This window comes from Amblyomma americanum, chromosome 3 (assembly GCF_052857255.1).
Source record: "Amblyomma americanum isolate KBUSLIRL-KWMA chromosome 3, ASM5285725v1, whole genome shotgun sequence".
Taxonomy (NCBI): domain Eukaryota; kingdom Metazoa; phylum Arthropoda; class Arachnida; order Ixodida; family Ixodidae; genus Amblyomma; species Amblyomma americanum.
Genome location: NC_135499.1, coordinates 102,064,541 through 102,136,629, shown reverse-complemented (window position 1 = coordinate 102,136,629; position 72,089 = coordinate 102,064,541). Strand labels below are relative to the sequence as shown.

The 72,089-nt window shown below is 44.0% G+C and overlaps 2 protein-coding genes across 2 annotated transcripts; one reads left to right on the top strand and one right to left on the bottom strand.

Annotated features, from left to right (window-relative positions):
• The first annotated feature begins 24,349 nt into the window (after window positions 1-24,349).
• LOC144123180 (uncharacterized) lies at window positions 24,350-29,633 on the top strand. The gene is made up of 4 exons (XM_077656060.1): window positions 24,350-24,554; window positions 26,256-26,312; window positions 27,006-27,157; window positions 29,074-29,633. The coding sequence occupies exons 2-4, from the start codon at window positions 26,261-26,263 to the stop codon at window positions 29,434-29,436; spliced, it is 567 nt and encodes a 188-aa protein (XP_077512186.1). The 5' UTR covers window positions 24,350-24,554; window positions 26,256-26,260; the 3' UTR covers window positions 29,437-29,633.
• Window positions 29,634-48,964: 19,331 nt separating this feature from the next.
• Window positions 48,965-62,246, bottom strand: LOC144123181 (uncharacterized). Its single transcript, XM_077656061.1, has 4 exons — window positions 62,203-62,246; window positions 58,455-58,511; window positions 57,927-58,072; window positions 48,965-49,456 (listed from the first exon to the last, which is right to left on the bottom strand). The coding sequence occupies exons 2-4, from the start codon at window positions 58,504-58,506 to the stop codon at window positions 49,163-49,165; spliced, it is 492 nt and encodes a 163-aa protein (XP_077512187.1). The 5' UTR covers window positions 58,507-58,511; window positions 62,203-62,246; the 3' UTR covers window positions 48,965-49,162.
• Between the last annotated feature and the right edge of the window lie 9,843 nt (window positions 62,247-72,089).

The following is a 72,089-nucleotide window of genomic DNA, read 5'->3' as shown; positions in this document are numbered from 1 at the left end:
AATTATGCCCAAATTTTAATACTGTGACTTCTCGTTCCGGCTTTAAAGTCTGGAAGCTATATTCTCAAAAATCCAACTGATTGTTGCGACAGGTGCTGTTTTCGTTTGTTCTACCTTGACATCTTGCATTGGGCCTGGTTTGCGTTTGCAGTGGTTTGGAGTGGCACATATCCACAGTGGGGGATCGGTCAGAGTGCCTTGCATTAAAGCAAAAGTGGCACATAGGCGCAATTAAGCTAGACGTGGGTGAAATTTTGTTGAAAGTAAATGGTTTGGAAAGTTATAACAAAGGAATCTTCCTGAAGAAATAATATGAATATAATCGCACACTCGTTTCAGGACATTTCTTCAGGCGATTGCGCCAAAAGAGAGAACAGGAATAGAAAGAGAAAGCCCTAATCCAGCGAGGGGAATCTCCAGATAAGCTATTCGCAGAGAAGCAGACCGCCGACTGCAGAGAAAATAATCAAGTGTTGCATTTTCGACACATTATTAACGGAGGTTCTACAGAAAAACCTCGATCGACACCAATAAAGATTCAAGCGGGGTATTCTGCACCGCAAGAGTCTCACTGACACCTCGTATTGGTGTTACCCGCATAGGCCTGACAATCCAAGATAATGCCAAATGCTTAAAATTCGATGCAGCAATTACAGGCTCATAACTCAAGGAGTGCAGTTGCAGGAAACGTTGAAAGAGGTGTGCTTGCAAGTGCAGAGTGTTTAGAATAAATGCACCGTTGGTCCAAAGAGGGCAGACTTTATAAAAATTCAGCCTTCACATTAGCACCAAAGCCACAACGTCCAGGAACGCCGCGAAAAAAAGGCAATTCTATAGCATGTAGTAGAATAAAAAATCGTATAGAACGGTTGAGAAGATCGTTCCTCGAGCCTTCGAGGGCATTCAGAACAGAAAGGCTGTTAGAATGTATAATAACCTGATTAAAGCTGCAAGGAAACTTTTGTAAGACTGCCTAAATCGCTATGAATTCGGCAACGAATATAGGCGTATAATCAGGGGTGCGGTATAATCACTCGAATCAAGAGCCCTAGTATAAATACTAATAGCTTCCTTTAGTGGCGGGGTGAGGGGGGGGGGGGGGGGCAACTGTGAAAACTGCAGTATGGGTAGTATAGCTGTCCAGATACGCCTACATTAGTCCGTTTATTACACCTTGAGTATCAGTCGGGCGCCAGGGACGAACAGAATAAGTTGTTTAATGATGCAGTGCCTTTTATAGTGTGACGATTATGTGATCCGCCGACCTCCGCTTGCGTGGCTGATAAGCGATATTAATGGAAATGCAGTATCAGTAAGCACATGCAATATCAGTACATTACGCTCCTTTCTTCTAAGATTCGTTACACAATGCTAGTAACCAACGCCTTAGTGTCCTACAGGTCGTCGATCGCGTGTTGAGCTGTAGCGGCGCTGGTATCGCCAGTGGCGCTGAGGATGAGGACGAAACTCTGAGAGCGAGCTCGCTTGTGCTGGACAGAAAGCATTCGGCAACCGGCCTGGCCAGCAGCGTCGACAGGCCATTCCGCTGGCTCACCAGCCGCGGCTACCGGGCCTCCAATAAATGTGGATCGCCTTCCACATCTGGTGACTCCGGACGACAGCCCCGAAGCACGCAACGCCACTCCTACCAACTCTGAGCTTGTGACCATTCTGTCCCTCCACTCGGCCTTGCTGCTAAACCCTCGTTGTTCGTGCCCGGTTTCCGGCAGCTTCTTCTCGCCGCCATGTACGCGCCTACCATCGCATCCGGTGAGCTCCTTCAGCCGTATCAGCGCTCCTTCCTTCCCCGGCTGCCCGGCCTGCAGGTGTTTTATGCCAGGGACCCCGTTTTGTGGCTGGCGCTGCTGGACTCGCACTTCCACGTCAGCCATGTGTCCTGCCAGCTGCCGCGCTATCAGCACGCCAGCAGCGAACTTCCACCCAGTCTCCTGGCAAAGCTGCAGTTGCGGCCTCCTGGCCCCGACATTTACGCCGACTTCAAAGAGAGCCTGACTGCGTATTTCGGCTTGGAGCTCCTGCCGACTCTCTGCGCTGCTGCTCCGGACTCGGAACCTGCGCCGCAACTCAACTCACGGCCACTGGCCGAATCTCCCCTCATAGCTGCTTCGACTGTCCCACCGCCAGCTACTGCATTGGAGCCGCTTCCCACACCGGTCTGTCCACTATCACCGCCACCGAATGAGCCCCCACCCAAGGTTCGGCAAGTGCCACGCGAGCACCTTCTCAACCAGCTGCCTCATCCTAAACCCCGGTCCCTCCCAAGTCTGCTCTACTGGCCTCTATGGACGGCCATCCACCTGCGAGTTCCCGTCTCATGGCACCTCCTGCCCAGCCCTGCTTGCCACCCTTGCCGTCTGCCCTTGTGCCATCACCAGAAGAGCATTCTCTCGACCCGGTCCCCAGTCGTTTCCAGACGCCTGTTCGCCTCCTACCTTATGCACAACCACAGTGAGCCCAACTGTCCTTCCTCTCGCGAGGCACACATGCACGCCACACGAGAGCATTGTCGCGCATCAAGGGCGAATCGAACCGCCGTCCACGGCTCCCTGCCCGTTTGACACCTTCCCACGTAACTGTGCCACCGCGATAGACGAGACAGCCACCGAAAGTGATGGCATGCTTGCGACGCATTACAGCGGGCTCCATCCAGCATCTCCTATGGACTCAGCGCTACCGCATGTTTCCAATTCTGACAACTATACCCCACACTTGCGTCCTGTGCCCCCAACCACCTGTTCCAATGCCACAGTGAGCTCGTTTTTGCAGACAGCCCCTGCATCCCGTCGACCGCTTCGACTACTTTCTTACACGGCAGCCCGTGCCCCACGCAGCAGACCTCAAGCCCAATGCCGTCCGGCGTCGTTTCCTCATCGCCAGCCGCCGAGGCATCGCCTTCATTTCTACTGCTGTGGCTTCCCCCCGCCATACCTTTGTCCGCATCGACTGCGCCTGCGCACATCGCATAACTCCCGTAAATCCCCACGCGGTCTCATTTTCTGTATTATCATTTCTCGTCCAACTTTAACCCAAGTGCCGGCCCCACCAGGTGACCTAACGACTGGAGCATGTCCAGCTCGCAGCCAATTCGTGGATGACTATTCCTGCCTGTTCTTTCCGTCATCATCCTCATCTTTTGGCTCGCCTCGCACTTCGCGAAGTAGCCAGGTTCGACCGCCGGAGTTTGCATCCCCCGCCCGGTGGCATGCCCGAACCTAGCTGTCCCCTGAACTTGAGCGACATATCGAAATATGTACATGGCATATTTTTTTCCTGTTCCCTTTAACGCGCACCTCTCTAAGGGCGGGGGGAGGGGAGAACCTGTAGCGGCGCTCGTATCGCCAGCGGCGCTGATGACGAAGACGAAACTGTGAGCGCGAGCTCGCTCGCGCTTAACAGAACGCATTCGGCAACCGGCCTGGTCTGCAGCGTCTACAGCCCGCTCCGCCGGCTCACAAGCCCCGGCTGCCGGGCCTCCAGTAAATGTGGATCGCCATCCACAAATCGTCGCGCCTGGACAGGGTCTTGGGTGGCTTGGTCTGGACTTGCACCTGGGGTTGCTTCTGTGTTTTCCGGCAGCTGCTTTGGCCGTCTGGCTGCACGAGGAATCCTTTTATGGTAGTCTTCACGTGTGATTGGATCGCCGTCGAGCCTCGTCCAGGCGCTCCTCAGCTGGTTCGGGTGCCTGTGATGACGCTCGCCATTGCCCACCTGCACCATGTAGAACACCGGGCCCATGATGGCCACAACCTTGGCCGCATTCCACCTTGGACCTGGAGAAAAGCTTATAACGTAGACCGTGTCACCGACATGGAACCTTTTAGTCTCCGATCGTTTCAGCTTTGGCGCTTGTTGCCGATCCGGGCGAAGCCTTTCCAAGGCTGCCCGCGGCTTTCGTCCGATCGTTAATTCTGTCGGCCATTGCCCCGTGACCGAATGTAGCGTCGTGTCTCTAACCAGGAACCGCGAAATCTTGTACAGCGTTGAGCCATCCTGTTGTTTCTTTAAAGCTTTGCTTTAAATTTCCCAAAACATTCTCTCCGCTCTATCATTACTGGCGGGATAATAAGGTGCATTGAAAATAGCAGAAACGCCATTACAATTTAAAAACGTCTGCAAATCCAAGCTAGTGAATTCTGTGTCGTCTGGAAAGGTAACGTCTGACATGCCGCGTATAGCAAACGTCTTCCTTATGCTGGTAGCGACAGCCGTAGCCCTCATGGATGACATGACATCGACCTCGGCCCAGTTTCTGCACGAGTTCACCACTATTAAGAATACTTCTTCCTTAACTGGGCCAGCGAAATCTATGTGTAGTCGACTCTGAGGTTTACCTGGTTTGGTCCAACAATTCACTGAAGCCTTGGATCGCTTCGCTGGTTACTCTGAGATGGCTGTCAGTGCCGTACGAACTCTTCAATTTCGTAGCTTATCCGCTGCGGGATAAGTCTTTTTATTTCGTGGGACTCTGTAGTCAAATGGAACTGCGGCATAAGTCCGCAGATTACGAACCTGTACTACAGAATAGATTTTGAGAAATAGTTCATTAGCAAAAAATCTGTGAACACAATATCTGGGAGAATATACCTAGGCCAAATAAATTTTCAAAACAGAACCGAGTTCGTTTAGAACATTGGGCTAGCAAATCGCTGGAAACCTTCTAAAGCTTCCCGAATTCTTCCCAGGGTTTGAAGCTGAGACCATGAGTTTAAATTCGGTAGCAGCACCTCCGAAAGCATCAGAGCATCAGCCACTGTTTTTTGTAGTCCAAGATAAATGCGCACAGCGCGCCTCTCCAAAAGAATCAGATGTTGAAACGACTTTGTAAAACGAGGAAATAAAACAACTAATTTGAAGTAGCGGCCTTACATGACAATTATAAATACCGAGCAAAGTGTCACGACCCATGCCCACACTTTGTGGCTGGTATGCATCATCATCATCAGCCTTACTACTCCAACGCAGGGCAAATGACTCTCCCATGTCTCTCCAATTAACCCTGTCCTTTGCCAGCTGCATCCACCCTTTGCCTACAAACTTCTTAATCTCATCCGCCCATCTAACCTTCTGCCTTCCCCCGCTACGCTTACTTTCTCTTGAAATTGACTCCGTTACCATTAAGGACCAGCGGTTATCTTGCCTTCGCATTACATGCACTGCCCAAGCCCATTTCTTTCTCTTGATTTCGACTAGGATGTCCTTAACCCGCGTTTGTTCCCTCACCTACTCTGCCCGCTTCCGGTCTCTTAACGTTGCACCTAACATTTTTATTTTCATGGCTCGCTACGTTGTCCTTAACTTAATCTGAACTCTTTCGTTAGCCTCCGCGTTTCTGTCCCTTAGGTGGATACCGGTAAGATACAGCTGTTGTACACTTTTCTCTTGAGAGAAATTGGTAAACTGCCATTCATGATCTGAGAGAACCTGCCATATGCAGTCCACCCCATTCTTCTCCTTCTAGTTATTTCCCTCTCATGATCCGGATCAGCTGTCACTACATGCCCGGAGTAGACGTATTCCTTTACCACTTCCAGCACCTCGCTTCCGATTGTGAACTGCTATTCCCTTGCTAGGCTGTTGAACATTACTTTGGTTTTCTGCTTGTTAATTTTTAGACCCATCGTTCTGCTCTGCCTAACTCATAGATCACGATTTGCTGTTCACCTCCTGAGTGACTCAGCACGGCAATGTCATCAGCGATTCTCAGATTATTTAGGTATTCTCCATTTATTCTTATTCCCAACTGTTCCCAATTCAGGCCTCAGAATACCTCCTGTAAACATGCGGTGAACAGCAGTGGCGAGATCGGGTGTCCTTGCCTGACGCCCTTCCTTATTAGAATTTTATTGCTGAATTTATGGAGGACTATAGTAGCTGTGCAGTTGCTATATATATCTTCCAGTATTTTGACATAAGGCTCTTCTACCATCTGATTACGCAATGCCTGTATCACTGCCGAGGTTTCCACTGAGTCGAATGCTTTCTCGTAATCAATGAAGGCTATATATGAAGGTTGGTTATATTCTGTGCATTTCTCTATCACCTGATTGATAGTGTGAATATGATCTATTGTGAAATATCCTTTACGAAAGCGTGCCTGATGATTTGGTTGATTAAAGTGTAACGTTACTCTGACTGTATTAGCGATTACCTTAGTAAATACTTTGTAGGCAACGGATAGTAAGCTGATCGACCTGTAATTTTTCAAGTCCTTGGCGTCTCCCTTCTTATGAATTAAGAGAACGTTTGCATTCTTCCAAGCTTCTGGTACAGTCGAGGTCATAAGGCATTGCGTATACAGGGTGGCTAGTTTTTCTAGCACGATGTCCCCTGCATCCTTCAACAAATCTGCTGTTACCAGATCCTCCCCAGCTGCTTATCCCCTTTTCATTGCTTCTAAGGCTTTCTTTACTTCATCTTTTGTTACTGGCGGGATGACACATTGCTGTGCACTGCTGTCTTTCTTATTAACGCTCTGATTACCTTGGCTACAGCACAGGTCTGTGTAGAACTCTTCGGCTACGTTAACGAACCTTTAAGGGCGCGCTTGCTTTTAAGTACATATACTTATAAATTGAAGCCACCAGTCCAACTACGGATCGTAAATAATACCCAGGTATTCTTATGAAATCAACCGTTTGGATTTGGGGTGGAGCGATACAGCAAGGTGATGCAAAGAGGGTATGCCGGAGGAAACAAAAGGAGGGCAATCTTATTTACATTTAAACCTAACATTAAACTGTCCAACCAGACTTCTAGAGCGGTGAGGTATGCTTGCTACTGTGAATACAAAGTATGAACATCCCTCGCAGAAGCGAAGAATGCAGTGTCGTCCGCGTACACGTGGACCTTGACAGCCGGATGGACGGGAATATCACGCATGAGTAGAATAAACAGAAAGGGCGAGAGCACCGAACCTTCAGGCACGCCACTCGACGTAGCGTATGTGTTGGAATTGTAAATACCATCAGTGCAAACGAATAGCCTACCGTTTAAAATCTGCTTTATAAAGAGAAAAAGGTGCGTCGGAGGACTGAGGTCAGCTATTTTGGTCAGACAGTTTAAGGTGCAAAACACTGTCCTCAACACTGTCGTACGCCATTACAATATCCAATGTAACTAGTGTTGAGACTTCCTTCCGCTTCAATGCAACCTTAGTTCGTCTCTCCGAAATCAAACACCCACAGTGAAAACCAATCTGTGCCTCACTGAAGGCACGTAGAGTCGATAAGTGATTCGTGAGGCAGCTGTGTACCACTCGATCCGCAAGTTTAATCTGAATTGAGGTGGGCGAGAGACGCGAAATATTGTCAGGATCAAATCCACTCTACCGGTCTTTCAGTAATAAAATCATTTTCGCTGTTTTCCAGTGTGGTGGAATCTAGACTTTTTACAAGAACCAATCCACAGTATGTGGGATATCCGGGGTAAAGTCTTCAGCTAATATCTTCGACATACCTGCTTTACTCCGTCAACGCTTAGGACAGCAGACTGCAGACCACTAACTATAGACATCAACTGAGATGGAAAGACTTCTGTAAAGTCTGCACTGAGATGAGGTAAGATGGAAGAAGCTGTACTGCGTGCATGAAAACGCGCAGCGAGCTCCTGACCGATGCAATTTAGATAATCTATTGCCTGATGGGGTGCAGAACAATGGTCTGGTAGAACAAGCACGCAGCAAGAAGAAGGAACTCGACTCTATGTTCAGCCTACTGATTCAACCAAAATTTGAACACACCAACTGGGACGCCGTCAATGCCAAGGGCGGAAGACCCAGACCACTAACTATAGACACTTATTCCCTTTGAACAACTTCAGTGAAGTCTCCACACAGATGAGTTAGATTCGAAGGAACCCTGCTGAGTGCATGAAAGCGCATGGTAAGCTCTTGAGCTATTTAATTCAGATTATCAATTGCCTGGTGGGGGGGGGGGGGTTGCGGCTAAATCTATAGAAGGCTAATAGTTACTGCGTTCTATATATTCGTTTATTTCTGTCTACGGGGTTGCACAAATGGTTCAAATTTCCATCATAATCCTCCTTTTTTCGGATATATTCCTTTTAAACGAGGCGGTACACAATTTGTAATTTATTCAATTGTTTGGGCACTGGTTATAGGCAGGGGCCTTCCATGCAGCCTTCCTGCAACGGTATACGGTTCCGCAGTTTTCATTCCCTCAGAGCAAAGGAATCTTGTGGGTTAAAACTGAATTCATCGTAAACACAGAAGTCTGAGTGGCTTCCAACAGAGAAGTTAAAACTTGGGAAGCCCTGTTGGAAAGAACCGAAAGCACACAAGAAGATATATAATGTCTTACTGTAATTTCTTGACCTTTGAAGTGTTCACGAGTGAACCAGTCACCATAAGGGGGCTACACACAATAGTGAACCTTTCAGAGAGTGATCACTTGATGTACTGCAGTCAAGTGGGAACCATGAAGATATACTAACCCCCTTAACAGCTAAAGTCAAATGGATCGCTGAACGAGAATGAAACCGAATAAAAGTTATAGCAAGGCTTTTGTAGCAGCGCACATCATTTGTGGACATCTAATACCAAAGTACTTGCCCATTCACATCTTTTCGGAAACCCCATATAGCATGATTCGAATTGTAGTCTCTCGAAAAACTACGTTGGTGTTATTTCGTAGTAAACCATCAAAGCAATCCGTCCTATTGATGCCAGCGGGCAAGTACCTATTCGCAACTGTTAGAGCGGCAAAGTGTGGCACAAGGTTATCAACTGCAATAATCTCACAATCCGGACACTTAAATTAATGTGGTACAATCGCGCGATGAAAAAATTTTGTTGAAATCAATGTTAAAAAGCATTTACCCCAGCAGTTTGTGCGATCAGCTTTAAAATATAGAAAGTTCTTAACTTTGAAAACCTATTAGGAAAAGCCATGTTTACTGTAGTAAAATAATGCCTGAACTATGGTTGAGTATCAACTATTGCAAGTCGTGGATAGAAGATGTGAAATAGCAATTCAATGGCAGGACTGTTCATCGCTACGATAAATCTTTTAGAAATGTGGCGGAAACAGCCAATGTATTTCTAAACGTAGGACTTTTTCGTGATGCCTGATGAACCGTTCTTTTTTTGTCTTGACATGTGTATGGTCAGATTCAGAAGGCGAGGACGAAGCGCGTAGGTTCTGAGTTGGACCAATCATTTTACATCAGAGTGGCAAATGTTATAGACAGGGAGTGTGTCAGTGTCATTCGTCATCACTAGCGTTGATGCAGCATAGGTAGGTGGTTGGATTGAGTCGAAAGTGACATACAAGGAAGGACCTGTTGATGAGCTTTGGTTGTTCAAACATGAAGCAACCTGGGCTGATATCACTTGGGAGAGCGCATCGCTGAACGTGATGATCATACGATTCAGGACACTGGTAAGAGTTTCCTCTGCTGCAACAACGCACTTTGACAACCCCGCTTCAACAACATTATCAGTTGCGCAGACAATGCCTGCATACGAGAGGCTTTCCCAATCCAGCAGCGGATACGCATCTGCTAAGCCTATATTTGTCAGTCCCCGTTATACTCTCGCTTGGCACCATTCAGCTAAGCTGTAGCAACGGAACATTTTGCTCCGTTGCCCACAAATTCATTTCTCCCTCTGGAATGTTTTCCTATTTGATACACCTATCCCTCACCTCAACCTCCCTTTTGTTGTTGTTGTTGTTGCCTGAAATACGATGGCGCATACCCACAGAGAGGGATTTGCCAAGGCTTGGTGTTCCATCTTTAAATTCAACCTCTTTATTTTTCAGCAAGGTATCTCATTAACTTTTGAGAAATTTATTCGCAATATCAGCTATTTTGGAGGCTTCCCTGTGTGGCCAATCATTTCCTGGGTATGAGTCATTTCCCAAGCGTACAAATTGTGCTAGGTAGAGGTGGCAGTTAATGAAGACAATAACATCTAAAGTTGAGCACGATAGACTGGCAGTTGAACACGCGAGGTGATAGGCTGAGGCAATGGCATACTGGTCTAATGCAGGGGCAATCGAAGCTGATCTGTTCGCATTGCATGGGTTGGAATGCCGCCTGTGCACACTCTATTATTTTATTTAATATCGCGACAGGGTCTAATAGAGACCCCGAACACTGGGTCTCACCTCAAAGAGGCTTTTTGCTGTTTCAGGCAAGGACACATCCAAGCAAGGAGAAGTCCTTGGCCAGTAGACAGAGGCTTCTCCCACTTCACCTGTTGCTCATCTTGCGATTTTAGAGCAAAATCTCTTATTAAGACGTTGAGAGACCAAAAAAATCGTCTCTTCCACCGGCGGCCGCGCTAATCCTAACGCAGCCGTTGGCATCCGCCGCTGAGGGGTGGAGGACTGCGGCCATGCGGGTCCCCGCCCGCCCGAGTCTCAATCCGCGATGAATATCACCGATATAGAAGGCGTGCTTTTCTCGTCGAACGAACTAGGAACGCAGCGTGGATGGGTGCGAGCCCCCGGAAAACGAGGAGACGGGAAGAACCGACGCAGCAGTGGGGACAACAAAGGGAGCCAAGACGGCGGCAGGGCAGGAAGCTAGGAAGCTAGGATGGCGCTCTGAGTGGGGAGGAAGATGGCGCAAGGCTCGGTGGCGTCGCAACGGCTGTGCCTGCCTGTGGAGAATTTTAATATCGTCGTTCGCCCCAGCGGGTAACTACATCTCGGGCTTCTGCGAGAAGCACAACTTCAATAAGCAATATGGCGTGCCGCGGCACTCCGAGCAGATGAAATGAAGTGGACACCGTCTGCGACAATCAAAAGCTGAACGCCATCTTAGTCAGTATACCCAGTAGGGAACGAGCAGCCAGCTACCAGTGGTTCAAAGAAATTAAGGTGGACAGTAAGAGCTACGAGGTGCCGCCGCATCTCACAGAACTGGAGAATTGAGCAAAAGGGCTCATCCATGGCATTCTGTTCATCATGGCCGGGGTGAAATTCAAAGACGTCTTCAACATGACAGAAACTGAGAGATTACCGGAGCCAGACGCATGAGCAAGACGAAAAGCATAATTGTGCTACTTCCGACGGATAAGTTGCAACGGTACGTGATATACTCTTGCGCGCCGCACCGCTGCGTACTACACAAGCAGAAGTATGAAGCGTTTTGTATCTGCGCAAACTTGGGCCACCGAGCCAACGCATGACGAACCCGACGAATCCAAGATGTCGAGGACGTGGCCCCCGGAACCCCTCTTAAAGCCTTCATTGCGTCCCTGAATGTCATCTCTGCGGCCAAGAACATCTGACGGGTGACAAGAAGAGCACGGAACACTACCGAACCCCATATATAGTCAAAAAACAATGGGAAGCAAAACTTCGTGCCGAGGAGGAACAATCAAGAAAGAACACTGGAGTGACTGCATAGATCTGGAAGAGCAGATTGAGAAGCCGGGAACGCAGCGAGAGCCTTTCGCGCTAATAATAAGGACGAGCAGTTCCAGGCGCAGGAGGTCATCCGTGGAGACCAAAGATAAAGAGGTGTGCTGGGCAGATGGAGTCCCCCAAACGAACAATAAACCAACAGAGGAGCTAATCAAGCATAGGCAGCTGCTAGAAAAACTCGTAAAAATATAACATCCTTAAAAAGGAAGTCAGTGAGCTTAAGAACCCGAAACCACTGTAGGAATCCCGGAATTATGTCGAAATGCAGGCTGGGCCGAGTCCTAAGCAGCGAAGGCAATAAGTGAGGACATCCGTCCCCGACATAAGAGGAAGGTGGACGAACCAAGGAGCCATAATATAACGATGAAAGAAGACATAGCGCTCGTTGACGAAACAATAGACAACAAATTAGCAAAACTAGAACAGAAATTCGACACCTTCCTCGACCAGGTGGGTGCAGAGCTCCAGGCAATCATAGCGTCCAAAAGCGCAATGACTCTAAAGAGTAAACGAGACAGACTCGCGCATTACCACGTTAGAAGCAAAGATGATACCAGGAATTCCAGAATAAATCATTATGGCGGCAAAAAATAATCGGCATGCTATTTCGCAGTGCAACTGTCGGGATTTCCGCTGTAAAAGGCCGGTTCGGCAGCAACTCCATAGGAATAAAGACAATCCGGACGAAATAGGTTGCAAGAAGTAGGAATATAGATAAAGCTAACGGGGCATCAAGCGTTCGGTATGGAGGGTGAGAAACCACGGGTAGCTACACTAATTAGGGGAAGACATTACGCCAATTCGGCAAGAAACGGCGGTCGAAAACGTTGACCTCCTAGACGAACTCATCCCAAGCACGAAGACGGAGGAGACCTTGTTCATCCTTGATGTATACAGCTCCACTCAAGAAAGGGAATCGAAAGTCGGCATACTCATCCAAAGAGCTCTGAAGATAGCCAACAAAGGAGCGCTGGTCATAGTCGGGGACTTTAACGCTCAACATACAGCATGTGGCTACAAGCGAGGAGATATCAAGGGCCCAGCTCTCTGGCAGGTTACATAACTGGTGAGCTTGACGCTCTTAACGTATCCACAGTGGCCCACCCGAGCCGGGAGCAGCGGGTCCAGGGACTCCTCTTCGGACTTCTCGGTCGGGTTAAGGATGCCACTTGATGTAACACTCAAGAGAATATAGGGAGTGACCACTACATCATCGAGACGATGGTGGTAAGGGGACCACGAAGAGCTAAAGGTAGGAAAACCATCCTTGTGGAATGGGACATCTTCTGGGAAATCAGAGGCCAATTAGACGGCGTAGAAATCAGATATAGAAGAATGGGCGTCAACGCTCAAAGGGAATGTAAATGACGCAACCGCCAAAGTACCGAAAGATGCTGGATTAGAGGATTTAGACAGCCGGCTACTGCACATCTGGCGAGCGAAGAATGAACTTGGAAAGAAATTTATGCAGCAGAGGCGGAACAGGACGATGCGCCTCCGCCTTCTACATGTATATTCCTTCCAACTATGGCGTCAAAATTCGGAATCCACGATCAACACCATGAATAAAACCATAGCCCTGGCAAAGGCCTGGCAGCTTCCACGCTACCTCTTTGAGCCCGAGGGGTGCGAGTGGCCGCAAAGGCAAGATCTTCAAGAACTAGTCCTCTCGTATGGCGGGACAGAAGACCAGCTGCTGGAAAACTTATGAACACGATAAATCGGGAATCCCGTTCCAGAGACCCCCCAGAGTGTCGGGTCCGCCAAACCCATAATTGGACAAACCCATCGAGGAAGCGAAAGTGAGGGCTGAAATTGCCCGTCTAAACGCAAAATCAGCTACGGGACCAGACGGAATAAGCAACAAAAAAAGTGCGAGATCTGGATGACAATTCCGTCGCCACGGTAGACAAATACATGCAAGAGTGTCGGCAATGGGGACAACTCCCTACCATCTGGAAGGCGGCGCAGATCGCCATAGTCCCGAAACCTAGAAATAAACTACAGCTTAAAATTCTAAGACTCAACTCTCTGAGGTCATGTGTGGGAAAGCTCCTGGAGCACGTGATTCAGCCAAGATTAAACAAGTTTTTGGGCGAAAACGAACTTTACGCAGACTTTATGATTGGCATCAGACCTGGACTGTAGACACAAGATGTCATGCTTCAGATGCACCACCAGATCGTTGATGCACAAGCCAAAAACACAATAGTCATCCTGGGCCTAGTTCTGGCAAAGGCCTTTCAGAATGTCACACATAAGGCCATTTTGGAGAACTTCCATACCTTTAAGTAGGCGAAAGGACCTATGGTTTTATAAACGACTTCCTATCATGTAATGTAGCATGATTTTCATGTATATATTTTGTGTTATTTTGAATATAACTTTATTTGCGAGTCGGCGCTCATCTTTTGGTGCTTCACTTTTCTACTTTCTTCTGTTTTCGCGCTGTACCATCCATCCCCCCCTCCCCCCGGTAACGAGAGAGCTCACGAGCTTGCCCGTGGTCTTACTTTCCGGGTTCGCTCAAACCCTCAGTACACCCTCGGTGGAGAAAGATTTATCAGCTTTAGGAGAATTACGAAGAACTATCGCCTCTGCAGGGTAGAAAACATGACGACGGATAAGAAACTAAATAGGAATCAATCAAGAAATTATCTGAAGGCGCTTACAGACGAGAAATTATCCGAACCCGGATAACCTTAGCCAGTGGTACCCGGGACAATTCTCAGGTATATAGCGGCTGTGTCTGGGTAGGGCAGATTTCCTACGCATTACGTGGAGCTGTCCTGAAACATACGACATGAACATGGAAACAATGACAGATGAACTTTGGGAGACTGATGACAGCTCAGACTCTGAGACTACGCTAAGAACCATTCGACCGGTCGAACACGCCATCCAGGCCCACAGATTCCACTCCGTCATCAAGGCGGTTGGGCTCAAGCCCATCTTAAACCCGCCGGAAAATAAAGTTTAACATTACTACTTTCCTGTATGTTCTTAGCGCGTGCGCTCCTGATCATCGTCTTCTACGCTGTACTGATCTTGTGGTTCTGGCCAAAGCAAAATTGTCTCTTGCGTGCCCGCTAAAAAAAGGCTGAAATTTCAATCAGTCATACTGTGTGTACCTCAGATACTAAACACAGCCTTAGCGAAAAAAATGCTGATGCACTCGATCGGAACCGGATGTTGCAAACATTCCCGGTCAGTTTTTTAAATCACTTCATCTGCTTCCTTTGTGCTCCTAAAACAACAATTTTTTTATAGCGATGTCACATGTTATCAGACGACATTCTGTGCTTTTGAAGGAATTATGTTCTTGATTAGTACCTTTACGTGTTCAAGATTGCAGCGTTAAATAATGTTTTAAACGCTCTAAGAATGCGTCTTCACGCGCATGATTCCCTGAAGGGGAGAATTTTGGGCAATGCTGTTCAGTTTATCTTCTGTGAAATTGATTTGGTCCGAACGGCTAATTAGGCGATTACTTTTAATAAATATCAGATGTGACCTCATGCCAATATCAGCCAAGTATGCATTCAAATGACCGTTACGGCTTTTATCTAAGAACTTCAGTCTTTAGCACTCAGTACTAAAATTGCATGAAGAAAGGGACTTTAGGTTTAGCCATTAATCACTGAATATGTAGGTATATTTTTTCTTTCTAATGATGAAACTCAACATGCAGCGATAGAATATATTTGATGGCTTCCATTAGCATAGAAAACAACTTTTACGTTTCAGAACAATTTTCACGAGATAGTTTTCTGATAATATATTTGGGGCGAGTTATTTTGATATTTCATACTTTATAGCAGAAGGACTACCTTCGCACTAGAAACACGCGTGTGTGGAGCTACTGGAAAAGGAGTTTTAGCGTTACACTTGTGCCTGAAATCATTGAAAAATGGTGTCCGTTTTTTTCCAGGATGGCGATTGCAGAAATTGAGTATCTTAATTTTTATGATTGGTTATGCAGCTTGCCGACCCCCGCAGGGCCTCGTTTACATTCTCAGCAGCTCTTCAAGCCAAAGTAAAACTCCAACTTTGCTTCTGCTGCTGGTGCAGCAAAAGCAAAAACGCGAACCTGATAGTAGGGCGACACATCAGCTATACATGTCTGCCTTGTTTAGCAAGCCGACAGCTTCAGTGGTTCACATTCCTTATCAACTTATTAAAACTGCTGAACATGAGTACTACTTTTCAGATAAGGTGTGAAGAACAAACTGCTTTTGTCAGATAGGTTATTAGTGTGAAAGCGTTAGATATCTCTCCTAACCAGGAGAGATTGCAAGGGCAGAGTTGTTCACCGGAAACTTGGCTTCTATTGCGCAAGTGAGCGGTATTTTTACGAAACTGACGATGTTACTGACACTATTTTTTTGTAACTACACATTTTGTATCCCCAGTCGTCTAAGTTTTGTTCTACTCTGGCAACATTCTACAAATTGCGGCCACATGTTATTTGTGTTATATTTCTCTCTGTCTTCATAACGCCTTGTACAAGTGTCCAGGTTGAAATTTAGAGTGCGTTTTGGAGGAACCAACAACCTATCATGGCCATTTCTGTGAATTCTTCATGATCGCTATCTTATGCATATCTTCTGACAGTAGAGTGACACGCACATTTTGGTCCCTAAATATCACAGCAAAATATGAAGGCAATTTGGCTGCTACATCAGAACAAAAAGAGATATTGAGCCACGTTCACTAGAACTGATCAGGAAGCAACCTTTAAAGCGTTACTTTTTGTTCATGCAGATAACGCCATTCCTGATCTTCAGTAAATTCTACTGTGTACTTGAAATCTCTTTGTGCTTTCTAGATCGACCACTTTAAGCGAGATAATACCAAATCCTAGAGTACTGATTACAACGTGATGCAGTTGTAGCTGCTACTTTGAAGAGCTTCTGACGATGGTCTACGGGCTGATTTTCGGCGCTATATGGAATAAAAACTAAACAAGGCTTTTAAATAATCCTCAGAAATAAAGAAAGCATAAAAAGAAGACTAACTGCCTTAGGTACAAATATTTTGACGAGGCATTACAAAATGTTTGTCCTTGAACCACTTACAGCAATCAAGTCTGCGAGAGATAGTCGCATCATATCGTTCGCTTTAGCCTAGTTGTGCTACGCGGCTGTGTGCACGTAGAAATCAGGAAATATAGTGACCTGCACACATGACCATTCAAAGTACCGGTTCTTACCGACAGGTTTCATAACTTGCAAGCGTGTGCTTGAGGTGCACAAATTTCTCATAGAGAACTGCAGATTGGGCACGTTGGTAACAATTCATTAGGATTAAACAGCACAAACAAATAGGACAGAGTCTAGGAAAGTATACACAGAACAGCGCCGTGCTATGTGTAACTTCTTTTACTCTATCCTCTTTGTTTCCTTGTTTGAAATGTCATGAATTCTCATAGAGTACTTAGAGACAGTGTATGAGCATAGAGCACGTGGCAACATACTGAGGCATGCTAGCTATTATGAAAGGAAAATCAAAATTCCACAAAAAGGGCGCCGTAGTTATATACAAGGCGCATACTGAAATCTGTTAATTAAATTCACGTGTGGGCAGCAAAATTTTAAGACGTAGGGAAGCATATTTTGAAATTTGCTGTGACTTTCCTGTTGTCTGTTTGGCGCACTGTGGCTCGCGCGGAAAACGTAAGAAAATCGAGCGAGGATGCTACTGTACCTTCAGAAGATTGAAGTTAATTGCATGTGAATTTGCATGTCATCAATAACACCAGAAATGCGCTATATCATGAGGCGTTGTGTTTAGCGAGCCGGAAATCTGGCCAACTAGGGCTAGTTTGATACCCTCGTGAACAAAAATATACGCATAAATAATACACTGCACTGCTTTTAAAATAGAAAACTGCCTTCACATAAACCCTAAGCTAAAGCCCAAAGCCCTGTGCCAACGGCGAAACGAATGAAATGAATTTTTTTACAAGTAAACATTTTCAGTACCTCATTACAATATTCCAAGAGAGAATGACACTGGAATTTAAAGAAGCAATAAAAAGAATAGGCCTCTCAGAAAACGAGAACACAATTAAAACTTTGCGACAATTATCTTCCTCCGCCTTATGATAATTAGAATGCTCGTTTTGAAATCCAGTTCGAAGGAGTACCTAAACTTGCGGAGTGAATTCAGGAGAGCATTGAGGAAAGAAGATGTCATCAGGCGTAGAAAGGAGTCGCACGTAGGAGAAAATGTGATTTTGTTTTGTTACCTCTTCTTTTAGTGGCATCGTAGACGACCGTAGACTGAAACATACAGCACTCACCTCACTCTGATACTTCCTGCCGAGACATAATAGCCACATAAAACACGCAGGGTTATACGATTGTGATAGGATGTCGATACTTAAGCATAAGAAACACGCCGTTTTTCCTTCTTTTTAATGTGGTAACAACTTGCCCAACTCTCCGCCCTAATTCTTATTATTATCAGTAGTTTATTCAGTAAAATAAAAACGGAAATAAAAAGATGCTGCTATCCGCGGCATCTTCCATCGAAATCTGAAGCTACCTGAGCCGCAGCTAGCATGAGAAAAAGATCAGTGAGAGGACAGCGAAGCTGAAGGAAAGAGGAGTGCCATGTGGAACTTTTTCTACTTGTTTTACGGTGGAACTTGTTAGGAAACAGAAATGATGCCCTCATTCTTTACGCTAGGTAAACATCTAAATTTTTATTGTATTCGCAGATATGACGAATTTCATGCGCACTTGCACGCACACATACATACGTTCTGTGTGGCACTTAGAAAATTTAGTAGCCTGGGAAAACCAGGAGCTTTTGAGGCATTTATACTCATGCGATGTGGTTCGCGCAGCATGGTTTACAAAAAGATAGTTGTTTTCCTTAGCAGCTTTGATTTTCAGCTCAAACGATCTCCTCGCTGTGACACCGATCGGCCATGAAGGCAAAAGAGAAATAAGGACCCGATCTTGTGATGATTCTCTTTTCCCTCTATAACGATTAGGATTCGTTTGGTTTGGCAACAGTTTAAAGAGGAGTTTCTATTCAGATAAATTATGTTAAGAAAGTCCTATAGCAGTCCCAGCGCTAATCAACATGGTTTCTTTCGCTGGTCTTGGTTTCTTTCGGGTGTCATTGCTGATTTTTTCTGGAACACCTCATTCAATACGTGCGACCAATTCCGACAAGAGAAATCCCCATTGTACTTGGTTTCTTATATATCAGGCGCTTTTGAACGTATTTCTTGGTATCCACGTTTCATCGTTTCGATTAGTGCGAGTGGTGCCTCCCTAACAAGAACATTTTTTTCTACGCACAGACAAAGACCTCCCGTTGTGAAGGACGTTGCCTGTTAACGCATTATTAATACCTTATTGAGGTCTCTGTCCATTCGCCCTACAGCACTTTCTTCGATATGTGCAAAACACTGATGCATGAATGAGGTACACGAACACCACCATCATGCAGATTTCCTGAAAAACTAATGACGGGTTGAAAACGCGTGCTATTAAAGCACCTGATTTGTTCTGTAAACGCATGTATAATATCCAGACGTCAAATACATTATGGCTTTCTGCGAATGGTCACCTTGTCCTACAAGTATAATGTTCCTCTGTGGACCCAAGAGAGAACGCTGTCTAGGTTACTGATTGAAACAATTGAATTGAGGTTGGCGCGGTTAGCATCCAGGCTGGTAAAGAATCGTGTCAGCACCATCTTTTGTGCTCAGTTGAAGTTTTTATTTTAAAACGGTTTGGGATACTTCTCGAACTGGTTTCTCGTTAGATGAGCTAGTTCATTTCTTTGACTGGGCACTTAGTGACTAACTTTGTGTACCAGGTGTCCAAGCCAAATGTAACCAAACTTTCAAGACACGCAATGTCCTAGCCTCGTGAAGCCAACTCAGGTTTGTTTAGGGTTGTGTGGCCTACTCTGCAACATTTTTGTGTTATTCAAAGCAGAGTAGTTGTTGGCTTGGGACGAAGTGTCAATATAAAAGTTCAAGATTGCTTTGAAATACAGCTGACAGAAACGTTCGCACCCAGGCACCATTTACGAAAAGTAGTTTTTCAATCGTCCTTAAACCATACTTCGTGATATAAAAAGAGCTCAGTCTAAGGTTCGACGGAATACCGTCTGGTCAGGATGAAGCATAATAACAGGGTGAAGTTTGGGTCACTGACCAAGTCAAAAACAAACGAAAATGCCGTCATTTTCGTTTGCTTTTGACTTGGTCAGTTACCCAAACTTCACCCTTTTATTATAAAAAAAGCTTCCACATGACAACGGTACCACTTCAACGCTTTTTAGAGAACAAAATTCGGTTTTCTGAACTGCTCTCTCCAATGAGAATTTGCATGCACATTGAGGCAGAGATTAGAGCGAGCAGCTGGTAACGTGGTAAGTTTCTTTTAAGGCCAATTGATAAAAGTCGTAAATCGTACCTTGATTGAAACAGCACTGCTAGCGGTTTTTAGAGTTTATCTACAATTTCTTCATCGACACTTTGTTCCTGAAGTCAATAATTAAAATATTGGCTAATTAGTATTCAGTAAATATTAAACATTCAAGATCTAAAAAATACTGCTGACTTGGCCACGCGACTCGGAACAACGCTCAGTTGGTTTCACGCGGATGGGATGTTCATTCTTTTTGAAAAGCTTGGTTAAAGTTAGCTGGGCCACCTGGTATATTGCAGATTAGCTCTGCAGCGAATCTACATATCAGACTTCCCGCCGCTTTACTAATCGTGACAATGTAATCACAGTCTTTCACATTTGAAGACGCACTGAGTAATGCGTTAACTGTGCATGGTGAAGTCGCTGCCTTAATAACGAAAAAAAAAAAACTGGACAAGCAAGGCTTGCTTTCTACTGCTTATTTGCGTGTCTCCAAGTTACGGAATATTTGAACGTATGAAGACAGCGTATAGATTGCTGAATGCCTAAAACAAAGCGTGCCGACAAAAGCTTGCTTTCACCTAAAACACAGCGGTGCATGCAGCAATTAGAAGCCTTGCAGTATGAACGACGCGCCGCTATGTCACGAATATAAACCCATAAAAAGGTAACCTAATCGTGCGATTTTAATAAAGGGTATATGACAATAAAATTACGGTGATATGATGTGAATAGTCACAAGTTTAATAATTTATTGTCAAGGAAGTTCCCTTTTAGGCAAATCCGAAGACTGGGATACCACATTGGCGCTTTCATTAGGAAACGTTTTCATCATGCGGTAAATAACGTTTTCAGGCGATTTTCGATACAAGTTTTATTCAATGCTTTGTAACATAGGTATGCAGACCAGGAGAACGCGAGCTGCTTATTAGGGTTCTCCTTCTCTCGAGCCTTTCTAGGCAAAAGTCAGCGCTCTACGGATGCCCAATAAGTTAAAAGGAACGCAGGAACGCTGGCCCTCTGACGCTTGCTGCACCGTCTTCTGATAGCTGCCTGCGTCAACGGCGAGGTCAGGCGCGTGCAAAATGCTAGCCTGGCAACGGTAACGAACCGTGAGAAGCTGTATCTGCTGAGAGATGGTGCTTGAACTTCGAATAATAGATAACGGCTTTTGCACAATAATGTTTTCTGGTGAGAGGTGAGGCCTGATATACTAAAACAAGTGGCACCGTGCAAGCACTCGCACAGCTGAGCGCGCAAGGCAGTTCGCGGCAAGGCTGAAATAACCTAGAATTATCAGTGACAACATATTTCTCACATATGTCGTTGGCTGCTACAGCGTTGAGAAAATGGGTACCATTGACGCGACTTGTCTCTGAATGCTAGGCACACATAATAAATGCACGGCTGCCTATGCACATGCAAGTGTCCTGGTCGATAACGCAAGGAACGAGGAACTGAAGGTTTAGCCGGAAACCACTAGTCGGTTGACTTTTATCTGAGAATAGCGCGCGTGCGTGTGATAATCCTTGCGTGGAGTTGATGTGCCACAACACTGACCTTTATTTGGCCTGCACTCTGCACCTTGTCACCTCGTTGCCAATAAACTGATCTCCGATCATGTCCATCAAATTTATGGCTGTTTATTGAACGGTTTAAACCAAGAGCCTTCATAACTTTGACGAAAAAAATTTCATGGTAAATGTGACAGCCCTTTGTATTTCACAGAGCAGTCCAAATGTTGGTCTGAGAAACAGAATTAACAAAAAGTCAAATATTTTACTTTTAAGCAGAAAAGTTTCTCATATAATACATATGCTAGGGGTTTTTTATCGCATAGCAGGAGAGTTTCAGCACAAAGTTTTTTGCGTTGTTTTATTTCATTATTTTGCCCCAACAGTCATTGTCTTTTGTTATTTTAAAAACTGTTTCGCGTTTTGCTTTAGCAACATCACTTCATTTGGCGACTTTCTATATCATGTACTATCTCAATAAATGTTGTAAACTATGCAAAACCCGATAAATAATTTAAAATATCGAGTTAAATAAAGTGTGTTCTGCCCTGTCGTCCGCCATAAACTTCGTACAGATGCGGTACTAGTAAAATATGAAATGTCGCTCGATTGATAGCTAGTTACTTTTCTGTTTAGCTCAGCTATAAAAAAAGTTTTGAACTTCAGTGTCACACTCCGAGCTATGGTCACCACTTTATGTCACTAAGCAGAGTACGGCTCTCTCGTCACTCAGAATTGTATGCTGGGACACTTACTCGAGCATCGGTTTCCGAGAGCATTATCAAATGACTCGAGGGGGCATCGGGAACATCGAATATGATCACACCACCTATGCTCTCTGCTTGCCAGGGGGCGAAACGCAGCGACATTCATTACCTATTATAATTTGTTCAAGACAGGAAAGCTGAGGATATTTATTCTTTAAAATATTATATCGACTCATGTTATCAAAGCGTTGCATGCTTCATATATGCTGGGGCAGCACTGGTACAAAATAGGGCTGGGTTTTAAAGTAACTAAACCGAGTTGATGTGTGAAAGCATGCGTTTAGCCTCACTGTCTCATGGATTTGCTCTGCTGAGTCATCGACACGTCTGGCGGCGATATTAGACTCAGGTTAAGCTCTGATCGAGGTTAAGCTGATCGGGTCTGTTTGCGCCGCAGAAGGAAGTTGATGAAGATGGCGATGTGCAATTCACAGCGTCAGCGTGTGTTGCTGTTTAGGACGAGGCGTGATCGACAGTGGCAACACCATAGTGCTCTCCTGTGGTGTTCTCGCGCACTCTCGCGTGTGCTCTCGTGCACAAAACAAGATTCTTGCTCGATGTTGGTACGTCTAGAGTACTGCCTTCGCACTGAAACATCTCGCTGCGCTGGTTGCTCCACAGATCGGACAAAATGCCTTTATTCTGCATTTCTGCATAATGACTGAACGCGTCTTTCTTATTAGGTTAACAATTGCCGTTACAAAATTTGGGAGCAAACCGAGATGCGTCAGCTCCAGCTCAAAAGTGCTACTGCGCCAATGCTCACCTGCCTACCGGCAACACGTTGGCAAGTAAGCCACCCGGTGGACAGGTGACCAGTGGCGCAGCACCGCAGGTTCTCGACTGGTGACCACAAGCAATACCTCAGAAATTAAGCCCTGCGGAGGCCCTAGCGGTTGGTGGGTGTTGCCATGTGCTCCTGTCAGTTTTTCATACAAAAACACCACTACACTCCAACAACCACATTAACCTAGCAGAGAAGCGCAGCACCGAAACACTTCATAATAGCGCGCATGTCCGCATTTGGCCTAATTGCCTAAATCGACTGACATTTTTTAGTGAGAGACCCGCCCCGGTGACTATGTGCTTATGGTATTCGGCTGCTCACAGAGGTTTGATTCCTGCCGCGGTGGTTGACTTTCAATAGCGGCGAAATTCTAGAGGCCCGTGTTCTGTGCGCTGTCAATGGTCGTTAAAGTACACCAGGGGGTCGAAATTTCCGGAGCTCTTCACTGCGGCGTCCCTCATAGCCTGAGTCGCTTATGGAAGTTAAACCCCCATGAACCATTAACCCTTTTTAGTGAGACCAACTTTTACACTTTACTGAGAAACTCAAAGTGCTATCACATGACCAGAAGCTTTTTCTCAGAGTTATTAGAGGTAATTACTTTAGACCGTTCAATAAAGAGCCACAAACACTGTGGGAAATAGAGCGCAAACTGTGATAGGTCTGGCATGCCATGACCCATCTGTAGCCAAGTGGGTACAGTATAAGATTGCTGGTCTGGGACTGTATTGTGATGTGAAGCAAGAATTGGTTTCTGGCAAGGGCACGCGATTTACGGACATTTGATATAGGGAGGCCTAGAAAAAATTCTTCGTTACTAGGGCAGCAGGCATTCCCTCGAGCCTTTCATTCGTTGTCTTCTTGCTCAAATAGCATTACTGACCATGTTTTCGAAATAGGTGGTTTACCAGACCAGATGAGGAAAATTAGCGATTTCTTTTGGCTTTATATTTGCCGACGACAAAGGCGTATGTGGGTTACGTGCACCTGCTAAGAGCTGTCTGAAAACGCGGCTGGGAAAGCAAGATACTTACATCGTTGCAAGCCAAACGGAGTGAGGATTTTTCAATATCGTCAGATGTCGCTAATCTTTCTGTTCGGCAGTAAAGGCATACAACGTATTTCTCGTGCAACAAGCTGCAATTTGAGGCTTCGATACTCATTTAATATATCACGCGAGTTGAGTCATCACTGGAATTTTACCTTTACTAGTGTTCATGTTGCAATTTCCTTCAGCTTTGGCTGTTTCGAAAGGCATATTAGAAACATGTGATAATATATAATTGTGCCGTGCCTACCATTTGATTAGGCGTTGGTCCTGTCATCAGCGCTACTCCACAGATAAAAAGCTAATTGCATTGCCTGATCTACAGCACCAACGAGTATCCGCTCAGCCCAGATTTCATAGACAAAGAAAACCAACTAATATTCTCGTAAGCCGAGCACTTGCGCCGTGAAAGCTCGACAACCTTGAAGCCAGCGATAGCCTGTTTGTGCCTTCAGCTGATTAGATTTTTTTTGTTCTCGCCATCTTTGTATTTATATCGCTTTAGGTCAGGAAGTTGTGGGATTCCTAACTGTTTGCGAAGCATAAAAGGCCGGTCGCACCTCTTCCTCAATCATTAACGTGCCGTGGAAGTCCCCCATCGCAACTAGTAAGCTTCATCCTACTGGTAAGTGCTTACTATCGTCCTGGTAAGTTCGAGGGTTCGTGCCGTAAGGCTCGCATATTGTGACCAGATTATTAAATTCATTTTCAACATTCCGTGTACGTGTTAAATATTCGTTTCAAAGAAAACATTTTTTTACTTTGGATGAGAATATGATTGCCCTCGGTTGGGAGCTTCGTGGTAGCTGAAAAGAAAAGGTATAAGCTTCTGTGACATTTAATTTTTTCAAAATGTTTTTGTTCAGTGTCAGAAGCGGCAACGGCATTATCGCTTTAGAATTATCTTCGCTATTAAACTGAAAAGTAACCGAACCGGTGACAGGCGCCGGAAATTAAGCCACATGTGCGGTCAAATAGAATTTGGGTGGTTTATTATTCATTATGAATTGTTTTATGGCGCAAAGGCACCTATGGCCAAAGAGCGCCATGGCACAAGGTAGTTTTGACTTCTCAAGGTGGGGTCGAAGACCCATTTCGCAAGCATTTCACCATAAATAAGCCGAGCACCAGACCAGAGGAAAAGCGTAAACCGATTTTATTGCCAGTGGGTACCCGGCAGCACTGGGGATTGAACCCCGGACCTCCCGCATGCGAGGCGGATGCTCAACCACTTGGCCACCGCTGGATTGCACTGGAGTGTTCTTTTCATAGTGACGCCATTGAAGACGGTACACTGTTTCGCTGTGAAATTTAATGTCTATGATTTCAGTTTGTCAAAGCTTGTCAAGTACCTCCGGTAAGAAAGCTATCGATGCGAACGCTTAACTTTATACGCAATGTTTTACAACACTGGGAGACGCGGGAATATTTTGGCATACAAAGGCTCCCAAAACCTGCACAGTATCCTAAAAAAATTGTCATTCAGTTTCTTGTATATTGCAGCTGAAATGCTCAGAAAGTTATTTGTGGGGAAAGAAGTCAGGCTTGCTATTTCGTCGCAATATGAAATTATATGCCCTACTCTGGTTTGGGAGCATTTTCTGTTTGAAAGCAGAGCGCAATCGTGTGCTCTTAGGCGCCCGCGAGCATTTAAATTTAAGCTCCATCCAACCGAATTTTTGGTGGGCAAAAAAATACGATAGCATATATCTTCTACCAGTTTCTTTCAAGCCATCTTTACTCTACTTTCAACAATTTACTTGGTAACAAATTTATTTCACAGAAGACAGTTTGCCAGCCGAAACCAAGGCGGGGGCTTCCAGCCGCGCAGATAGAACTTAAGGTACTGGCGCTCAGCGAGTGGGCTGTAGGCTTATATGATTGGATTGGTTTAAATGATATTTGTACACCTATTCGATTGTTTACCTTTGTGCGCAGCGCATTCATGCGAGTTCTAATTCCTGGACAACAGCTAAAAATGTATTGTTCAAAAAACCACACCTTACATTCGGAGAAAAGTCAGTGTACTGACTGCCTGAAAGCTATGCCTGTTTTAAGTACATAGCTTCGTTTAAAGTACGAATAACGTACCATAATATGAAATTTACGGCGTATATAGAAAAGAATTCATCCTTACCAGAATATTGAGGTTTATTGTAATTTATTTCCCAGATGAGGCTGCATATTTGGACATCTAATATAAGCTTGTGGTACACAATGGTGCGCATACGTTTTACTGTCAGAGGGCAACAACAGACATATTGTTCGCATTTTATTTGAATTGGCTTTCGTGATTTTATATACATATATTTCTACTTTTTCGTAGGTGCCATGAGTGCCGTTACAGCAGCCATTTGTGTCCTTGGGCTTTCTTTTGTCACAGGTTGGTTGAAGCTTATCGGTAAAAACTTTTTACGAAACCTATTAAAATGGTGGTATAAACTCCCGTATCCAGTCGGGAAACCAGTTTAAAACATGTTTTGGATGTAAAAGTGTAGAAGGGATGTTTTTGTGTCTTGAAACCTTCCAGCAATCTGTGTTGGCTACTTTCAGGAGCTATGTTTTGGCTTTCTTGGAACAGCTACCCAGAAAAATATGGGAGTTCATTTATGATCGTGAAAATACGGCTCGACATTTTGTGCTATTGTCAAACACCTCACGTCTTCTGCATCGTCACCAAGCTGTGAATCCAATGATTGTTGAACCTTCAGCCCGCCTTACAGTAATCTCGAGAAAACGAGCAGCCATATCTTCGCTATAGCTCTACCATTAAGAAATAAAACGACATAGACGTGCTTGAATACCAATTTCGCACAACCAGTCTCCAACACAACTGCTCGGAAAACGGAAGTTTTTTTTTTTATTCCAGGCCGAAATCTATTTACTCCAGGTCAAGAACAGATTATCTTGGAAGAGAGGCCAAATTTTACCGTCAACTTTTGCATGCACATGTAAACACCGCTGAAGAACTTTGTATTCACATGAATTCATTGCAATATTAATCACAAAAAAAAATTGCAGTTGAAAAAGGTAGTGAACATAAATTTTAAATGGTGAAGCACTCATTTCATTGCAGTTTCAGCGGAAACTACTGTCGATTTACGGACGACGTCACAGGATCTGTCGGACTTGAAATCACAATACATCGCTGATGAAGCCGTACTGGTGGGACACTTCCTGCGACATGTTGCATACGAGCTTCAACACGACGCAGAACTGGAAAGCGAGGTGAAGCATCTGAACAGCTTTTTGGTTGGCCGAAAAAATGGCGCTTGTTTGGTTTATGGTTTATGGGGGTTTAGCGTCTCAAAGTGACTCAGGCTTTGAGGGACGCCGTAGTGAAGGGTTCCGGAAATTTTGACCACCTTGGGTTCTTTAACGTGCACTGACATCGCACAGTACACGGGTCTCTAGAATTTCGCCTCCATCGAAATTCGACCGCCGCGGCATTGATCGAGCCAGCGTCTTACGGGCCGGCAGCCGAGCGCCATAACCACTCAGCCACCGCGGCGGCAAAAATGGCGCTGGTTTGGAGAAAAAAAATTGCCATTTGCTTAATAAATTGAACGTATGTATAGCCTGTATTCTGACATCAGTGTATCTTGAAGTGGTCGCTTCTGCATTCAGACTCTGAGCTGGCATTTTCGGTACGAATACCTTACCTAACTGAAAATTTCAGATGTTATCAAGGTGTCTGTGCTAATTTACCTTTTTTTTCTACCAGTATGGTCAAGCTTTGTTAATATTACACTTGGGTTCAAGTGCAGAAACTGTCGTATAAATCGAGTTGCCCCTAATAACGAATCGATAATAAAAAATATACTCAGGAAAAAAATTTATGGTCCATCTAGATTCGCTTAGGCACCGAGTGGTGTGCAATGCATTGGAAATTAGACGAAATCTTTCTAGCATTAGGTGGAATTTCCTTTTCGCCATTACTTTTAAAATAATGTGGTGGAGTTTTGAGCAGCTAGTTTTCTATAAGATGAGTTGTTCTGTCCAATGGCGTAATGACGTATATCCCGCTACGACTGTCACATCCCCGCGACCTGATAGTATATGTATGTGCTTAGTCGGCACACAGCTGCTTAAAACTGCTTTCAAAATAGCACAAATTACAGAGAGAGCTTGCTTCTCGACAAATCACGCAATACGGTAAAAGGCAAGGCGCGAGAGCGGGCGCCTTGAAAATATAAAGTGTGAGACCACCTGAAAACAACCGAGACTCAAGCATTTTCACCTGCCCACTTCGTTCCAGTCGTGTCTTCCACTCAAAATATAGTAAAGGAAAGATGTGTTCGGGGTAATCAAAATTTTTGTCTTATTGACCATCGGGCCTTAATAGGCAATGCATTTTCGGCCGCATCATTTGCCCTGAAGACGAGTTTTCATAACGACGAGGCGTAAATACACTGGCGAAGCTTGGCCCCCAGAAATAGTGCCTTTAATTCGAGCTGCGCATAATAATAGATTCGTAATGGCGGAGCACTACTTTACTTAGGAAGGCAACGACATGTTAGAACATGGCTCACCATCGTAACCTTCATGAACAGTGGGCAAAATTACCATTATTGACCTCGTGTGAACCGCTTGACGCCAGCTCAGATACGCGGTATGCTTGGAAGATATTCATGTAGTAAGTTCACTGCCATAAATATTATGAAACTTTGAAGCGCAAGGAGTTTGTAATTAAAAGTTGTGTATGCTTGTTACATAGCAACGTAAAAAAAGACAAGTTCAACGATTAAGTAGCAAAGAACTTTCAGGCTCTCAGGCATTGTAGGCTGCATGTGGGGTGCGTGAACAGCAATCGCATGTTTCAATCACTTAGAACACAACTTAGGCAAAGAGACCACTTCTTTATCCAAAGAAATGGGCGGCCAGCACGAAACCTCGTGTAGTCTACTAGGACATTTTAGAAGTGAAAACGGAAGATAGCAGGAGCAGAGTATGTTTGATTAGGAATCATCAAGTGCTAAGGATTACAATTTGAACGGCCGCATGACGTGCATCTTAGTGTTTTTTTTTCTTATATTGTGATCATTTGTCTTGTGCGAAATGCACAGCTGTAACGCTACTGACGCCTCGAAGCTTATCAGCATGCACAAACAACGTCGCGTTTTTTTTTTTTTGTTCCGTTTCAGACGGATGAGTACTTCTTCCGTAATCTGTGGAATAAGACCAAGGTTGCATTCAAGAAGGCGGGCCGAAAAGTCAAGGCGGCTGCTAAGAGCGCTAAACCGTTCATCATATCTGCCCTCAAGGAAGCTGGAAAATCCGCCGCCAAAGCCGCAATCAAAGTTATAAGACAGAGAGCTCAGGACAAAGCCATTGAAATTGTGAGCGAGTTGTTCCTCAAGAAAATGGCTGGCTACGCTTTTAAAGACATGGGCAGTCACATCGACGTTCTGAACAATCTGTGCACTCTCATGGATCAGGAAGGTAAACGTCTTATAGAACATGGCGAGAAACTGGGTGCCCATTCATTTATTTTTTCCATCGATTAGTGGGTGCATACTAGCCCTCGGATGCTACAAGTGTTACTAGAGTGGAGTCTGGCCCACTCTCTTCAACACTGACAGAATGCACCTGCAGCATTTATTGAGACCTCTATCTTGAGAAGTTGTCGTCATGAATAGAACGACATGACTTTGGCAGCTGCTCCGCAGTTTTCCTAGAAGAATCTCCAGGACACATTAGCATTGTCGACGGGTAATAAACGCATTATTTTTTTTTGTCAAGAAAGTTGTAAGACCAATTTATATATCATTACAGCAGTCGGCAAATAGCGCAGGCTTTGTAGGCCCAATGGACGTTACTGCATGGGCTGCAGCTGCGTCATTACTAAAGTGAAGGGACACGCATCACTGTCATACGGACGGAAATTGTTGATCAGTACAGTTTGCTGCATAACGATATTCAAGACGTTTGTTTGTGCATTGGTAACAAACTCAAACCGAGGGTTTGCCATTCTGTTGTTGGGTTTACAATTCGAAATAGCTCATTTAACCTTGTTCTAATTATGGACTAATGGAAACTACTCGTCTACGACAACTAACTTTACTGATACCATTATGCGGCTTGCCTTACTTTAGTTTGCGGAGAAAAAGATCTAGGTGGACAGTATTTCCGGAGGAACGGGAACGAAGGGCGAACAAAAGGCTGCAATGCAAAGCTGTAATGAAACCCAAGATGCACTGCTGCCTTTCATTGAGAGCAACTTGATGTGAGAAGTATGATTAAAATAAATGTCATATCTATGCGGCGGAAAGTTTGGTGAAATGTAAGTGGTGTAAGTTTGAATATGCTTGATCGTGAAAACAAAATTCAAAGGTACGATTTCATTTGCGAAAACCGTGCGTTAAAGAAGCGCTTTCTGCACTCTCCTCCAGAAGCTCGAATGTGCCCCAGAAGCGCTGTTGTTGGGAGCGTCTTTGGACATGCAAATTCACATTATTCTCAATATCCTAGTTTAATATACTTTAGTGATGTGCTTGCGATACCGTCGTCTTCATTAACTTCCATCCGCTTCCAAACGAATTGTGCAAAAAAAATGGCCTGGCTTAGCTTATGGTTAAGCCTAGGATGCGAAGCATACGTCGCTTGGCAAGCCGTACTTCTCGTTCTTCTCCCGTTTCTGTGGCTCTTTGTAACTTGCGCTTTGCGGTCTGGCGAGCCGCCCTCTCCCTGGCCGACATCTCGCTGCTCAACTGACTCAACGAGTGCGTCGCCTTTTATATAATTGCGTGACGTCAGTATCTCCTAGCGGTAGGACCGGGAGTTAGGCCGCCGGCGGAGGCTGCGCGTCCGCAAGCGAGCGCACGAGTTGAGCCCCAGTTTTCACAGCTGTTGTGACGTCGTATCACGTGGTGCGCTGATGTAGGTCAAGTGGTAGCTACGCGGCCGCGCGCGGCGTAGCAAGGAAGAGCTCGGTTGTGCGGCTAGTATGCTTGGCATAAAAATTGGAGGACGCTTAAGCTTCGCCTTTAAGAGCGGAACGCGACAGCGTGTTGCAGCACTGCCAGGGAGTCCACGCCACGCCACCGCTTGTTCGGCGCGACGCCTTGCCCGCTAGACAAATCGCTCTGCTACGTGCGGTGAAACGGGCGCAAGAGCGGAATACCACGTAGAAGCGCAGCCAGGCGCCTTGGCAAAACGCGCGAGACTCAAGTTGCACTCGTAGTTCGTCGGCACATCGTTCTCGACAAACCCGATGCCACGAACGCCATCATAGCTTCCGCGCCGAACGAACGGGCAGCAAGCCGCAAAGTTCGTGATAATAATAATTGGTTTTTTGGGGGAAAGGAAATGGCGCAGTATCTGTCTCATATATCGTTGGACACCTGAACCGCGCCTTAAGGGAAGGGATAAGGGAGGGAGTGAAAGAGGAAAGGAAGAAGAAGGTGAACGCGTTTTGGATGTGCGCTGCGTTGTTCGCCGCTCACCGCGTGATTCCCGCGTGCCCGCACGGAGCCACAGCGCTCGAACGAGAGATCTGTCAGACGCGTCACTTCCTTTCCTTGAAATCAATTTTAATTTCATTTTCGTTTTCTTACAGCGCGGTTTGAGTGTCCACACAGATATGTGAGACAGGCGTCATTTCCTTTCCTTAAAACCAATATTTATTTCATTTCCATTCTCTTGCGGCCCGGTCCGGGTTGTCTACCGATATATTTGACGCGTCCCTTCCTTTCCTTGCGCTGCCGTGGTGCGCTGTCCGTTGGGGCAGTGGCGTACATTGCGAGGAAGAGGAGGAGAGATTTTTCGCTCACGGGGAAGAGGAGGAATTTTTCGCTCATGGCCTACGCCCCCGACAACGGCTTTTCTGCGACACGAGCTCCTTAACGCTGTCGCATTAAAAAAGCGCAATGAAGCATCGTCTGATGTGCAGGGAGTCGGCCGGAATGGCGGGAGATTTGAGCCGGCACAGTACGGTTGCATCGATCAAAGAACTCTCCGGCCAAATAGTACATGCTATCGCATTGGCTCATCAATTATGCACATCGTCTCTTTAATTGTGCTGACGCATTTTCAAAGTCCAAACCGCACAAAGTGTGCATAATACAGGAGACGAAATACTCCGGATTAGATTCAAGTCTGCCGTACTTCTATTTGTTGTTTTGTTTTTCGAGAACAATACTGCTCTGATACCTGGCGTAGGTTATATGCCCTTCAAACCAGTCCTTAACGTTTCTAAATGTTTCGTGCGGAATAATGTAAGAACGTTTACCTCCTGTAATGAAATTAACGTTATGGCTCCCTCGCATTCTCAGACGACTTTGCAAAAAGACATTTTCTCCTTCTGAGTAAATATTAAAACAGATCTCGAAAGCGGCGTCGGCTTTTGTCATGCTCCTGAGGAGTTTTATAATACTTAAGGCTTTTACCTCATTGTTTTTGCCCGATCAATAAGTGAGAATCGCACATGCGAAAAATTAAGACTTGAAGCAGACAAGGTTCATAAGGGGATAACAACTGATTTTATTCACTAATCAGCAAAAATTTTCCTACTGCCGCAAAGCGTAATGTGCTTCCATCTCCAATCTTTACTTTCCCGCAAAGTGAGCTCTCGAAGAATCAAAATCACGCGCTGCTGTTTTTTTTCTTTCGAACGACCTGACTTTCGTTTTTCCATACCTCTCATGTCTAATGTTCTAAGCTGCTTTTAATTTTGGCATGGCCGCCAACAGCGATGATTCTGTCCTTTGACAAACACCAAGCACATATGTTTCCCTCGCTGCCACCGAACTGTTCGATTCTTTTTGGGCAGAGGTCAACTCAATAAAGTTTTTTTTTTCACTGCCACATCCTTCCGCTCATCTATTCACAGCGTTCTCGCACCATGTGACGTCTGATGGAGGTAGTGCGTAATTTTCGATGGTCGCCTTCGGGGTTCCAGCCAGTGGGATCGTTGGCACCGTGTCCGAGAGGGCGAATATATTGCTCACCTTCACAGTTTCTTCGAAGGCGGCGATGGTCCTGCATTTCTTAAAGTGTCTACAGTAACGGTTGAACTTTTGTTACCAGCACGGGGTCTTCCGCGTTCCGGAACTCAATGATGCCTTTTTTATCCGAATGTCTTGGCAAAAAAGCACGGTATGCTCCTAACTGTTTTAGGCAGCATGCACGTCTTGATGCATCCATGTTTTAGGCAGCACGCACATCTACGGTAAGCTGAATGCCATATCGTGGTGCCAGCGGCCACTTCGTCTAAGTTTGCAGCTCAGAGTGGAGGTCGCGCGGTGCAAGGCTATATGCTCGTTTGCCGGTTGAACATCGTTTTCTTTTTTGACTGGAAGTTGTAGAAAGATAACATGACAAGACTGAGCGACACTCACCGGTCGGTGGCCCTTGTTTCTTTTTTTTTTTTTGGCGGCTCACAGTGTAGGTAGCGTGGGTACTCAAACATGTACTCGAATACATCTGCTTTGAAAAAAATGCTTCTCCTGAACGTGACACTTTCTGATGACAGCTAACGGTACGGCGGTACACGTTAGGTATAGGTATTACGTCACTAAATGGTAGGAATATAGAATGTGGCTCAAACGTGATGAAGAACTGAAACAGAAGCTTCCTCGAAAATTTGAGTACATAAATGCTGACACCCGCAGCAGCTCTTTCAGACTGGCGCGCTCGAGTGCGAGGGGAGAAGCGTCGGGCGCAGACCTAGCGTCGCCGCTACTAGTTTCAATGCACTGAAGTAGACCGTGGCAGAGCCACCGGACGGCGTTGATCTCCCAAACGGCAGCCACAGGCTTCTTGCAGACGACCTGCCTTTTATTTCAGAAATGCAGAAATCAGGACAAAAGGCTAACTAAGCAATAACAGCCAGAAGCAGAGCGCCAGATAATGCTGTTTAAGGCTTTGCGCATAAGATCTGAAACAAGTGCCCTATTTTTATTTTCGAGCGGCTTTATTTTTTTAACACTGCCGCGTGACACTGTATATTTATACAACAGTAACCTTTATTGTGTAAGCATACATACGATAGCATGGCACAAAATGCCCTGCAAAACAGGAATATGGCAAGAAATGCGACATACTTTTTGTATGAAATGTCTCAGACACATCCCACGCGTTGTTCGGCACATATACTCGGTTGCTTGCTACGCTGCATGCTAGAGAATTGAGAAAATTTTTACTCGTTTATAGGATGCTTACACGGATTGAAGGGTTCGTGGGCTCCTGATGTGCTTCCTTACTTCGAGCTATGTATGTACAATTAGACATAGTTCATTATACGCCAAAGGAAACGTGCTTCTGAAAACTCGACCTATTTGTCGACGCTTCATAGAAGATATAATTACCTTATTCACATTGAGTTTCTCACACTCTTCCTTAGTCACCAATCTAATTTCAGCACAGAGCACTACACACAGGCACGTTCTTCAGGACGTTCTCTCAAGCTGCATACTGGCCAAGGTTAGTAAAAAGAATAATCTCAAATATCGAACGTCGACGCCCGATGAAAATTTAGCGCTATGTAAACCTTGACTCCACATAATGCTATTGCGCAGATTTTTTATTTACACAAGGCGAAAAAATATAGGCCAATGACGTACAACAGTTTATTGCCCTAAAGGTGACAAGATGGAATGTGGACAAAGGTTAGTGATCTGTAATTTCATCTTCGTGCCAGGGTTTATCAAGCCACACATGCCTCGCTGCCATGTGGTAACAATTAAGGTGCCAGTGCTTGCCCTGAAAAACCCGCCCAATTGTCTCACGATAACGCAACAGGTTACTGTCCATGTTATTGTTAGCCGGCATGCCTCGCTGCCATGCGTTTACAAGTAACGTTCCAGTGCTTGCCCTGCGAAACCCGCCGTATCATCTCACGATAACGCAGCCAGTTACTGTCCATGTTATTGTTAGCGGGAAGCTCGGCGGGTATGTGTTAACAAGTAACGTGCCAGTGCTTGCCCTGCGAAACCCGCCGTATCGTCTCACGATAGCGGCATAAGTTACCGTGCATGTTATTATTAGCCGGCAATTGTTACTATACGCGAGCACGTCTGTCCATTAAGCAACAAGGCGCTCCTCTCGAATTCGCTGTTCCAGTCGCTGTAGGAGCTACACCTGACGTTACTGGCACCATTGCGCGAAGTGGTTTGCAGCTGCAGCAGCGCAAGCCGGAGTAGACGACCGTAGGTTGACCAGATATGACCGCAACTGTCCACCCCACTACATGAAGCACAAGGTGCCGGTCACTGTGGCGCCAGTGGATACTGCCTCTTGCGGTAACTGACATCCCCGAATAATGTCTCGATCGTTGCTGATTATCCTCGTCTTGCGGTCTCGCGTTCGTCTCGCGCTTCCGCACTAATTATAAATACAAGTAACTAAAACATAATCTTCATCACTACTAAACAGGTACAGTTATGATACTAAACTGACGCTACACCAGTTGAGAAAACAATTTCTTAAGATATCAGAATAAAAATCGCATGAACAATGCTCTGATTACTAGTCTAACCCAACATATCTTTCGAATTATTTGTGCTTTTCTCATAACCTAGTGCACTTGTTTGCTGTACTTTAATGCAAATTTTTATTTTAGTTTATATATGTGCTGTGGTGTTTTAATTATTATAAAACTGGCAATTGTCTGCCATTTCAAGTAGTTTCCGGCTGTTTTGTATGCGAAATATGTTATGATACACCTCAAGGCTTCATGTCTTGATGCAATGTTTGATCACACAATTTATTTATTGGAGCTACAATGTTTTATATACTACATATCTTGCTTTTTGAGCACTTCTGTAGCCCACGTGTGAACACGTCGGTTTCGTTGTTCTGCTCTGTTTATTTCGAGGTGTCTACATTGTAGTGTTTTCAGGTTCACCACGCCCTGCCTTGTAATGGTCACCTGAGCCTCGTCAAGCTGCCTCGAGCAACCAAGGTGCTCCAACCAGTAAATATCTGGTGTAAATAAAACAATTTGATTTGATTTGATTTGATCCCTAGATTATTGCTGCCTCGTTGTGCACTGCCCTGCATGCTCACCTGTGCAAGTGCTTGCAGGGCGTCACTACCGCTGCTTTCATTTGCAATCGAGCCTCACCGCTCACCCAAAAACGCCATTTTTTCAAAGCGCCGTGTCTATCCTTAGATTGCCAAGCATCGTCTCTGAGAAGATACATTTTATAGTGGCTCATTGCCGCTGTCTGGCTTGCATTTTGCATGCATGTGACCTCGATGTTAACGCAGAGAGATATTACAAGACGATATAGCAAGCATCAGTGGGCGAGCGTACGTGCCTTGCTTTTAACACTTAAGGCGAGATGAACAGCGTCGATGGGGAGAGGAGTAGGAGAAACAACTTCATTTTAAGAAAATACCAAACGTCCTCAAGGAAGGGCTCCTACTGGTCTAAAAGCCCATGGGCCTGTGCCTCAGGCACAGCTCTGTCCACTAGCTATGTTTGACCAGCTGGTTGAGCAGCTCTCACAGCGGCCTCCCCAGAGGAGATGAATGGGTTGGGTATCGAGGGAACAGCCGTGGGTTGGGGGAATTCCCAAAGGTACCTTATAAGGTAGGCCTTCGCCGCCCCGCATGTTGAGCAGAGTGGGAAGGCCAAGGTAGGTTGTCAGCCATGAAGGAGGTAACGTGATATGCAGTAGTTTTTCTGCAGTTGCCTCCAGACCGCACTGTCTTTCAATCTTGTGTACGGTGACATGGTGGGAGGTTGAAGCGGCCATTGTTTTATGAGTAGTGATTCGGTCATATGTGAATAGAGTCCGCGAGGTTTCCTGCGTGGAATTGAATGTCCAATCAATCTTCCGGGGCCCAGACGGATAGTTCTCGAGCAGCGCATGAACGCGCCGATTGCCGGAGGTCGAGGTATGCTCTGGAAGTCACGTGAGGCTTATCTCTTGGGTAAGCATGTGACCTGACGCAAGAATGTGTCTGGCAGTTGGGGCGATAATGGTTTGCTGATAGTGAGAATTTCACAGCTTAGGAATCTGTGCAGGTTTTTGTGAGGTTGGTATCTTGTGTAGCGTGCATGAGCGCCAAAGCGATGGCCGCGCCCTCAGCCTCAGTAGCATTGTTGGCGTGGAGGGTGGCTGCGGCCCAAATGGTGCCATCCTCGTAGGCGGCAACAGCAGTATAATACTTTGGCAGGGTGTTTAAGCACGCTTCCACAAGAGGCTGTCGAGTCTGCCTCTGTAGTGTTTGGTGTGATATTCAGATCGGGACTGGTGTCTGCACCTGTGTACCTCGGGGTTCATATTTCTTGGTAGAGGTTTGATGCCCAGTTTACCCTGGATGTCAGGTGGATGAACATCGTCGGCTGCTCTCTTGAACGCCTTGAACGAACGAAACGCTAATAGCTCGCACTGTCGGGCTCTGCATACCTTTGTCTCGAAGCTGTGACCAAAAATGACAATGTTATTTGGCCTTGAAGTCAAATACTTCTAAAATAAACACAATAATCTGCTGTTACAGCCTTTAAAACTTCATAAAGCCGAACCTTCTTCGGAATAAATTCTTAAAATATTTTCAATTGGCCTAGCACTTCCATCATTTTCAGGTCAGACACACACATGTGACGTCTCATCCTTAGGTTATCTTTCTGGAAATTCTTTCTGGAACATAGTCTTGTCTTCTCGAAGGTTGAGATCGTGAGCCATATTCTAACAATTCATGGCTTTTTCTAAATACGGTGGTGCTCCGCCACTACGACCCCATTAATATGCACGGCTCAAATTAAATGCACAGTTTGTGGGGACCAAGCTTCTCCAGTTTTTTTACGCCTCGCCAGCATGAAAACCCATCTTCAGGACAAATAGACTTTGCGAAATTGCATAAAATATCTAGGCCCATATCGTCCTTCGCGATGTTGTAACTAGGTAGCTTTGTCGGTGCTGTTTGTCAGTGTCTGTGACCGCAAGTAGTTTGTATGGATACAGAGACTGACACACTTAAACTGTCGAAGAGACAAGGGAATGAAAATAGGCGCTCGTTATGACATAAATGACGGAAGCCAACAGTCACTGAAACCAATGAACATATAAAACGTCTTTTTTATTTTTGTAGTCTTTATTAATGTGAGATTGTTAAAAGCGGAATAAAACACACCACATGCTGCGGTTTGGATCCGAACCAACGACCTCGGAATTTTCCGTCCGGTGCTCTACCAACTGAGGTACGGCGACGGCTGTCTAATGTTCCATTGTGTATTGTTAGCGAAACTTGATAGTGTACACCAGCGCGACCCTCGCTCTCAGCGCCACTTTATTAATCTCTCATTGATAACAGCTACATAGTTACAAATAAGAGTGGGTTCGGCCTACCGCACTGTTTTTAGCTTGAGGCAATGATATTATTCCATGTAATAAAGGGACACAAATAAGTAATTCTACCATACCACATTATCATTATATGTGCTTCTGTTCAGCTGTTGTTAGCCTCTTTGTAAACTTTATTCTTCCCCTATGTATTTTTTGTTCATGGATATCAACCTGGAGTTAGTCTGAGTCGTCCTGAGGGTTACTTCCTAGTGATTCATTTTGCCAGCATACGCCTTCCACGACATGAAATACAATTATTTCCCAAAAATAGATATGCCATATTATGAAGTAAAAAATCGTGATTTTTGCATGATTTCAAGGAAAATTTTATTCACCAGCTTGTTACGTTCTTATGCAGATTGAGAGCAAATACAAAAAGCACGTTTATTCTAGCACACGATTTCAACTTTCTTACGATAGACTGGTTATATACATCGTCTGGTCTTAAGTGCCGAACCAAGCTATCTTCTCCTTTTCTTCTCTTATTAATTTTTTTCAATTTTTCCAAATAATGTTTCCTCCAAATCCTAAAATTGCCAATCTTCATTTCAATCATGTCATTGTATCCTGCGCAAAGAGTTGCTATTGTAATAGAATACCTTAGTGATCATCAAGTCATTCATGCCCAGTGATTCATGTTAGAATCAGCAACGAAAAAACCGCCACAGTGATACAATAGGATTTATATCTTTGGTAGAGGTGACTATGCGACACAAATCAATGCTGTCGGAGCTTTCCAATCCTCTGTTTGCACAAGCACACCATTATTGTTCTGTTTCTGATAACTACTTTTTATTTCTCGGTCGGCTAGTATTCATATAGGAGAACGGCGTTCCAAGGAAAAAAAAGGAATAGAATATAAAAGCGATAAAAGTTGCGTTCACTAAATGTGCTTAAAAATTCCTTAATAAAAACAGCGCCTATATCCAAATCCATTCGCGGCAGAATCGAACACGACTTCGTTGACATTATGGCTTTCGCGAAAGAATGCGAGAATAACGTAAAGTGGCTAAAAATACACTTTCTAATTGTGATATGCCTCATTTCTTGAAAACAATTCTCAAAAAATTTGGAACAATATTTCCTCTGAACCATCAATAGAATTACCGCAGCTTGTCAGTCAGGCCGACAACATTCGCCCGGCTCATGGCTTGTATTTATTTTTTAGTTCTGTATTCCAAGACAAAATTTCTTACGGCAAAAGACTGCACGCATGTCATTTGTAAGGCATTCGAGCGGTGCGCCTCATGTTACCGTCACGAAACGGATGGCGTAACTAATAAACTACTCAAGGTAGCAAAACTACTCAAATAATTATTCGCGCTCATTTTTCAATAGTCTCTAAGAGATTGTGAATCCCTGAAAACTGAAAAAGAGCACGAATGACACCCATTTTCAAATAAGGAAAAAAATGTATTGACTAACTACAGATTTGTATCGCGAACGTCCGTAGTGTAAAAGTTATTAGTACGCATTTGTTCTGAAATAACGCATTATGTTTGTGCAAACGACGTTTTTTTTATCAATGAGCATGTTTACCGTCGTGGATGTTCATGTGAAACTAAACTCTTTGCACAACGAGTGATATTTCAATAACTTACATTGAGATGTTCAGATTTACGCCACAGTTTCTAGTTTTGATAAACAACTCTACCAGGCAACGCAACAAATTTTTAACACACAAAATGAACATATTTCGAAAAATTTCCGACAAAACATTTGAAAATTTGAAAATTGTTAGATAATTTTAAGGTAACATTTAAGGCAGTGCTCCATTCTTCTTATATGCAGCTGAATCTCCCTTTTAATTTGTTTTGATCGGTCCCATAAAACAGTTAAGACTCCCTAGGAAAAGCAATCGGGAACGCTTTTGACGATAGCAAAAACATTAATCGAAAAAAAAATTCAAGACAGGTGTCTGGTGACCTTCAGATGGGCTGATTTTAATACTGAGATCTTACGTTATATGAAAAATTTGCGTTCATAAATGGCTTCCCGTTCAAAAATGCTTTTGTGCAGAAGTGCTGGATATGCTGGAAGTTAATTACTGGCTGAGGGAATATCGGAACGGGATGATTTTCGGAACTATTAAGGATTTTTATTTTTAAAACTGTGATAGATACGTCAGTGGCATCTGTTGAGCTCTGCTGTGGACCGGATAGATATTATGTACAGTCATGTACGGAAGTTAGCTGTATGCAGACTGGCCGTAAAAAAAATAATCTTGCGTTGGGCGTAAGCCAGCCAGTTGGCATTCTACAAGATGGAACACGCATATCTCCTCACGCTTCTATGGTTTTCATTCACCTGTTGTGCATAACCGCTCCGGAATAAATTCTCTTGCGCGAATCCGCCTCCCGCAAACTTCTGTCCTTGATTGTACTTCATAAGGATTATTAATTAAACAATTTTTTATGAAATTAACAAATAAATATTTTATTTCTGATTTTCAAGGCCAAGGTTGTATTAAAAAATTGATGCCTGCTCACATCAAAGGTGAGCCTTGTTCTTAAATTTTCTTAATCGGCAATGTACTTCCAAATATCCAACGAAAAAAAACGCATTTAAACGCTTGATTAGTCGGCTTTCGCGCATTATCTAATTTCATAATGGCGTCGCTTCGTGTGGTGTCATCACCGAAATCAGTTCAGTTTCTTCTACATTGTCAAATACACCAGGAGCGCCTGTATGCGAAGCATAAGAAGTGCGACGGAATATATATTTCAAATATGCAATCCGGGAAAGTCAACTGAACGAGTTTTCAAGCCCGTTTTTTTTTCCGTTTGATATTTCGAAACAGGGTTGTCGGCATTTAATAAAATTTACAAAACAGGGCTAATCTTTGATGTCGACGGCCATGAATTTCGCAATTAAACTTTCTCTCTAAAACCAAACAAAAATTTATTAGTTGATTTTGGTTACTTAATCGTCTAAATATTTATCTATACGAGGAACATCATAAATGCCGTGGTGTCAGACTATTTAAACACACCGCACATACGGATCTCTTATAGTTTTTAACATTACAATCTGTGAAAATGAGAAAAAATTCGTCCTGAATGACAGTTGTGAATCTGTTCCAATAAAAGCTGTTCATTTCTCATTCAAACGTATCAGGTATGCTATTCCAGAGGATTACCTGTTAGGGCAAGAATATTTTTAATTTATATTATTGATAATAATTTCAGAGTTAACTGTAAAGTGCGACTGTTACCTGGAGATTTGTTGTATGCCAGCCTGTTACTAACCTGACTAATACAACTATATCACAGAATAACCTACACAAGATATCTAACAGATGAAGTGGTTGGCAAATTCATAATAATGCCGACAAGACGAATCTTGTGTGCTTGACGATTATCAGTGAGTCGTTTTTATATAATTCAATGAGAAACGGTGAGGTTGTTCAACCAGTATAAATATTCCGATATTTAATAGTTCAACTTACTCTAACCCGCTTTTAGCAATTACATATCGGTTTCATTTCCTCTAATAAATACAACACTTTTCGTTTTATCCACCCCTCACTTCCTCATGGTGACAAAAACAATATATGGAATTTACCTCCGTAATAGTCTTTAAGTTAGAATATGCGTGCTTCAGTTGGAGTCCTCACTAGTCTTACTTTATTAACAAGAATTTCCGCAAAACAAGGTTTCTGGATTTATTTCAAGCAAATATTCAACGCATGGTAATGTGTCTCGAATTCAGCAAGATATTGGCCTCATTTTATTGGAATTCAGAAGGAAAACAGGCGCCCATTCATTTGACAGCGAAAGTTTTTTAGCACCTATTTACCCATTTAGCCATGCAATCTACCGTGAAGCCTACCACATCACCTTTAAGACCTTAATTACTTAGAGAAATAAGATATATTAGCTTAATGAATTGAAATTATTAGTTTTAGTCTAATGCGATTCAGTTTCCTGCTGCTATGGTGGGCAGGTGGCAAAGTGAAGGAGAGGCAAATCTCCATCTCCATGTTTAAGGACGAAAAGAGGGAGAGAAAGTGCGAGAAGGAAGAGAGAGAATGGAAAGCGACGGCTGGAGTAGTGGCTTTAGAGGTTGTGACGAGAGCGGAGCAATGCTCAACCGGAATGTGGTAGCCACTGCAGTAACCCAGGTGGTGGCGCCCATAGAAGGAGGGGGTTATAAACCCGGTGGAGGACTGCGCAACCTGACGGTGGTTCCCCGGCAGAATTCAGGGCTATATTGCTAAAGCAGTACTGCAGCGGCTTTCGCTAATTGACTCACTTGGCTGGTAAGCTAAGCTACAAAGGTTTCTTTCATACCACATATCACAAATCCACTACGAACACTTCCCAACATTTAGAGCTTTAAGGGTTTAATTTAAATTTAAAATTACTGTAAAGTTTTCCTCCAAAGAAACGTGCTGATTTCATGCGTTTTCGTTTTCACTTCTACACACGGCCATTAAAGATTGCGGTTCCTTCCTCAAACTGATCGCAAATATTGCAGACCACACAGGCTGAAGTATTGCCTGAGAGAGCACTTAAGTAGAAAAAAGTGGTTTAGCGCATTTTTTGTTGAAATAATACGGTAATAATTGCTGTTATCATTTATTCTATGTAACTTCTTGTTGCCAGTAATTGATGCAACAACTAGGAAATGTCGTTAAATGTTAGTAAGTGCAAACAAATGACCATAACAGGCAAAAAGTTCTATTACTATAATTTTACAAAATTAACAGCGTCTGTCTTGAAAGGGTAGATGAATTTAAGTACCTTGGCGTTACGATCAGTTCGAATCTAAGTTGTAGTCCGCATTTTATTAACATAACCTCAGTGGCATCCAGAAGACTATGGCTAATAAGATACCGGATAAAACATGCTTCCACTAAAGCAAAGCTTGTGGCGTATACTTCCCTAGTGCGTCCACTACTCGAATATACTGACGCAGTATGGGACCCGCATTCGAAAACGGATGCCAAAATGTATTGAGCGTGTCCTAAGAAGTGCACTACGTTTCATTTTCAACGCCTACGGAAGACGGTTATTGATATCTGATCTTCTTAGCCGTTCCGGTTTGCCCACCTTGGAATCTCGTCGCAAGATGCATCACTTGAAAATGTTATTCGACATCGTCAATAATCACACCAGAATAGACTTGCACGCTTATATGCTGTATAACAGAACACGACAAACTCGGCAGAAGCACGATAAAACAATGGCAATGCCCAAATGCAGAACCATTGAATACAAGCTGTGGTTGTTCCCAAAAACGACAGCCGATTGATTGGAATAGGTTACCTCGCGAAGTGGTCACCCTATCGTCAGCCGAAACAATTTTATCTGCAATCAACCCCAGCTGGTCAAGTTAGGATATTTGGTTCGATTCTGCAGTGTTGCCCTTGTCGCGTTTTGTTTAGGATTTTTATGTAAAGTGTTTGTTTCTCCTCTATTATTTGAGTTGCTCCGCAGAAAATTTGCTGCCCGCCTGCAGCCCTTCTTTTTCCCTTTTTTCCTTCCTAGCTATTGAAAAAGCACTGTGCAGTTGTATCCCCACTCCTGCCTTGGACACCAAGGGCAGCTCGCAGTATTCAATAAATAAACGATACGTTTTTGCGAAATAAGATGGTGTTGCCTTTCACCTTAATCAATGTTCATTCCTGTGTATGATTGTTTCTTTATTAAGAATCTTCTGTGTCTAATTATATGCATATTGATATATTGCTTACAGAGTGTTCGCATTTGCTTGAAAAAATATTCATTGTATTATATTGTTATTGCACACTTTTATATCTGTCCTTCCCCCTCCCTCCACTTTTATCTACTACCCATGCGTTTACAGCCTTTAGAACCAAGAAAATAAAATTGGCAAATAAAAGCGCAAATTAAAACATGTTTCTGGAAAATAGCAAATACATGCCACTTGCTGCACTCGTATACGATGAATTTGTGACTTTTGTAGTATCAAGATCTGACTGAAGATTGAGTCTTTCTGTGTATTTTTCCGATAACATTTGCGAAAAATAGTCTTTTGTATCTTCTAATATTAAAATAAAATCAGGGGTGTGGGAATATCAGAAATTTAGAATGCAAATAGAATACCCTTGTCATTCGGGTCATATTCATATTCGAGAAATTAATATTCGAGAATTTTCTAAACTCGTCAGTGGTCGCATACCGCGGCGAGTTTCATATATGCGACTATGGGAAAACCAGAACATAGACACAAATTATTCGAAGATCAAGTTTAAAGTGTCCGCGAAACAGTACAAGGGTGTGCTCTTCGCTTTTTTTTCCATCGTTCTTCGTGTAAATCGGTCACACCCTTATGCTGATAGGCTTGCACCTGGAGCGAAATTCCTCAAATAGGCTTTCTCAAAAGCGACGAGAAAAAGATGCCGACCATCTGTTTGGAAGAATCGTTATGCGAATGCTGTTTTTGCTTGTTTGCATCTTTCTTTCTTCCTTCCCTTATATATTACGCATCTAACTTCACATCAATGGCAACCGTTCTATCGGCTTTACAAGTCTTGTAGCTTATATATATTACGAATCGAACGCTCACATTCATCGCACTAGTTATATCGCCTTCACAACTCTTCTAGCTTAAGCTCCGCCGCTTGATATAGGTTAGCTATAATATGCGGGAAAACCGACTTGCGGAACTACGCATGTGACTCCCAAAGGGGAGCCGAGTCGAAATGTCACCAATAGGGCAAGGGGTCGTGAAAGAAATGTTTCCTATTGAATCTTGCATTGTAACCCTCGCACCCCTTGCGTACGCACAACGGCAGGCGTGACCACGTTTACAGGGCCCCCTTCGTTAGTCCAAAGAATACATTATCCACGTAGACTCAGTTTTTGAGGCTCGCCGCCAGACTGCGCCGACTGCGACTATTGGTCACCCATTGGCTGCGGACTGTGCCGACTTTTTTAAACCCAGCTGCGTGCCGCTTTCAGACGCCTAATAGTGCGTCGCTTGTCGTTTCTTTTTCTTTTCAAACGTAGTCACGCCTTTCCGACGTCAATGGGCATTCCTCTTGCTTACGCCCGCGTTTTTCACTCCTCCGGCACGCTGAAACTGCGCTCTCACAACAGGCTTTTCTCTCTTTGTGCGGCGGATCCTCCTCAACAGGGCTGCAGTGCATTCTCGAATTTTCGGCACTTTTTTTTTTATTTGAGAGCGAGTGTGGGAAAGGGAGGGAGAATCGACAGCTAGACATTTGGATAGCGCTTCTCGTACCTTTCGTCGATTTTATTTTATTTATTTATACATACAGCTAACCGCTTTGGCATTGCATCTCAAGTCATGGGTTAATAATAGTCCTAAATATTGATGCTCATTTGCTGCAGTGATAGGCATGTTGTTATTAGTTATAAAAATTTCCATTTTTGCTTCCTTCTTGTCATTGTCATAAAAGCTCTTTCAGTAGCGTTAAGGGCCACCTGCCACTCGGTGAACTATTGTGTAATAGTTTTTATTGCATTCTCAGAGATTCATCTTCATGAAATGCGTTGATTTCCTGAGCAATGATGCCGTCATCAGCGAATACACGCATGTCAACATTAAGATTAGCCGCTACATCGTTGATGAAAATTAAAAAGAGAGCAGGGGCCAAGAGGCAACCTACGGGAAAACCAGATACCACTTGAACTTGAAGCTTCTCGTTTAATTTTTACATACCGTGGTTGGTCTGATGAGTTCATTCTAACCGAGTTAACTATGTTGTCCACTTTATATCGTTTCAAGCTTATTAATTAGTTTAGCATGTGTAACCCGATAAAAAGCCTTCAAAAGTCATGAAGTGTGACAGGTTTGTTTGCTTCTTGGTATATATATATATATATATATATATATATATATATATATATATATATATATATATATATATATATATATATGTTCTGGGATAAGCTGTGCACCAATTCTATTAATTGTATTACCTTTCATAGCCGTAGCGGAAGCGAATGATAAATAGTAATAATATGCGTTCATTTTTGAGCAAAATAAATTCGTGCTTAAGGCTAATATGCTCCAGTATATTCGACCCTGAGCAGGTAATTGAGATCGGTCTATATTTAGTAACATCACTCTTGCTTCCTGACCTGTGTATTGGATTGGTTTCAGCCTTTTTTTCCATTCTTTTGGTGGAGTACATGTTTTTAGCGATTTATTAAAGATTATGTGTAAATATTTAGCCATACACACAGCGCAAGTTTTGAAAAAAGCTATTAGAAATATTATTAAGACATGGTATATTTTTGGGTGTGTCCAGATTTCATACCAGGTTAAGTATTCCACTCTCTCTCACAGTGGTTTTATGTTTATCATTCTGCTGTGGCTAAAGCATGGAACAATGCCATTATAATTAGTGAACATGGACGAGAAATAAACATTTATTTAATTGGCGAGCTCACGGTTGTCTTTTTGCAAGGATGGATTAGAACTACGCTTTTGAGTTCAGATAGCTCCAAAGATTTATTGGGAATGTCCTTGTAAAATTATTCAGCATATTAGCGAAATAGTGCGATGTAATAGACTTTAGCCGACTTTTCATGTTTCTATGGCTACACTTCGCCTTTTTCCTATTTAAAGAAAGATTTTAACTTGAGTAATTGTTTGAGTGGATTAATTTTTCGTTTACTGTCTATAAGTTCATGGGTAATTGAAGTGTTGCTTCTTAGTTTTACCTTTTAAATGGCGCGAACATAATAATGCGGTGTGATGCAATAATTTACAAGGCCTCCCATAGTTCTTTGATGTGCAGTTGTAGTACGGCGTGGAAGTTAAGTAAACGAGTCAAATTCGAAGAAAATGTGGTCTAAAAAGCCTCTACAGCTTTGTGCAATCAAAAACGGTAGTTAGTGGCCGCGGGATATTAATTGAGCTATTGTTGGGGGCGCTACATAAAGTTAGTTTGTGATCTGAGATTCCATTTTGCAAGCCACAGTATAGATTGCATTCTCTTATGCTGTCTGGTGAAGTAGTATGCATTTCTGTGCATGTCATGTTTTGACACCATAGCGTTAGAGGTGCCACTGCCTAGAAACAAGCAGGTGGAGCCGAGGGAGCCGACTATGAGGCGGGTGGGCCCCGCGGGTTGCGTGCCGTTGCAGCGCGATCACAACCTGCCCACCGTGGCAAGTGGCAGTTAAATTAATGATTGGTCATTCGGGAAGAGCAACCCGGGTTGAGCAAAGCCCACCGCTGGGAGCACCTGCCATAGGAGGCTTGTTCCGCATCACTTAACAGCTGCACCACTTTACCAGGGGGGGGGGGGGGGGGGGGGGGTATGAAGGCTCCCAGCAATCTATGAATGTGAAATATGGAATGATCTGCATATATCTGAATCAACCCATTACGTTATCGCGTCATACCATTAAGACGGAACAATAGTGTGCCCTCCAGTGTTTGTTTTTGGCATCAGGCTGAGCAAGTCTAGGTTTGTTCATTGCAGTTGTGAAACCATTCCCCCTTTGAGTGCGTAATCCCTAATCCGATGGATACCAACGCCGAGCAAATTCCTTCGTTGTCTGCAGCGTAGACGGCTCGCAGCTAGGTTAATGTTAGTGCTCCCTCCCGTGGTACTGTCCGCTCTTCGTCGTCCTCTGCATAGCACAAATCCGTGTTTTCGCATTTATTTTAATACAGTAAATATTCTCTGTAGTTTTTTTTAAACCAGGACGCCAACATTTGCCCATGTTCTCATGATTTGTTTTTTTCGTACTGACCATGTATTCGAAATTCAATTCGATATTCGAAAGCATTTTCCTTCATATTCGTATTTGATTCGTATTTGAAGATTTTGTAAAGACAAAGGGTAATATTTAGATTATCGGTGACATTGCCATCTCTGCGCGTGCTGTAAGCTCGACCTGGCTGACCACGGACTGTTCCCGCCCATGCTCCTTCATGAGGTCTCAGTGCCTCGAATAAACCCCCATTTTACAATTTAAACATTTTTTACACCCCTGAACGCCTTTAACGTGAAAAATGGCTTTAAATCTTACTGAAAGTAATAAGTCACCGGTTTCACAGGCTCTAAACTTCACTTATTTCATTCTGGTCTCCATTGCTTACCCTAAGCGCCCTTTCACCCTTTAGATACAAGGAACCAGGATTCTTCAGTGTAGCAAAAGGAGCGTCGATAGATCGGTTGTTAGGTTTGATAAAGTTTGGGGAAAGGCCCAGATTTTCTTTCTATTAAACAGGAAAAAATTAGTACAGGGGCACCTCCGCAAACGCTCTTATTATGAAGCAGGCCAGTGCCTCAAACTTTCCTCAGACATTGCTGAGAAATAATCAGTGTGTGATTAGCCGCTGAAAACTCTCTGCTTAACTCTTGCTGGAAGGGTGTTAAAAACTCCGGTGGTTACTATATATTAAAATTGAAATTTCACAATCTATCAAAATACGTAGCTCGCAGCCGCGAGTTCTCTCCATGTGATTTTTCCTGACAAAAGAAAATGAAGATTATGGGCGCTACTTGCTTGGTGATAGTTTTATTGGGTTTGTTATACAAACAGAGTAGCTAGCTTTGTGTGCGTCAACTTCCAAACAAGCCACTGAAGAATTCAGGTTATTACAATTGCCCTGTACATTTGGTATTAGCAGCAGGTAAAGGAGTAATTAAATACTAAACTCTTTTTATTCCTTCACTTTCATCAGGTTCCTATATTTGTCAAAAAAAAACTTGGATCGTTGGGCGACGCCAACGCTGCCAAATGCCCATACTTTTCTCATGAAGACCTGTTGTGTCTCTTATGTGGAATCAGCACTCCGATCCTCGAATTCTTCTGCCTCACACATCTACAAGCGCATAATAACATAACATAATAACAGCAGTTTCATCTTGTTATAATCCAGCGTGTACATTTTTTAACTAATGTTTATTTCATTCGCAACAACCATGATCTCAAGGGAGGGTTGCTCAAGGATGACGAGTTTGGGGATTGCCGGCAGCACTTCCCTACCCTTTATAATGACCGCCAAGCCTCTTGCCCTCCTCGATAAGTCGCTCTCCGACTTCAGTGATCTTCTTGCAAACAACACGAACGCAGTCGCGCTTAGTTTCAATATCTTCAGCTGCATGACTGCACGCCACTTGGCTGAAGATCTTTCCGAGAATCTGTACAGCTTCCTCTTTGGCCTTCTTTTTCAGGTGGCCGAGTGGATTGCCTGCCACCACTATGATCTTCTTGCCGGCATCCTCAATAGCGTCTTCGACCTCGTCCCATAGATCTTCGAGAAAGTCTTCGCCACTCTGGATAGAGAATTCAATAAATGCATTAATAAATTAAAATATTTTGTTAATCATTTGGGCTATTGGCGTTTAATGCTCCAAATCGACTCAGGCTATGACGGACGCTGTAGTGAAGGTCTACGGAAATTTCAACCACTCAATTGAGTTTCTTTACTATTGCACTAACATCGCAGGGTGCCTAGAAAAAACCAGCCACCCTGTATACACAATGCAATATGACCACGACCGTGTCAGAAGATTAGAAGAACGCAAACATTATCTTAATTCCTAAGCAACGAGATGTCAAGGACTTGAAAAGTTACAGACCGATCAGCTTACAGTGATTTGGGTACAACGTATTTACTAAGGTGATCGCTTATACAGTCAGGGCAAGCTTAAACTTTAATCAAACAAATGATCAGGAAGGTTTTCGTAAAGGATATTCCACTATATATCATGTTCACATTATCAATCAGGCGATGAGGAAATGCGCAGAATATAACCAACCTCTATATATAGCCTTCATTAATTAAGAGAAAGCATTCGACTGAGTGGAGAGGCATTACGGAGTCAGGATGTAAAGGGCATGGAAGACATATATATAGCAACTGCACAGCTACCATAGTCCTCCTTAAAAACAGCAATAAAATACCAATAAGGAAGGGCATCAGGCACGAAGACACGATCTATGCTATTCATAAGAAACAAGGTGCTATTCGCCGCCTCTTTACAGGAGGTATTAAGAGGCCTGAATTGGAAACAGTTGGGTATAAGAGTTAATGGAGAATACCTAATTATTCTACGAATTTCTGATGACAATACCTTGCTAAGTCACTGAGAATAATAATAATAATAATAATAATAATAATAATAATAATAATAATAATAATAATAATAATAATAATAATAATAATAATAATAATAATAATAATAATAATAATAATAATAATAATAATAATATAATAATAATAATAATAATAATAATAATAATAATAATAATAATAATAATAATAATAATAATAATAATAATAATAATAATAATAATAATAATTGCTTTTGGGGAAAGGAAATGGCGCAGTATCTGTCTCATGTATCGAGGAGATGAACTGCAAATCGTGATCAATGAGCTACACAGTCGGACAAAACGGTGCGCTTAAAAATTAAAACACAGAAAACCAAAGTAATGTGCTGCAGTCTAGCAAGGAAATAGCAGTTCACTATTGACACCGAGGAGCTGGAACTGGTAAAGAATACTTAGGGCAGGCATTGACAGCTGATCCTGATCATCAGTGGGAAATAACTAGAAGGATATCATGAGACAGAGGTCAGGTGGCATGTTCTCTAGGATCATGAATGGCAGTTTACCACTGTTCCTCAAGAAAAAAGTATACAACAGCGGTATCTTACTGGTACTCACCTATGGGGCAGAAACGTCGAGGCTAGCGAGAAGCGTTCAACTTAAGTTATGATAAGTGCAACGAGCCATGGAAAAAAATGATCGGTTTAACTTTAAGATACCGGAAGCGGGCAGAATGGGTTTGGGAACAAACGCGTGATAATGACATCCTGGTCCAAATCAAGACGAAGAAATGGGCTTTGGCAGGGCAAGTAATGCGAAGGCAAGATAACCGCTGGTCCTTAAGAAAAACGTAGTGGATTCCAAGAGAAGGCAAGCGTAGCAGGGGGCGGCAGAAAGTTAGGTGGGTGGAGGAGATTAAAACGTTTGCAGGCATAGGATGGGCGCAACTGGCAAAGGAAGGGGTTAATTGGAGAGATATGGGAGAGACCTTTGCCCTGCAGTGGGGGTACTCAAGCTGATGATGATAATGACATTGACATCGCACAGGAGACGGGCCTCTAGAATATCTCTTTCATTGAAATTCGACCGCCGTAAACGGATCGAACCCGCCTCTATGCTTGTGTGAAGAATATTGTTCGCCGTTCACCAGCTGCTTTTCCAAGGCGTTCGTGCCTAGCGGTAATTCGGGACTGGTGACCCCCATCCGGTCCTATAAAATATAAATAAGAACGCGGTGGACAAACTTCCGTTAAGACGACATTCCCGCTAATTCTCAAAATGACTGGCGTTATTCAGCATTTGTTTTTGCAAATCACGGCGCTCACCGGTAAAAATTCCTCTGCCTCTATTGAGCCTCCGCCCGCGCTAACACCTGCAGCGAGCGGAAGCCGCCCACCACCCGAAGCCCACGCGGCAGGGGAGAAAAACAGACACAGAGGGATCAGATCAAAGGAAGCAATGGGAAGATGATTGTCCTCTCAGCCCTACAGACTCAAAATTGTCGCATCACACCGTATGTCCACAAGTGCATTTTTCACTCATTCTTTATTTCTGAATATTATTTCCTTTCGGGAGTAAAACCAGTCAAAAGACGGAACACAGCGAAGAGACGAGGCACACACACGACGACTGGACCAGCAACTGTGCTTTATAGAAGAAATCAGTCTCCCAGGGAAAGTGGAAAATTTTGCGCAGCTCAGTTAACAACAAACTGAGCTGTTACCTGTTAATTGAGCTGCGCAAACTTTGCCACTTTTCCTGGGAGACTGTTTTCTTCTACAAATCACAGTTGCTAGTCCAGTCGTCGTGTGTGTGCCTCGTCTCTTCGCTGTGTTAAGTCTTTTGACTGGTTTTACTCCTGAACATGTACCAACTGACCCAGATTTTAACACTACTGCTATTTCCTTTCTTTTCTCAATAATATTTTTAAATAGCAACGATAGAGTATTTATTCAAGTTCCTGTTGTTCACCGAAGCATAATAATAAACCAAGTTCTCTTCTCTGTCCTTATGACTTATGTCCTTCGCCAAACACGAATAATAATAATAATAATACTACTACTAATAATAATAATAATAATAATAATAATAATAATAATAATAATAATAATAATAATAATAATAATAATAATAATAATAATAATAATAATAATAATAATAATAATATTATTATTATTAATTGGTCTTTTGGGGAAAGGAAATGCGCAGTATCTGTCTCATATATAGTCGGACACCTGATCCGCGCCGTTGGGGAAGGAATAAATGAGGGATTGAAAGAAGGAAGGAAGAAAGAGGTGCCGTAGTGGAGTGCTCCGGAATAATTTCGATCACATGAGGATCTTTAACGCGCACTGACATCGCACAGCACATGGGCCCTTTAGCGTTTTTCCTCCATAAAAACGCAGCCGCCGCCGTCCGGTTCCAACCCGAGAACCCAGGATCAGTATCAGAGCACCCTAACCACTGAGCCACCGTGGCGGGGTCCAAATACGAAAGCAGTGCAGAACTTTCACACTGCGGAAATAAATTTTCAGTCTAGCAATTTTCGTGACCCTATTTTCGGTGACTTCTAAGGGTTTCAACAAGTTCTGGGCATCACAACTCTTATTTGCAACTCAGACCTCGCATCAGTGGTTTTTCATGCTGCATGTAGTCCAGCTGATGAGTCCGATTTGTATTACCTGCTATGCACAATTCATAAACAAAGCCGTCATTTGCAGCGCATATTTAACTCAATCAGTGTTTGTGCGATGGCGGTAACCTATTTCAGAAGAACCGACAACTGAGCTAGTTGGTGCATCTTTAAGCCGTGGTAAAAACAGCGCAGCGACGACAGACGCAGAGAAGACAGAAGAAGACGGACAAGCGCTGACTAACAACTAAAGTTTATTGGAAAAAACACAGGTATTAATACACTCCTAAAACAACCAGGGAACACGCCCCTCTTAACATCCTTCTAATCGTGCGAATCTAGATACTTAATCTCACATTCGTGAAGAAGCACTGACGGTGTGCTGACGCATGCATCACCATTCGCGTGGATGCGATACGCCTCACACAATTCCCTTGTCAATTTATCCCTGTGCCTGCAAACAACTTTTGTCTCATGGAAAAGAGGGTTGCACATTTTTTTGTCGGGGGGACCTGGGATATTATTCAGGGGGCAATCTCTAAAATGTAATGCAAGGTTGGACGATGGGGGGCCATTTAACGAGGTATGATGCTGACGAAGACGGGTGTTCACACATTTTCCCGTTTGGCCAATGTATTTCTTGCCACAGGAAAACTCAATGTCATACACTACGCTTTCAGCACATGACGTAAACTTCTTTTGGTGGTTTATTTTGCAGGCTCTACTCCCGGTTGGTTTCTGTTTTTTAGCCTTTGCTTTCCTATCTATTATGGCACAAATTTTTCCAAGCTTTTGCGGGGCTGAGAAGAGCACTTGAATTCCATATCTGGCGCCTACTCTTTTTAAGTTGTGTGACAAACGATGAAGATATGGTATAACCGTATGCCTCTTCATGCCTGACGGCTCTGATGGATGGCAACTCTTGAAAGATTTTAGTTTCCTCAGCAATTTATTGCAAGCAAGCACGATTACCTCTTCCGGAAATCCTGCCGATTGTAATCTACCAACCTGCTGATTAAATCTATTCTTCATTCCATGCACACACGATTTCGAAAGTGCTGATCCTAAACATGCAACGGCTATACCACTTTTAACTAATTTAGAATGGGCTGAGCGATAACTAAGCAAGGGCTTCGCTGAGCGCTGTTGAAAAGACCAGCAGACATGATCAGGGTTCAGGACCAATCTTAAGTCTAAAAACTGTAGCTCGTTGTTCTCCGCGAGTTCAAAGGTGAACTTTAAACCTTCTCCACAACTAACAAAAACCCTTAGTATTTCTTCTACATGGCCCTTGAAATTTGTAGGCTCTACAAAAATTAAATAACCATCAACATACCTGAACACCTGTTTTACACAATCACTGAACTTGGAATAAGTTAAGTAATATTTTTCTGTGTCACGTTGACAGGGCGATAAATTCTAAGTTCAGTGATTGTGTAAAACAGGTGTTCAGGTATGTTGATGATTATTTAATTTTTGTAGAGCCTACAAATTTCAAGGGCCATGTAGAAGAAATACTAAGGGTTTTTGTTAGTTGTGGAGAAGGTTTAAAGTTCACCTTTGAACTCCCGGAGAACAACGAGCTACAGTTTTTAGACTTAAGATTGGTCCTGAACCCTGATCATGTCTGCTGGTCTTTTCAACAGCGCTCAGCGAAGCCCTTGCTTAGTTATCGCTCAGCCCATTCTAAATTAGTTAAAAGTGGTATAGCCGTTGCATGTTTAGGATCAGCACTTTCGAAATCGTGTGTGCATGGAATGAAGAATAGTTTTAATCAGCAGGTTAGTAGATTACAATCGGCAGGATTTCCGGAAGAGGTAATCGTGCTTGCTTGCAATAAATTGCTGAGGAAACTAAAATCTTTCAAGAGTTGCCATCCATCAGAGCCGTCAGGCATGAAGAGGCATACGGTTATACCATATCTTCATCGTTTGTCACACAACTTAAAAAGAGTAGGCGCCAGATATGGAATTCAAGTGCTCTTCTCAGCCCCGCAAAAGCTTGGAAAAATTTGTGCCATAATAGATAGGAAAGCAAAGGCTAAAAAACAGAAACCAACCGGGAGTAGAGCCTGCAAAATAAACCACCAAAAGAAGTTTACGTCATGTGCTGAAAGCGTAGTGTATGACATTGAGTTTTCCTGTGGCAAGAAATACATTGGCCAAACGGGAAAATGTGTGAACACCCGTCTTCGTCAGCATCATACCTCGTTAAATGGCCCCCCATTGTCCAACCTTGCATTACATTTTAGAGATTGCCCCCTGAATAATATCCCAGGTTCCCCCGACAAAAAAATGTGCAACCCTCTTTTCCATGAGACAAAAGTTGTTTGCAGGCACAGGGATAAATTGACAAGGGAATTGTGTGAGGCGTATCGCATCCACGCGAATGGTGATGCATGCGTCAGCACACCGTCAGTGCTTCTTCACGAATGTGAGATTAAGTATCTAGATTCGCACGATTAGAAGGATGTTAAGAGGGGCGTGTTCCCTGGTTATTTTAGGAGTGTATTAATACCTGTGTTTTTTCCAATAAACTTTAGTTGTTAGTCAGCGCTTGTCCGTCTTCTTCTGTCTTCTCTGTGTCTGTCGTCGCTGCGCTGTTTTTACCACGGCTTAACCTATTTCGCGCCATTACTGCGGCGGGAAAAGTACTAGGAACAACGCATAGCATTATGGACGCTGACCCGGAGACCTGTCTTTGTCTAAATTTGTTTCAGTTTCTATTTTAAAACTGTTTCTTGAGTTGTTTAAAAAAGAATTTAGAGCAATCGAGCGAGGTGGAGCATTATATCGAGATAACAAACTGATATTTCTTAAAAACCTCCCTATTTTACATTACCCCGCACTGTCACGCATTATGTTTTTAGGCCTTGAGTCAGGATTTCCAATGCACTAACCTAATTAGGAGGATAATGTGGTCATGTATTTTGAGCGTGGAAAGCGTTCTCGACTAAAACTACTGCGCAGTTCGCCGAATCCAACTGTTTAAATCTCTCATATAGACAAGCGTTAAATGTTGCTGCAGGGATTACATTTTCTCGTCTGGCACCCCATCGGACTAATGTTCTTTTTTCGCCTTTCGGGAATTGAGTTGGCCGTACTGTCCCGGCTGGCACGTTCTAACAACTTTTACAAACGCTTGCTGCAAGCCTTCGTTACGCACTGCCTGCATGACTAGTGGTGTTTTAACTCAAATGCATCATTAATCTGCAAGTGCTTCACAGAGAGGGATGTTGTGTACTGAGAATAAATTTTAACATGATTCGTGGCATTAATGCAACCAGGTGTTAATAGCGTTTCTGACAATAAGCGAGCTTGATTAATTTATTGGCGATTAATTTGGGTCGGATAAAATAGTAATTGTTCTAAGCTGGGTACTTAGTACTCATTTCTATTGGATATGCCACTTTTTCAAATAACAATTTCCTATAAAGATTTCATGCTTTCTACTTACGTAGAGATCACGGAGTATTACACACTTGATGCCAGACATTTTTAACACAACACTTCCGCCGCAATTTAGCATCCTCTCTGAAGTGCGTCCAAAGCTTTCGTCATTTATTCTTTTATTTAAAATAAAACTTCGCTTTATTTGGTTTAGTACTTCCTACATTAAGTACCTTCAATAAATTGTTTACAAAATAATGCCGCGTCGATTTCTTCAGCTACATTACATATCAACCAGACTGCTAATATCACTGCCGTCCTTTCATTTTGCTGCTTATATCTGAATTCTGGAATTGCGTACTTTCCTTTTGTCTGCTTTAGGGTTTATTATATTATCTCCATGGTGTATATGCACTTGTCTGATTTGTCGCGAGCACAAATGCTTACATTTCTTAATTTTTTTCTCCCACCCAGCACATGATTATCGTTATCTCTATGTATTTCAAGAGCTCCTGCTTCTCCCGCGATAAATTTCTATCTGTTGGCTGTCTGCTTCCCTTAGAACCTCAATGCCGCTCTACCTGATTACGAATATTACATTCAGTAGCCCAAGGCTACGTCCGTCTTTGCTGGCTATAGTGAAATATAGCATTTCAAGCGACATCATGGACGTGTCCACTGTTCACTCTACCATTAACTCTTCTTCAACGATTAAGTGAAACCATTACCTTTAAGTTTTTATTTGTATAGTACCTAAACCACTCCATCCGTTTAAAAGGTATTTTTTTAGTATACCTTTAATATCTGGCGGTCAGGACACCTTGCCTTGCTTTGCAGCTTTGCGCCTTCTCACGCTTTTTCGCCAAGGCACGCTTTTTCTTGTACATATCGTTTTAAGTCTCAAGTTTTCTTCCGTGCCGCGTCCATTATGTCTGAACTTTCGCGCACAGGCTAAGGGAGTATTTGTTCAATATGTTCAATATATTTTTTTGAAACATAAAGAAAAATGATAGGTTTTTTGCAAGCGGAGCTAGCCACCGCTTATATTTAAGTTTGATTTCCTCAATGCATATTATCCACCGCTTTAAAACGTTTAAATGAATGTCCTACTTTTCATAAAATCTTTACTTTTCTGAGATAATGCCAACGTTTCGCTTTGTTACTTGGGCATGAAAAACACCGCCAGAGCACTTCCTTCCGTCTGTTCTTTGATATTTTCCAGGGTGCTGGCAGGGGTGTTCTAGCATGTTGCTGCTCTCCTGTAGACATAAAGCGCTTCTCGCAAGCGAGGCGCCTCTTGATCGCTGATCGGACTGTGAAACAAGAATGTGTGTCAACAGAAGACGAAAACCGCCTCCACCGCCTTGCGCAATCTATCAATCTAACACACCTTGAAGTCAGGATGCCGGCGCTAGCCTGAAATTGTTACTGAGATGTTTAACTCGAGCAGAATACCGTGCATGTTAAAACTCAGGGTGCAATGGCTAGCATTTCGCATTTATTCGAGTTTATTCTCGATTACTTTCGCTGCAAATGCAAGGCGTTGTTGCATTTCATGAAACGCGAGCTGCGTTGTTCGCTTTAAGCCGCTGTAGTTTTCTACGATGTCTTGTTGATCGATGCGCACGCCAAAGAGGCGACAAAAATAGTCCTCATAATATTGAGCCTTACCTCACTCAATTCTTCATAAATCTCCTGTGCCACATCAAGGAGAATGACGCCGGTCTGGATGGCTTCGTCAGAATTAAGCTTTGCTGCAGCCTCTACAGCCAGATAAAGGGTTGGGCTGGATGTCTCAGGCGGAAGGAATGCGATCCCTGGAAAGAATAAGTAATGAATCTTTTCATTCCTTGTCAGTCTTGAAGCGATCATTAATTGGCTGATTACCTTCAATATAATGATAAATTGACCACTTTCTACTGATAAGTCTTAGTTATTCGTGGAGCTAGGGCATTAACATTGAGCAACCTGTTCACAGCACATTCCTTTTACAGTTTTCTCTATAAGACGATAAGAGAGGCCGACTTACTTTCCTATCTTTATTATAGTGAAATTAAAAAACGAACTCAAAACGAACTCGAAATTGTAAATATATCATAAACGGGCCTTGCTAAAGCCCAGAATACTTGCTTTTTTTTAGGTTATTGAACGGAGATATGCGACTTCCGGTGAGGGTTTAGGAGAACTTTCTGTACTTACCTGCTACTGCCCCGAAGGCACAAACCAAAAGAGTCGCCGCCGATTGCTTCATGGTACCTGGAAAAGGAAACGTGTTACAACATTTTTTTTTCTTACAAGCAGAGCTGTGAATTCATTTCGCTAACACAAACTTCCTTGCTCAACATTCGTTAAGCACTGCCACACTGGAACAAGTACAGCGATCATTACTTTTTTACTCACTTCGGATTCCTCGTTCAAAAGCCGGTAAATATACAACAAAGCAGGTTTGAACATGTGGATGCGTTTTATGCCGTACATTATCTCCGTGGTAGCAGCTATTTCGAAAGCGATTTTGTAGTATTGAATAATATTTTTACTGTTTTCCTTTTATACAGAAAACAACAGCTGAAAATCGAAAAAGAAGCCAGTTTTTTTTAAATTTCTAAAGCGATATTTGCAGTTCGAGATAGCGACGTGAAATAATTTACGCACAATGAAGCAGCCGCAGATTCCCAGTGGTTATAGCACTCGGCTGCTTACCAGAAAGACGCGGGTTCGATCGTGGCCGCGTCAGTCGAATTTAGATGGAAGCAAAATTCTAGACGCCTGAGTACAGTGGGATGATAACGCACGCTAAACCACCCGAGGTGGTAGATTTTTCCTGAACCCTTCACTACGGCATCTTCATAGCCTGAGTTTCTTTGGAACTTTGAAATCTCATAAACCAAAGAAAACCAATTTCGCACACAATGTGTCCGCAGTGGTACGTACGCGTAATATGCGGCAGAAACAGTGTACGTGTACTGGACTGCCGGGAAATGCAATTAAAGGAAAATAAAATGCTTTCATTTTTCCATCTGCTTGACCGCCTGTCTTCGCTGCGCCTCCAGGCGGAAATCATAAACCTAAAAACAGCTCAGCGGTAGCATTTGGAGGGGGCGAATTGCAAAAAACTGCTGTGTGCTGAGCGGTGTCAGAGGACGTAATCATCCCTAGGTGATCAAAATTATACTCTAACTCTCTACTAAACGACTTTTTTCTATTTGCGTTCTTTTAATCCCACCTTTCTCTGTTCCCTCACAGTGCGGTTGCGGTGTCCCATCTGTAAGTAAGACAGTTAGTGCACCTTCAGTTTTCTCAAAGCCAGAGGTGCCGCTCCAAGCGCAGTGCCGGATGTCCACAGAAACGCTTCCGTGTTTGATTAAAAATTGCAACTTTAAACGAACCCTTTAGAAGTCGACCTCGACTGCGGTGTTCGAAGTCACCCTCCTTCACAGCTCCACAAGCATTATTACGCGACGCACTTATCCGGCCTGGGGCATCTTTTTTTCGAAGCGAAAAGCTTCACTACGCTAGGTAAAGCAGTCGTCGTGTAGGCCGGAGAATGACCTTGAATGGCCCTCAGCTCAACCACGTTAGCGGTGTATGACCGTATGTGGTACAGTTATGCTGCAGAACCCTTGACCCCTACCCTTGTCCCTGACCTTTAGATGACGTTTAATCTCTGAACTTCGACCTTTGACGTTTGGTGACCTTTGGGCTGACATTTGACCTTTCACCTTAAGAACATCTGATGGGGTGATGTGAAGCCACGTGATGACATCCGATGGAGATGTCGTAATTCCACGTGATACCGCGTCATTGCCACGTGTTCGTGTGGGTATATATATAGAACGGCTAACGCGAGCTTGTAGTGAAGCTGCCATGGACGAGCCTCAGATGCTTAACAAGCGTCCTTGATTTTCGCTGAATTGCAAGGTTAGCCAATTTAAGCCACTTCCAATTTTTTCCTTGAGATGGGCTCCTTCGCCGCTTCTCAAGCCGCAAGCACGTCATGTACCCTGTCACGTGACTTGAGGCGCCAAACACAGAACAGCGGAAACTTTCCACACGCTTCGACTCCTTAGCAGCTGGCACCCCGCCAGCCATTCGACTCTCTCTCTGTATGACGTCATACCTCGCTCTCATTGATTATTGTGCAGTGATGTTAACCCCTCTGCCGACCAATCCTAAATTTGTGTGACAACGCGGGTGCGCTTTACTCCAACCGTCAACACTGTCGCTTTACTAAACTACGAGACTGACTCAGAGTTCATTGTGGAAGAAAGCCGGAGAAAATTAAAGTGAGCGGCTTACTAGATTAGGTGACAAGCGATACTGACATTCCTTCCTGCCTTTTCGCATCGTGAGCAAGGCAAGGGAAAGCCCAAGTAGCATACGCCTGCACCAATACGACGTTTCAGGTGGCCGAGTCGGGAGCTCCTGGCGCGGAACGCTAGTACTCAGGTGCGCATGTCTCAAAATTTGGGCGTGTTTTTTTCGTTATCGAGGGTCTCCCAGCTTGAAGTTAGTCTGTACCGATTGCGGAGCAATTTGGCGCAGATGTCTTGACATCCGGTTGTCTTGAGCGCAATATTCAAGCTATAATATGCAGAACCAATACAGCGATTTTGAAATCTAGAAAAGGGGTGTCCGTTACGATGTGGAAATCCTCCAATTCCACAATGTAAATATGTGCCCAAACATTAAGCGGCAAAAAATCGTATGTACACTACCTACTGCCGCGAACGTATTGCGCCTTGCGCCGTACGATATACAATTACAGGCCATATCGTCGTATCTTTCACGACTGTTTAGAAAACGAGCTTTGCAGGTAGGAAAAAAAAAACACCGGGTAATTTGGCTCTATATGTTGCTCGTTCCCTCAAAAAAATTTTATGCAGCATACATTCCCTACATAGAAAAGCTGCGGAAAAGCAAGCCAGAAGAACATAGAGTATGAGTAAGCCCACTGAAACCGACACCTATAACCGCATAGAGGGCAGGCTGTTTTTTGTGCGTGTGGTATAGGTCAAATAGAAATTTGTACCGGCATCATTTCTACCTTAAAGATAATTAATTTATTACAGTACAGCTGAAAGAAGCAGCCACATTCCTCTAGGGCAGCCGTATGTCGCGTCAGATGCCCCACCAACTCAGCTATTGCGGAAACTCCACCCTTATATTGCGAGTGTATTCGTGTTGCAGGTAACATAACCTTGAGAGCGTTCAACTGCGCCACCCTTGTCTATATTGGTGGACGTAGGATGTCCTGTAATACCAGAAGTTCAAGGAATGGTATCGCACGTACCTGAGTGCGGCACCTATGCGGGAACCCTCTTAACCTACCTGCTACACCAAAACCGCCAGAAACTCAAACGTGATCAATACCAGCCACTGCGGCCGCGTTTCGAAGGTGACTAAACGCGAAAGCCGCAGTGTTCTTTGCGATTTCAGTGCACATTAAAGAAGCGCCCGTGGTCTAATTTAATCTGCAGCCTTCTACAGGTTACAATTAACAATATACAAGGTTATCAGAATCGAGGTGCTGGCTAAGCTGTTGTGAGGACTAGGGTAGGGACGTAAATTAAATAATGAGCCCCTCATGTCCATAACCTTGTCTGCTCAGTTGAGTGTTAGTTATTACGCAGCTGTATTTTGGCTGCGTATTTATGTAACATATGAACTGGTTCATTTTATTTACGCTTTGCCTATTTTTGCTTTATTGTTAAGCCACCGCAGTGGCTCAGTGGTTATGATGGTCAAGTGCTGATCCGAAAGGAAGGTCGTGCACTGTGCGATGTAGCGTACGTTAAAGAACCCCAGGTAGCCAAAATTTTCCGAATCACTATAGTACGGCAATCCTTATAGCTGAAGTCTTTCAGCACGTCGAACCGCATAAATCGTAAACCGTTTTACTGTATTCTACAAAGTATTCTGTATGCAGAGGTAGAAATGAAACGCTTACCTTCACGTGAGGTATGAAACTGGTATGGCCGTCCTCACACTGCTGTACCACTGCTGTATCTGCAGTGTCCTTTTATACATGATCCAGATTGGTTTGCCCAACGTGACTGTAAAGCGGTGCAACGTCACTTAGAAGCGATTCAGATCGGGAAGTGCTTTTCTAGGCCAGCGGATAATTAAAACAAAGCATATAGCTGCTTTCAACAAGGAACTGCTGCCAAGCTTCCACTCGTGCCTCTCGAAAGGGTACACAACTGACCGCACAAGCAAACAGAGAAGCGACAAGAGCTCATTTTGCTGCCAACAGGAAGGCTAGCTGGATACATTACGCATAATATGCCCTATATCTACGGCTTCATTGTAAGCATAACCGCGACCGCAAACACAATTAGAACTTTTTATGGCTGAACTGTAAAAATATTTGCAGTAACGTGAGGTGGTTCGAAACGCTAGCTCCATCAGTGTTTAAAACAAAGAAGTCTTTGAGCCTCTAATATTTGACCATGAGGCAACTAGCGGATACTATTACATTGCTTCACTGCTCTTAGTGCATTATTCTCACTTGTTTCAAACGTTCCTTCGGGAGGATTCTTTTTTTAATGTGGTAATGTATTTACAAGGTACTAGCCTTAACGCTAAGATAACCGATGGGCTTTAAAGTCTCAGATTGGATTTCAAGAAAAGGGAGACACAAGAAGCTATTGAATGTAAAACGGGCGGCTTCTATTAGCAACTTTGTGGGGATGAAGTGGGCGCTGCTGGAGCAGCTCATGGGTAATTGTAGAGATATGTAGTGACCTATACCCAGTAATCGACTTAGCAAGAATTATGACGTTGTATTTACTTAGAAGAAAAGTAAACGAAAGGATCTATTTTTCCTTTTTCATCTCGGACCGGTTAGGTCCTGTGGCATTGATCGCTGTTGTTCGGTGATGTAGCAGCTGCTTTAAGGTGTTCGTGGGAAGTGACCGAAGCATTGGCTCATTGCGACAGGATCTCTCCATAACCTGCTTATGCCATTCAGGAATGAGACGAAGAAAGCCGCAAATTCCAGCAACGGAGGAACCCACAACTTTGTGATTACTTTGATTGTCAACTTGCTGCTTTCATCTTCAGCTGTAATCAGCATGACGTCACGCCAAATGAAATATAAAAATGAGTAATGGATCTTTATAGAAACTGGCTCCTGGTCTTAAAGGTACGCTGTATCAATAAGGAGAGCTTGAATATATTTCATCTACTTCTTCCGCTGCCTATTCTTTACACGGGCACAGCGCAGCTGGCGTGAGATTGGTATTTAAGCGATGTATCCTTGTGTTCAATATATGCACATACGCTTTTCTTCGTGCCCGCATTCCGGAACGAAAGGCGTTCAATCTCCTGCAGATGTCAAGCTCGTCAAGATCTTATCTTCTAAATATGGCATTGTAAGTAGCACTATTGTTTCACTCAATTCATCACTTCCAGCAAACGCATGAAAACAACATTATCGTGATTTGTACACTCTGCAAATGTTTTCATTTCTTCCGGCCTTACAATGACAATAGCTGAGCAAAACATTTGACATGTTCCAGCTACGCCATAAGTACCTATGGCAGCATTTCGTCACAGGTTGTGCAGAGGAGACTGAGCAATATATAGCTGTACAAACGAGTAATTATTCTTAGGACACGCCCAGCACTGGCTACTGCGTACTCTTACTACAAGAACAGTATGACTTCTTCCCGGAAAAACACATTGTTTTCGTGCTCATGTGAGCGGCGGCGCGCACGCGCGCGCGCTTGCGTGCGTGCCTGTCTTGTTGTGAGATGTGTGCGTGTGCGCGCGCGCGTGTGTGTGTGTGTGTGTGTGTGTGCGTGCGTGCGCGCGTGCGTGCGTGTGTGTGTGTGTGCGCGCGCGCGCGCGCGCGCGCGCGTGTGTGTGTGTGTGTGTGTGTGTGTGTGTGTGTGTGTGTGTGTGTGTGTGTGTGTGTGTGTGTGTGTGTGTGTGTGTGTGTGTGTGTGTGTGAATTACAACATTGGTTTTCAATATATATATATATATATATATATATATATATATATATATATATATATATATATATATATATATATATATATATATATATATACCGTTTTTCGAAAATTGCGCTCGTGTTGCGAAGTTTCTTCAACATTTAAGAATTTGTTTTTCAGTAGTGCACTTATATGATCCATATCATATCCTAACAGCACCCACAACGCCAATCGTGGCTCATTCCTTATAATAAAATAATTGTAAAGCACAAACACACACAACTTACTATGTCCTCTTAATAGATGCAAATTTCTTGCGATTGTTACAGGAAATGAGTTCCGAATGTATTTTGTTAATAGGCAGCTAGGTTTTGTGTGCCCCTGAAAATGTTAACTGTTTGCACTCAAAGAAATCGAGCGTTTACCTGCTCGCGCAACATTTTCTTTTAGTATATTACACTATAATGTGTTCAACTTGATTTTGCTTGCCTGAATTTTTTTTAGTTTGCCAAAGAACTCGCGTAACCAAAATCATCTCCGAGTAAACGAGCAATTAATTAATTAAGAACATTTCCAATTCCCTCTTGCAGGGCAATCAGCCATGACAGATTTGTGCGGAGGCCCTATTGCAAGCAGTTTTTCTTTTTCTCCCGCTTACTAAATGATCCAAAATGCGGTGAGAAAAAGAAACCACTGCATGGAAGCGTTACATAGAATTCACATTCCCATGAGCGCGCTCTTAATTTCAGAGCATAATATGAGGCCACTGCGAGATGGACTTGATTACAATAAAAAGTATTTTATTCAATAGGGTTCTAGTAGAAGTGTTCTGAAATCTCCACACTGTCGTGATTATCCTCACTACCATGCCCACATATGCTTTTGAAGCAATGTATCTTACAGCCCACTAAGCCTGCGGCCTTCATCGATCAATCGCTCGCCGACTTGAGCGATCTTCTTGCAGAGAACTTTGGCGGAATCGACCTTCGTTGCAGAGTCTTCAGCTGCATAACCAGACCCCACTTTGTACAAGATCTTTCCGAGCACCTTAAAAGCTTCGTCCTTGGCCTTGGATTTTACGTTTTCGACTGCATATTCAGCCGCCTGTTTGATCTTGTTTCCGGCCTCCTTAACAGCAGCTTTGGCTTGGTCCCCCAGGTCTCCAAAAGAGTATTCGTCAGTCTGTAAAAGTTAACCGCAAGACGTACTAGTGAACCGTAAAGTCGCATTGTGCAAAGCTGCTCTTCATCAACAATACTCACTTAATTGTACAGGTCTACCTGTAATTTATGATTATATTCCATAATTGCCCTTCATGTATCTCGTCACTCGTTGCCTCTTCATTACGAGCCCCATGGGTTCCGTTCTTGGTTCCCTTCTCTCTTTATATATGAATGATATACTGCTTCAAGTATTAAAAGATGCCAGTACACTGACGATTGTGTCCTTTATTAGACATGATCCTTTCATCAGGACCTTCTTAGTATGTCTTTCTGATACATTTGTAAATGATGCGCTGCATTTTAAATGTGCATTAATTTTTTGCTAAGCTTTTCGCCCCACGCTCCAGGCGCACTAATCCGTATATGAAAGGCGCCAAGAGCCGCAGAAACAAGGGAAAGCATTTTGAAGTGATTCTATAATTTATTTATTTGTGGTATTTAATGAAGAAAAATTATTAGTGCGTTCATTTTTTGTTAAAAAATTGATTACAATATGGAAGAAAAACAACCACATTGCGCTGTTTGGGTCCAAGCCCACAACCTGCATATTTAGCGTTCGGACATTTTTCAACTGAGCTAAGGCATGGTTGTCCAGTTTAGTGTAGACGTGAGCACCTTGAGAGTGTTCACCAGCGCCACCCTCGTCTATTGTGGAGGTCATATTCAATCAAATACAACTGCCGAAAAAGAGAACTCTGGTTCAGATTCAAGCGGAATATGTCACCATCTACACAGATCGATCTGATTTCTAAAAAAACTTTCCAAATGCTGGGATACTTGCGTCCCCATTTGCTTGTCGTTACTTTGCATACCAAGTAGAACGTTAAGTTGGGCAAGTTGGTACAGATGCTTCATTTGTAAAACAGCGCAAACAACGCCGGACAAAAACAGGAAGGGCGCGGGACGTGCGCTGACTCTCAACTAAGGATTTATTAGCACCAACTGGTGCTTATAAAGGAAACACACACACAAAGTACATCACATGTTACACCAAAATCGTTAAACATGAGGCAGAGAAGCACGCGATGATCAAAGGCCACCAAGAAGAGCTATCTCTTGGGAAAAAGAAGAAGAATTGTGTCCCTGCTGAAGTGGCTGCACATCGCTCTTCAGAAAAACCTCGTCATCCACTTAAATACGTGCCATATTTGAAGAGAACTGCATCCTCGCCTTCTGAAGAAGCTCCGGACGTCCTCTAACAGTCTGAGGCCTCCTGGGAACCATGCATGAGTGCCGCTGAACTGGGCACTGACCCTAGGCTTAGTGCCTCCGCTGCCACGCTGGCGGAGGTAGCTCTGCCGGCATCTCGCGTAGCAGCACCTGCCAAGCAGTCGACACCTGATCCGCGGCGCCAGGTCCAGCTTTGTGCCCCCGGTTCATCGGCAGATGCACCCATCCTGCCTTCCCGAAACGCCGAACTGCTCGTACGTGATCTGCCCCCAGAGGCAACTGCCATCAACTCTACACCATCGGATGGGCCACAAACCGCACGGCATGATGAACCGGGCATTCTAATGGACTTATCGGCACCTATACCTGTGCAAAATTGCCCTTGTGCAACTCACAAGCGTCCCTCAAACGACAGCCAACCGATTCCATCTTCGGCAAGTGATGGCTCCCAAGGTAAGCGCACTTGTCTTACGATCGAGAACTCGGTGGAGCCTACACCCGGATCGTCTTCTTATAAAGTGACCATTAAATCATTGGCCAACAAAAGCCGCACGGGTATACCAAACAAGATTTTACAAGCTATCTTGGACGCGCGCTACGGAACCAAAGGTTTTCAGGGCTTCACAACCAGGACAAAGTCCAACACCATTGCAGTGTGGCTTCCGACTCTGCCTGCCGTAGAACGGATGCAAACGCTCACCAATGTTTCACTAACAGGCGAAATCTCAGTGCCAGTACAAGTGTATTTAGTTGAAGGCTCCGACTTGAAGCGCTGCGTCGTCTACAACGTCAATACCACTGAGGATCAAACTGCACTTCGGCGTGAGCTCTACTGTCCCACACACCGTGTCATGCAGGCCCGACGCATGAAAAAGGGCGCTCTTGCATAGTCACCTTGCAAGACCCTCTGACACTACGAGACCGTCTGTTCTATTATGGCTGTTTTTTACAGCCTCGGCCATATAAACCGATTGCGGTATACTGCTATATCTCCTTGCGTAGTGGGCATATGCGCAAATCTTGTACCTTCACTGTTGCCGGTGAAAATACATTGGAAGGGAAAGTGGCTTATCGATGCGGCCTTTGTAGATCCGACAACCACAAGATAACATCTCCAAGCTGTCCGACAAAACAAAAAGAAACACAAAAGGCTCACCGTCGAATGAATAACCATACATGACAGTATAACTTCATTTCAGACATCCAATTGGTTCGCAGCTCTCCATTGGGATGACGACGAGTGGCCAGAGCTCCCTGAGCACTCCTCGCATGATCTTTCAGCTCAGCAGCCTTCTAACCATTCTGTGCGAATAGAACGCCTCTGAAAACAGCCAAAAAAGCAGCGCAGTGTGCCTGAACTACCGCAGGACGATATGGCCGCAATCGACGAACAAATCGCACGTCTTTTAGCGGAAGTCATCAAGCTCGGGCAACACCGTGAACTGCTCGCTCGACGTAGACGGGCAGCGGAATCATCCGCCACATCTGTCAATCGCGCAGCAACATCGCCTTCCTGCCGCCCACCAGTGTCATTAACTGCCGACTCTTTCCAGATTTCCGGAATGCCACTGGACAACTCTGCGACTTCTTTGCTCCGGTTTATGGTCAACCAGTTGTCCAACCCGAGGTCCGTGATTCTACAGCGCTAGGACTAGTAACTAGAAATGGCAAGTTCCAGTCGTGCTGGTGTGCTGCAGTGGAACTGCAAAGGCATTTCCACGAAGGTAGGAGAGCTCAATACTCGACTACAAATTCGCAAGCTCTAGGTATGAGCCATGTTGCTACAGGAAACAAACGCCTTGCCATCGTTTCCAGGCTTCAGTGCCTACATGTCTCCTCCAATGATATACCGTCGTGTACAAACTGCTGCTCCCCCGGGAAAGGCAGCGGTGTATGCATGGACTCACGTTTTCCGCATTTACGCCTTGCTCTCGAAACCTGGCGCACGTCGTATCAAGAAGTAATGGCAGTGGCTGCGAAATTTAAGGAGGGAACTGTTGTGGTCGTTTCATTTTACGTTAGACCGGCCGGTGGTCCTTCCTTCCGGATTAATTTTGGCTGGTTAACAAGTGTCCGTCAGCAGTATCCCGGGTGTCCGATTTTAGTCGGAGGCGACTTTAACGCCCCTCACAAGGATTGGGGTTACCCCACTTCGAGCCCTAGTGGCAGGCGTGTGCGGGACGCCTTCACGGAGGCACAATTTGTGCTGCTCAACCATCCTGGGGCAGCAACACGGCCAGTGCGTCAACTCGCAGTGCTTCCTACGCTTCAGACTTGACGTGGTGGTCGGGTCCGGGTGCTCGCTTCTGGCACATGGAGCCATACTGCTGGGGAAGTGATCACCACCTTATTATCATCGGCCTTCACACCTCACATTTTCGACCTTTACGCTACAAATGTTCAGTGATCAACTGGCACAGTTTTCGCTCCTGTATGGACAATCTCTCCTCACACTCTTCGCCAATCCTTGTTGAGCGCATACAATCAGCGCTCAACAGTGCTAAAACTACCACCTGGACTGATGTTGGTCGACCGACACCAGAATTCGGCCTTCTTAACTTGTGGGCGGCACGCCGTCAAGCCGAGCTGGCTGCTACACGAGACCCTTCTTCCTCGCAGGCATGTAAGCGATTGCACTATCTTACAGCTAAAGCACGCAAATATGATGCGCCTCTCTTGACGGCAGTGGCATGCGTGGTGCGAACAATTTTTTGCAAAATCCTCGAATGCCTCTCTCTGGCTAACATTCAGTACAATGGAACGCGGTCACCGTTCGACTGACGCAGCAGCATCTGTATGCTTCGCGGCTAAATAATAATAATAATAATAATTGGTTCTTGGGGAAAGGAAATGGAACAGTATCTGTCTCATATATCGTTGGACACCTGAACCACGCCGTAAGGGAAGGAATAAAGGAGGGAGTGAAAGAAGAAAGGAATAGGTGCCGCAGTGGAGGGCTCCGGAATGGTTTAGACCACCTGGGGATCTTTAACGTGCACTGACATCACACAGCACACGGGCGCCTTAGCGTTTTTCCTCCATAAAAACGCAGCCGCCGCGGTCGGGTTCGAACCCGGGAACTCCGGATCAGTAGTCGAGCGCCCTAACCACTGAGCCACCGCGGCGGGTACGCTGCTAAATTGTTGCCAGATGATTTCGCCAAAGAAGCAGCGCGAAAGTTTTTCACAAAATACGATGATGTGCCTTCTTCAACCGCTAGTTTAAATATAGCAGGCATCCCAGCGCATGTATATCAAATGCCGTCTGATGTCGACGTAGATGGAATTGCGTGTCTATTCTCTATGCATGATTTGCTGCCTGCAATAGATGATGCGAAACGGAGAGCAGCGCCTGGCCCGGACAATATTCAGTACGAGGTGTACAAGAACCTGAGTCGCGCTGCAGTTCCTCAACTACTAGATACCATAAACAAATGGTTGGACGGCGTAGTGCCCGAGAGCTGGAAATCCGCTGCCGTGATTCCTATCCCAAAGCCAGGAAAGCCTCCGACCGACCTCGCCAAATTGCGACCTATCTCCTTAACTCCTACACTGTGCAAGCTGGCGGAGAAAAAGCTATCCACAAGATTGTCATGGTGGCTAGAGCAGCACGCTTTTTATCACCCAGCACAAATCGGCTTTTGTCCATATATTGGTACAGAGGACGGGTTGGCTGTCTTGGCATCTGCAGTTTTGAAGTCTGCCCGCAGCCGCAATGTGCGTACTATTTTAGCAATGGACGTAGAAAAGCCACATGACATTAGTCATGCAGCCATTCTGAACTCCATTGACATGCATCATCTCCCTCTGAGAGTGCGTAGTTTTGTCGAACCATTTTTGGAAGGCAAAAAATTTGCAATACGCCTCAGCGGCGAAGAGGTCGGATCATTTGTTCCTCTCTGCGGCGTGCCCCAGGGATCATTATTGTCGCCGACGTTATTTAATATTGGTTTCGTCCCACTGGCTTGGCGCTTACATGACATTCTTGCACACTTTAGTTAACTCTTAGATATTAGAGTCGCTTGGCAATTACTTTAAGGTTTTTAAATACCATCATCAGATAGAATCTATCACGCAATAAACATTTCTCCTTTAAGTTGTTGCACTAAGCTCATCGAATACCTGGTTTTTAACCAACCTACTCCTTTAGCACATGATTCATCGCACCCAATTCCGGCTCCCTGTCTCACCTGTTAAGAACAGCCCACCCGATTACACCTCCTCGGGGCATTCCCACTTCCACCGGGTGGTACTCAGCCCGTTTTTATGCCACACCAGGTTCCGATGAGACTTCTACAACTGGCTGCGCTCTCGAAGAACAGCGAGAGTTTACCTGGAGAGCAGGGCTGGCCTCCAACGCCACTGGGGTACTAGTCTGAAGACCCTCCCCCCCCCCCCCCCCCCCCACCTCAATGTCTTACTAGAGAGCACTTTACATATTTCGTTAAAGCGTTTCCGCCTTCTCCTTCCCCACCTATACTTGCGCTCTGTCTGAAACAATTTTCACACTTTGCGATTGATTGTTCACACCATTTTGCTCTGCATTTGTTCGTGTTATCATAGTATCTGATATGCTGCGGATGGTTACGATATAGTTTCGAATTTTTATTTTGCCCTATTATAGCTTCATGCGAAGCTTCCATGCTTAAAAGAGTTTCCAGGATTACACTGCATGTAGCCTTCATGGCAAATAAGAATGTTGCCGGCATATTTAACGTCGGCGCATGCAAAATTATTCTTTAAATGCTCCGCCTTGCTTGGTCGTAGCATTATTAGCGGTTGTCTCGGTAGAGGTGCGACAAAAAAAAAGCACTTGCAACACCCGGTATTGCCTCCTCATTCTACAGAAAGCCTTTAGTCTCGATAAATTTGGCAGATTTGTTTACAAAAACCTATCAAATTCTTACAAACCAAAAACATTTCCCCTACTTATGTACGCCGTGAACGTCACGGCCTTCAGCAGCAGCATCTGCCCAGGGTATGTAAACGATCAATCATTATAATATAAAGGTCGCCTGGTCGAGCGTCGGCCCCGGACGCCCAGTATTGAAAATCTAGCCCCATTTCCTTTTATCAGAACTCTGTACCGAACTCTCTGTCATGTCTGATAATCTATTCTCTCACTGATATAGACGATTTGTCCTATAATAAATGATCCGCCAAAGTTTTTTTGCACCCTTTTATTTCAAGTGGCTATCAAGAACTCGTATTTTTTTCATTAGTCCGTGCTCTCTCCAGCTGTTCTTGTGAGGAATATCTCTTGCCACGCATTGAGCACTACAGTTTTAGTGAGCAGTTCTTGTTTTCTATCGACGCAACAAGCTCCACCATGGGGTGGAGCTCTTTAAGCCCGCCACGAACACAAGGACTGTTTCAGCTTTCTTGGCGAATATATACTTTAGGCAGACATGTCAGCATCCAGCATTGCCCAAGTCAGATTAAAAATTCCGGTCTGAAGTTGATATTGCATCATTATAACTTAAGCACAGCACGTCGCTCTTC

Bases quoted from the DNA above. Each gene is read 5' to 3' on its own strand.
- LOC144123180 (XM_077656060.1), top strand. From the start codon at position 26,261: ATGAGTGCCGTTACAGCAGCCATTTGTGTCCTTGGGCTTTCTTTTGTC. The intron at 26,313-27,005 runs GTTGGTTGAAGC...ATTTCATTGCAG, and splicing joins TGGGCTTTCTTTTGTCACAG to TTTCAGCGGAAACTACTGTC. The intron at 27,158-29,073 runs GTGAAGCATCTG...GTTCCGTTTCAG, and splicing joins ACGCAGAACTGGAAAGCGAG to ACGGATGAGTACTTCTTCCG.
- LOC144123181 (XM_077656061.1), bottom strand. From the start codon at position 58,506: ATGAAGCAATCGGCGGCGACTCTTTTGGTTTGTGCCTTCGGGGCAGTA. The intron at 58,073-58,454 runs GTAAGTACAGAA...TATTCTTTCCAG, and splicing joins TGCCTTCGGGGCAGTAGCAG to GGATCGCATTCCTTCCGCCT. The intron at 49,457-57,926 runs GTAAGGCTCAAT...TTCTCTATCCAG, and splicing joins TTTATGAAGAATTGAGTGAG to AGTGGCGAAGACTTTCTCGA.